The 72,089-nt window shown below is 32.9% G+C and overlaps 8 pseudogenes; 4 read left to right on the top strand and 4 right to left on the bottom strand.

Moving 5' to 3' along the window:
- Positions 1–6,472: 6,472 nt before the first annotated feature.
- On the bottom strand, positions 6,473–7,261 carry LOC145994347 (cytochrome c oxidase subunit 3 pseudogene; annotated as a pseudogene).
- A 997-nt stretch (positions 7,262–8,258) lies between these two features.
- Positions 8,259–8,927, bottom strand: LOC145994096 (cytochrome c oxidase subunit 2 pseudogene; annotated as a pseudogene).
- A 4,973-nt stretch (positions 8,928–13,900) lies between these two features.
- Positions 13,901–15,636, top strand: LOC145993907 (NADH-ubiquinone oxidoreductase chain 1 pseudogene; annotated as a pseudogene).
- Positions 15,637–19,199: 3,563 nt separating this feature from the next.
- On the top strand, positions 19,200–20,786 carry LOC145994095 (NADH-ubiquinone oxidoreductase chain 5 pseudogene; annotated as a pseudogene).
- Positions 20,787–23,534: 2,748 nt separating this feature from the next.
- On the bottom strand, positions 23,535–24,203 carry LOC145994094 (cytochrome c oxidase subunit 2 pseudogene; annotated as a pseudogene).
- A 4,980-nt stretch (positions 24,204–29,183) lies between these two features.
- LOC145993906 (NADH-ubiquinone oxidoreductase chain 1 pseudogene) lies at positions 29,184–30,912 on the top strand (annotated as a pseudogene).
- A 3,563-nt stretch (positions 30,913–34,475) lies between these two features.
- Positions 34,476–36,062, top strand: LOC145994093 (NADH-ubiquinone oxidoreductase chain 5 pseudogene; annotated as a pseudogene).
- A 2,748-nt stretch (positions 36,063–38,810) lies between these two features.
- Positions 38,811–44,791, bottom strand: LOC145994092 (cytochrome c oxidase subunit 2 pseudogene; annotated as a pseudogene).
- Between the last annotated feature and the right edge of the window lie 27,298 nt (positions 44,792–72,089).

Raw genomic sequence — 72,089 nt, 5'->3', positions numbered from 1 at the left:
CATTCATTATTCTTCCTTATTCTCATAATTAGTCAAAAGTAGCAGAAGGTGACTCTAGATAACAGAATAACAAAATAAACAATTCATCCTCATCGTCATGATTAGCAAGAGTTACAGAATAAGAACGTAAAAGTAGACGAAATGCAAACATTTGGAAATTGTATATTATTTTTTTATTTACTAAAGAAAATTATCGTCTCTGCAGAAAAGGCAATAACTCGTACATATGTTTCACAATATCAGAAAATATATTGAGGGAACTGAAGTGTACTCGTAAACCCGAGTGTTCTAAACGTATTGCAATTTTAAAATTTGTGAACAAATATTATGACGAAAGTAATTGTAATTCCAGAAAGTGTATGTCTATCATTTTTGTAACAATAATTTCTTGCTGGAAATGATCAATGCTGAAAACGTACTGAGCCACTGAATGCTGGCTGGCACTGTTGCATTGTCATTGTCCATCCATTGATGGCTCGTTTTTACACTGTAAGAAGTGTTTTACACAGTAATGAATTACATTTCCTGTCTCTTACACCATGGATATCCACAGGATTTGTTCCTGGTGTTTTTTTTTCAGGGGTGCAATAAATGACGCATGTTTCTCACCAAAATAGGGATGAAGCTAAAAAATCATAGCTGTTAGCCAGAATATATTCACATATGTCAGTACAGTTTAGTTATCTGGATATTAAATGTATTCCATACTAATGAAATAAATTTCGCAGTTTTCTATAATCTGCGAGATCAAGATATTTATGATCTAGATTATTTGCATATGATAGAGTTTTTTATAAACTTCCTGTCCTCCTCCGTGGCCGTGCGGTCTAAGGCACCTTTCTTTGGACGGCGGCTGCGGGACGACATGGGTTCGATCCCGGGTTCAGTATGGGGCTGGTGTGTATAAGGAAGGTGGCAACCCACCATCGTAAGGAAATTGGGGAGCTCCGAGTGAGTGAAGAAGTCTTACGACGGCTGGGGGTTGGTCGGGCCAACCACCCGTCCCCCTAGTCTGGATGCAGATCTCCATGCCCCCATTGGGGCCCGCGTGGGAGGGAGGCCATCAGTCGGTAGGTAAGCCAGGGCCCAATATTGGGCTATAGGGGGGGTTATAAACTTCCTGCAAAAGTAAGCGTTATTGTCGAATTTTACTTTAACGCTGTGGTCAGATTCAAAATTTTCCTCAAAATGCAGAAGAAATGTAGCGGTAGCGAAATTTTGGCTACAACTACAGGAATTTTGTAGCATCGCTACAGCTACAGCTACAATTTTCAAAATGTAGCGCCGCTACAGCTACCGCTACAAATTTCGTAGCTAGATCCAGTAGCGCGCTACTTCCAACCACTGCTTTTGCACTAGTATAATAAGTTACGTTCAAGGTAATCATAAGTAAGAATTTCATCATAAGTAAGAAAGGCCATCGGAGTAATCTTCTACGATGTACTCTTTTGATTTGTCACGCCCTCGAGGGCCCTCGGAGTAATCTTCTAAGATGCATAAAGCAATCACAAAAATTTTGGTGAACCAACCCCCTCGTCACCCTTGAACTTAGCACCTCCAAACAAATTCCGTACGCACCTTCAAAAATCTCCGTGTTTTTCGCAATTTTAGGTATTTCAACGCTGGGGACGACTTGGAAAAAAACATTTCAAAATATAGGGTTTCCGAGATACGCTGGCGATTTTTTCGAATTTTGCGGAATTTTTGATAGGTGAAGACAGAGCCATCTATGGTCAAAATTCGGATGTTGGAATTTTCGGTTACCTTTTTTCTCACTACGTCGATTTTTTTCCACGTCAACATGTCATTTAGGAACCTTGTGGTAAATTTTGGTAATGGCTAATTTGAAAATTGAGTCAAGGTAACAATAGAGGTGGCGATTGAAAGTTCGGAAAAAAATGAGAATAGGTTTCTCCAATCCAAATAGAATTGGTTGGTTGAAATTTCCAAGGCGTATTTTTCATTCTTTAAAAAAATATAAACATGTTGAATTTTTTACGTAACCGGATTTTTTACTTCCTGTCCATGAGAAATTCTAAATAAATAACATAGCTGCAAATTTGAGATACGGTTGCGATTTTACGATTTTTGTAATTTTTGACAATTTAATTGCGATTTTTTTTCTACAAGTGATGTGAAATAAACTTTTCAACTTGCGCTAGTTTTTAAAACTGTCCCTTGACCCTCTCGTTCTTGACGTCTTGAACGCAAGATTTCTCTGCTACCAGGTTGACGCTGCAGACGGTGTCGTCGGGGATTGGATCGTGAAATTCGCACAGTATCTTGATGTTGGTGCGATCGTTGACCACCATTTGTTTCCTCTTCGACGTGTTGATGACGAACATGGGTCTGTGCGCTTTGAATGCGCTCGGGGTGTAGTACACGTCCACGTTTCCCTCGGTCACTCTTTTGTAAGCGGAGTACGCTTCGTATAACTTGAGAAAATCATCTTGAGCTATGTCGAGGTTGTAATTTTTGCGCGGGAAAACTTCGTTCCTTCCGTTCTTGAGGTATGCGTTCTTGATCTTGCAGTTGTCGAACTTGCTGGAATATTTTGCTTGTCGTTGTCCCTCCCGGTTTGAAAAAGTCCGACGACAAAATCTGTCATGGTGAACTGTACGTTGTTGAACTGATTCGTAACGTCGAATTAGTAATGGTTGCCCGAAGCGAGTTTCTGCACGCACTGGTAACTGCAAAATTGAACGGGCACCTGCGGATTTCTCAAAATATGCGCTTTGTACTTGAGGGCATGGTTGGTTTCGTATTTCCAGCTCCATTGCTGGAATGATGCATTTTGCTGCTTCGGGCAAAGTGTTTTTAAGCGGAGTGATCCCGTGCGGACCCAAGTTACTGTATCGCATCGAGACGTTGTTGTCGTTCGTTGATCTGCGAAAAGAGATTCTCAAACCTATTTTCCACATGATTTGCTTGTTGTCCGAGAAGAAACACGGAAGTAGACGCATGGGAAACAGTACCGTGTGACCTTTCGTTTCCGCTTCGAATCCTCCCTCTTGGTAGTAAGCGACATCCGTTTTCAAAAGTATAAACGTTCCCACTACCGTGGAAGGGATTCCTGGATAATCTACTCGATCGATGACCGTTGCGTGTTTTCTGACTTCGACATACGAGAACAGGTAGGGCACGAAGTTCTCCACAAGTTTCAAAGTTGCGTTGGGCGGGAATGCTTCTCGAGTTTCTTTTGTCGCCACGTCGAATTTAACGTACAAGTCCGATCTGTGATGATGAACGAATCCGTCCCCTACATCCACGTCGAACTAGATTTCCCGGTTCGGTTCGTTGAGATTGGCGAACGTGCGATGGTTTTGAGTGAAAGATTGCAATTCCTAACTTTCTATTTGCTCCATGATGGTTATTTATTATATGTTGATCTCGACGATGGTCGTTGACGTTGCTCGTTCGAAATTCACAACCTCACCTTTTTCGTTTGTCACCAGCAATTCAATCTGGTCGATTCAGTTGCGACATACCGGAATGTATATCGGCGACGAGGGCGTGAAGATGATCGGTTCCACGAATTCCGAATTTGGTTTGAAGCTCGCTACTATTTCCGTTTGCTTGTGACCGATATTGTCTGCTTTTGTGATCATTCCTTCCGCGACGTTGCAGTGCACGTTCAGATTCTTGATGGCCAGGAATTTTGGAATGTTGGCGCCGAAATGCTTGATTCCAGGTTCGAGTTTTGTGTTGTTCTCGAAACCCGAAAGTTCTCCGATCGTACGCAGGTATACGGTTTTCGTAGCAACACCAACTCGACTCTGTGGGTCACGGAATTTTGAGAGAGAAGTACTCCTCTCGGTAATTCGGCTTGCAAGGAGGAGAAATTGTACTGCCACGGCATGATGCTGAATTTTTTTGTTTTCGACCTTGATGGTGTTGTTATGTTCGGTCACGTTGGGCATCAGGCACATGCTGTAGAATGCACAGAGGGCTATGGATTTAGGATAGACGATATCGTCGTGCAACGAGAGTTTCAGGACCGACGTCTCGCTTGTGAGATGGAACATTCCCATGATGATGCTGTTTCAGGTTCCACGATGCTTTCTAGAAATCTCGAATTCATGGGTTATTTATTCGAGACATGTATGAGAGCATGGAAACGCAGAGGTGACCGCAGTTCTCTTCCTTGAAACCTAGGATTCTCTCGTTGTTGTAGTAGAGGTTGGAAGCATTGAGATATTTCGCTAAAATCGACTGTGGAACACCTCCGAAAGAATCAAAAACGAAAGCGTTGTTGTTGTTTGCATTTTTGAGATAACATTTCCAATGCTTGCCTAGATTTTCGTAATTGTCCAAGTTGACGACTCCACACTAATTTTTTCTTCGGCGGAGGGTAAAGAATCTGACATGAAAACTCTTCTGAAGTGTTTGATTCCCAACGGTTCGATCAGAGATTCAATGTCGCGGTTACTGAGCGGTTCTTCTTTTTTAAAACTTGCTCAATTCGCCTTTTTCTTAATTCTCCATTTCTAGGTTGTGACGTTTCTGTTCTTCCAATTCCGTCTTGTTCTTTTTCGAGTCGATTACGGTTTTTGCTATATCCGCAATAACACCTGGCACACTTCCAACTTCACCCAAAGGCGCTAGAATTGCTGGAATGCTGAATATGAAACCTCCCGTGTGTGTTTTTTCATCAAACGTTGCAATATTTTCAACTGAGGAGTGCTGAGCAAAAATTTCATTCCGTGACCTTTGGACAAGCAAAAACGTCTCTTTTCTCGTTGTTTCTTTGTGAGTAATCCGTTGAGGGCAGCCAGATTTTTGAGATTCGAGTACGGTACTTGGTAAACGACACCCTTGGGCTTCATGATGATGCTGTATTATTTATATATATATGTATATTCTGTTTTTTGTCTCACTCGTTTCACGTGATAAGTTTCTTTATTTTTGGAAATCGGTTATTTATATATATATATATATATATATAAATAAGAGATTGTCAAAAATAAAAAAAGGTTTGTCCAGAGTATATATATATATATCTAGATATATATATATATATATCTGATTGTCAAAAGCAAACTTATCACGTGAAAAGGGTGAGACAAAAAACATTTTATATATATATATATATATATATATATATATATAAAATGTTTTTTGTCTCACCCTTTTATAAGTTTTATAGAGGTAGAGCATTTCAATTCTTTTCTGATGAGGGGGGGTGAGGTATATTTAAAGGCATATTAGGCTTGCTATTATTATCCGTTGTGGGGGGTTCTGGGCTAATATGATTAGTTTTTCCTTCTGTTTTTGTTGTCATTATCCCCCTTAATTTGAAAATAGGGGCAGTTATTTGTATTTTATTGGGGGGATGAATTGGGTATAATATTACATCTTTTTTGTTTGACGTTTATCCATTTTTTAATAATAAAATAATATACTATTTATTAGGAGGAATATGATTTTTACCTTATTTATCATCTGGTGGATTAATTGGTAGTTCATTTGTTACTGGGGGCTTATATATTAAGACTATTGATTATGGATGAAGTGAACTTATGGGTGGGCAGGGAGTATATAAATATATAAGGAGTGGTTCTTTGAATATTCAACTAATACATTCTAATTATTTTAATATTTATTTTATATTTTCATTTTTAATAGTAATTTTATTAATACTTTATGTGTGTTTATATAGCTTATAATAAAGCATGATATTGAAGTTATTAGGAAGAATAAAATAATTCTGTAAACATTTCTTGAACTTATTTAAAGTTCAGCTTTATCATGAAAAGATAATGTAACTTTATACTAAAGAAATAATATGAAGAGTATTAATGGAATTTCACCACTAAGGATGGAAGTTAGCAGCCCCCACTTAATAATATACCCCTTAACTGAGGAGATAACCCTAATTTTATTATTAACATTAATATGCCGCCTTTCTTTGGCTTCAGTCAAGTAAGCAAGGGTAATATATACCAATTTATTCAGGTCGAAACTGATTGCTTTTGCTTCTTGCTTAGTAAAGTAAATTGAATAATTCAATACCTTTTGAATGCAACTCAAATGTTATTATTAACTATTACTCTAGCATGCTCATTCTAGTGATCCTTGGGTTCATTCATGATACAAACCTAAAAGTAAAATTAATAGAAATAGGAGTCTAACACATAGTCAATATATTAATTTTGAATTAGTAATAATAACTGTTATTGGTAATAGTAGTACAATTTCTACATCAAAAATTAGAAAAATTACTGCAATTAGAAAAAATTTTATAGAGAATGGAATTCGTGCTGAGGATTTTGGGTCAAATCCACATTCAAATGGTGATCTTTTTTCTCGGTCTGTAATTATTTTTTTTGATAGTAGTGTGGATAATATTATTACAATTGATGTGATTATTATAATTAATAATGAAGTACTTATAATTATATTAATTATTTACTTTATTTTATTATAACCTTTTTAATTGGAAGTTAAATGTACTTTAAATATACTAAGTAAATTATCTACCTCATCAATAAATTGAAATATAAAGGAATAATCATACTACATCTACGAAGTGTCAATATCATGCTGCTGCCTCAAACCCGAAGTGATGTGTTGGTGAAAAGTGGCATGAGATGTGTCGAGCTAAACATACCCCTAGGAATGTTGATCCAATAATAACATGTAGCCCGTGAAATCCTGTTGCTATAAAGAATGTAGATCCATATACTGCGTCAGCAATAGTAAACGGGGACTCATAATATTCATATGCTTGAAGAATAGTAAAATATACTCCTAATATTAGTGTTAATATAAGTGCTTGCATTGTATGTGAATGATTTTTTTCTAATAGTCTATGATGAGCTCATGTTACTGTTACCCCTGAGGCTAACAGAATTGCTGTATTTAATAAAGGTACTTGTATTGGGTTAAATGGAGTAATCCCCCTTGGGGGTCATATTATTCCTAGTTCAATTGTTGGAGACAAACTTCTATGAAAAAATGCTCAAAAAAATGATACGAAAAATAGTACTTCTGAAATAATAAATAAAATTATACCCCATCGTAGTCCTATTATAACTTGATTTGTATGTAATCCTTGATATGTTCCTTCTCGTGAAATATCTCGTCATCATTGAATTATTGTAAGGAGTATTGTTGTTACTCCTATTAATAATAGTATCATATTTTGTTGATGAAATCATCTAATTATCCCTGTTGTTAATATTATTGCTCTAAGGGCTCCTGTTGCTGGTCATGGACTTTGATCTACTAAGTGATATGGGTGATTTTGATTTGCTGACATTAGTTATTTTGACTCTCTAGAATAAATAGCAATTAATAAGGCAAATACGTAAGATTGAATGAATGCTACGGCTGTTTCTATAATAATTAATATAACTTGTGCTAAAATTAGTACTGAAATTCCAATAACTTCTAATATTGTTCCTGCATTTCCAATTATTGATATTATTAAGTGGCCAACTATTATATTGGCTGCTAATCGTACTGATAGGGTTATTGGACGAATTAGGTTTCTAATCATTTCAATCCCTACTATAATTGGTATTAATAGTGCTGGTACACCTTCCGGTACTAGGTGTGCTAATATATGTTTTGTATTATTAATTCACCCGAATAATATAAATGATAATCATATTGGTAGGGCTAGGGTTAAGGTAAAGACTAAGTGGCTTGATCTAGTAAATACGTAGGGTAATAATCCTATTGAATTATTAAATAGAATTATTGAAAATATACTAATAAATATTAGAGTTCTTCCTTGGTGACTAATTATTCCTAAAAATGTTTTAAATTCTTCATGTAATTTTATTATTATTATATTATATAATATAGAGATTCGTGATTGTATTAACCAAAATGGGGCCGGAATTATTAATAATCCCAAGAATGTTCTTATTCAATTTAGTGATATATTTATAACTGATGATGTTGGGTCAAATGATGAGAATAATCTTGTTATCATTTTCAGTATTTAATTTTTGGTTTATTTTCTATTTTAGAATTATTATTATTTAATAATTTATTATAATTATAATAGTTGACAATTAAAAATAAAAAATAAATTAATATAAATATTGTGAATAAAATAATTCAATTTAATGGGTATATTTGTGGGATAAAAAAGTATCTACGAGGATAATTTAGGTTTGACATTCCTATGTTATTATATATTAACTAACTCTTTTCATTAGAAGTAGTTGTTATATTACTATTTTGTGGTTTAAGAGACCATTACTTACTTTTCAGTCATCTAATGATTCTTGTATAATTTTTATTAATCAGTTAATAAAAGATTTGTGAGTTGTAGTTTCAACAATAATTGGCATAAATCTATGATTAGACCCACAAATTTCTGAACACTGTCCAAAAAAGAGACCAATTCGACTAATGTTTACCCCTGCTTGGTTAAGTCGCCCTGGAGTGGCATCTATCTTAATTCCTATAGATGGTATGGCCCATGAATGTAATACATCTGCAGATGTAGTTAACACTCGAATATCTATATTAATTGGTAGTACTGTTCGGTTATCTACGTCTAATAATCGAAATGAGTCTAAAGCTATTTCGTTTGTTGGGGATATATATGAATCAAATTCTGCCTTTATAAAATCTGAATATTCATAACTTCAATATCATTGATGCCCAATAGTTTTAAGTGTTAATGAAGGTTGATTAATTTCATCTAATAAATATAATAAACGTAAAGAGGGTAGGGCAATAAAAATTAGGGTAATTGCTGGCATAATTGTTCATATTGTTTCTAATGTTTGCCCTTCCAAAAGTATTCGATTTGTTAATTTGTTATTAAATAATGATGCTATTAAATATCCTACTAATACTGTAATTATAATTAAAATTAATATTGTGTGGTCATGGAAAAATATTATTTGTTCTATTAATGGGGAGGATCTATCTTGTAATCCTATTTGATTTCAGGTTGCCACTTTTAAGTAAGGGGTATCCCTTATATTTGAAGCTTAAATTCAATGCACTTCTCTGCCACCTTAAATATTAGTTGTTAGTAAGGAGTATTGGAAGTTCTGAATATGTATGTTCAGAAGGAGGTGACATTTGATATCACTCGATTGATGATGCTTGTTGTAGATTAAATAATGTTGGTCGGGCGCTTGTTATACCTTCTCAGGTAATAAAAATTATAATAATTACTGCTGTAAATGATAAAATTGATCCTAATCTTGAAACAATATTTCATATTATATATGCATCGGGATAATCTGAATATCGTCGTGGTATTCCTCTTAACCCTAGAAAATGTTGTGGAAAGAATGTTAGGTTGACTCCGATAAATATTGAGATGAATTGGATTTTTAACCAATCTGGATTTATTATTACTCCTGTAAATAGTGGGAATCAATGTACTAGTCCTGCTATGATAGCAAATACTGCTCCTATAGACAATACATAGTGAAAATGTGCTACAACATAGTATGTATCATGTAGTACAATATCTAGTGACGAATTTGCTAATACTACTCCTGTTAATCCTCCTATCGTAAATAAGAAAATAAATCCCAATGCTCATAATATTGATGGGGAGTAATTAATTTGTGTTCCATGTAATGTTGCAATTCATCTAAATACCTTAATTCCTGTTGGTACAGCAATGATTATTGTAGCTGCAGTAAAATATGCTCGTGTATCAACGTCTATTCCTACAGTAAATATATGATGTGCCCATACAATAAATCCTAGGAATCCAATTGCTATTATTGCATAAATTATCCCTAGAACTCCAAATGTTTCTTTTTTACCTCTTTCTTGAGTTACAATGTGTGAAATTATTCCAAATCCTGGTAGAATTAGGATATATACTTCTGGGTGTCCAAAAAATCAGAATAGATGTTGATATAAGATTGGATCTCCACCACCAGATGGATCAAAAAATGAGGTATTTAAATTTCGATCTGTTAATAATATGGTGATTGCTCCTGCTAGAACTGGTAGTGATAATAACAGTAGAACTGCAGTAATTACTACTGATCATACAAATAATGGTACTCGTTCTATAGATATTCCTATAGTTCGTATATTAATTACTGTTGTAATAAAGTTTACTGCCCCTAGAATAGAGGATACTCCTGCTAAATGTAATGAAAAAATTGATAAATCAACAGAGGCTCCAGCATGTGCAATTCCTGCAGATAGGGGAGGATATACTGTTCAACCAGTTCCTGCACCACTTTCTACAATTCTTCCTGATAATAGTAGAGTTAATGATGGGGGTAGTAATCAAAATCTTATATTATTTAATCGTGGGAAGGCTATGTCTGGGGCTCCAATTATTAAAGGTACCAATCAGTTTCCAAATCCCCCAATTATAATGGGTATTACTATGAAAAAAATTATAATAAATGCGTGTGCAGTTACAATTACATTGTAGATTTGATCATCTCCAATTAAACTTCCTGGTTGGCCTAATTCTATACGGATTAGGATTCTTAATGATGTTCCAACTATTCCTGATCATACCCCGAAAATTAAATATATTGTACCAATATCTTTATGGTTAGTAGAAAATAATCATCGTTGCAAGAATGAGATGACTGAAGTTTTATAGGTGATAAACTGTAAATTTATTTATGAGTTTTAAGCTCTCTCATTAAATTTTGGCTTTATAGTTAAGAATAATAATTTTGAACTGCAATTTCAGGGTGATACATTATATGTATTAAGGCCTAAAAGAATGCCCTTTATTTATGACTTTGAAGGTCATTAGTTTAAAATTAACTTAAGACCTTGTAAAGATTTTATAAAGATATGTAAATTGGTTGAATTATAGGTAGTCCACACACTGCAAGAAAAATTGTAATTACCGATAATACTTGTTCTTTTAAATTTAACGGTTTGTTGTTAGTAATATTTCATATATTAGTTTTATAATTTATTAAAATTGATGTAAGTGAGGTTCGTAAATAATAGTATAGAGTTAATAGTGATATACTAATTAGGATTATAATTATAATTAATTGTTTAAGGTTAGTTGTTTGAATAATAACTAGTCATTTTGGTAAAAACCCTAGTAGGGGTGGTAGTCCACCAAGAGATAGTATTGATATAAATAAGGACATCTTTTTGATGGGGGAAAGTTTCAATATAAACAATTGATGGATATAATATGTTTTGTTTATTGAAAATAGCATAATGGTAGAGGTGGTTATAAGGATGTATAGTAGTAAGTATGTTAATCAGGTGTTATCTTCTGATGCTATTCTTAGGATAATCCATGATATGTGGTTAATTGATGAAAAGGCTATAATTTTTCGTAATGAGGTTTGATTTAATCCTCCAATTGCCCCGATAATTGCTGATGTTCTAATTGTTAAAATTAGAATTATACTTAAATTGTCAATTACGTATCTAAGTAATGTTGATGGGGCAATTTTTTGAATAGTTGTCATTACTAAACAGTTAATTCATGTTATTCCTTCTATAACTTCTGGTATTCAAATGTGAAATGGAGCAGCTCCTATTTTTATTAATAAAGCTATGGTTAGAAGTTGGATTTGTATATTGAAATTTACAGCGTTAATTATAACTAATGCTGCGGCCAAAATTATTGATGATGCTAATGCTTGGATTAGAAAGTATTTAAGTGATGCTTCTGTATTTCGTTGATTATTTGGTGTGGAAATTAATGGAATAAAAGATATTAAATTAATTTCTAAGCCTATCCAGGCTCCATATCATGAGGTGGAAGAAATAGAAAGGAGGGTTCCTATTGTGAGGGTCAATAGGAATATTATTTTTTTGGGGGTTGTGAGCATTAAAAAGGGAAGGATTAATTATGAACCTTCATATGTGGGGTATGAGCCCTCTAGCTTAATTAGCTTACCTTTTTATTATATTTTGGTGTATGATGCACTATGGGGTTTGATACCATTGGAGAAAGTTTAATTCTTTCAGTTATAAAAATTCATTTTTTGATAAAAATGAATTTAATAAGAACATGTTAAGTTTCATGTATACTTTACCCTATCATGGTAATTCTTTTTCAGACATCTTATTTATAATTAAATTATAATAGTGGGCTAATAATATTATTTATTAGATTTTTATTGTTATGATCAATAAGTAGAACCTATTTATTAAATAATATAAAATACTTCAGAATTGATTTTAATTTTATCTAATTTTTTTTAAGTTTTTGTAGTCTAACTTAAAGTAATTGACTTAATTAACATGTCATTTTAACACTTATTGAGTCTAGAGAAAAAAGAAGTTAATATATCTATATAGAACACAATTTTGAGGGAAAAAAAAAATTGTGTTCTATATAGTACGGGAAAGTGAGTAAAAAATATAAAGAGGGGAAATTTTCGTGAGATAATTTCTAATTATAATTTAACTTAATATAATACATAATATGTAATAATAAGGAACCTCTCTTTATATTTTTAAATTAAAGTTTTATTCTAGCTTGAATCTCCCTAGTTAAATTTTACATATGTATTTATTAAAGAGAGGAAAAACTTCCGTCAATTTTTTATGGGTTGAAACGGTGTATTTTGATTTAGTTCGCAGTGTGCGGGTTTGTTTAATTTTAGTGTAAATTAGATTACAGAATTTTAATGTTTATTTTGTCCGGCTAAATTCGTGCCAGCTGCCGCGGTTAGACGTGGGGACATAAGTGGAGGGTTGTTGACTTAATTGTAGTAATAATTGATTTTTGGTTGTTTATGCTTTATTTATTGGGTGAAATTTTTAATATAATTTGTTCTTTATTTTTATTAATTCTATAAAGGTGGTATATTAAACTAGGATTAGATACCCTATTATTATCATTGTGAATTTGGTTTGAGTAGTATTAGTTATGATCTTGAAACTCAAAGAATTTGGCGGTGCTTTATTCTATTTAGAGGAACCTGTCCCGTAATCGATATTCCACGTTTTATTTGACCTATTATTGTAAAATGTCAGTTTGTATACCGCCGTAGTTTGAATATTTAAATATATATGTTTTTTTTTCTATTGGAATATATTTCAGGTCAAGGTGCAGCTTATTAATGGGGGGGGAGATGGGTTACATTATGTTGATTTGGATAATGTGTTGTAATTATGTTTGAAATTGGATTTAATTGTAATTTTGTTTTAGAATAACATTTTGGTTTATTAGCTCTAGGGCATGCACACATCGCCCGTCACTCTCATTTATATAGGTGAGATAAGTCGTAACATAGTAGGCGTACCGGAAGGTGTGCCTAGTTTGAGTAGTATCAAAATATTCCTGTTAGTTAGGGTATTCATTTACATTGAGTAGTTAGTCGTGCAATTCGATATATTTTGATAGAAATTTTATTACTATTTAAATTTTGTTTATAAATTGTTTATATATGAAAAGGAATTTTATTGTGGTTGGTTATATGATTAGTACATATGAATTAGTTTGTTATAGATTATTAGTACAGTGTTGGACTTATTAAATATATGAAATATTAATTTTTATTATAGGAGATGTTAATAATCGTACCTTTTGTATCAGGGAGGATTAAATTTTAATTGAATATTCTGTTTTCTCGAAGGGTGAGGAGCTAGTAGAATTAATTTTAAGGTAAAAGTGTTATATTTTTCTGTTAAAATTGCTTCTTGTAATAAAATGTTATTCGACTTATCTTATATCTAGTTATTAGGGAATTATATTTAATATAGCTTTACATTTTAATATTTTTTATATTAGTATATATTATAATATTAATGTTTAGTTATGACTAGGGGGATGTGCTTCTGGTTAATATGTTGGTTATAACTTTATAATAAACTATTATATTTATTGGTTTGGAGATTGCTAAATTTTGTAATTTTGTTATAATTTATTTGAAATTTTATTAAAAATTTAGTTTGGTTTTACTTTCTTACTTAATTATATGTTTTAGTTGGTTTTATTTTGAAATTATGATTCTATTAGTATATTTATTTAATTAATTAGAGGAATTAGGCAAAATTTATTCTCGCCTGTTTATCAAAAACATCTTTTCATGATTTTTATATGAAGTATAACCTGCCCAATGACGCTTGTTTAATGGCCGCGGTATTTTGACCGTGCGAAGGTAGCATAATCATTAGTCTTTTAATTGGGGGCTAGAATGAATGGTTGGACGAGGAATAGACTGTCTTTAGTTAATTAATGTATAATTTTACTTTAAAGTGAAAAGGCTTTATTTTTTTAAGGGGACGATAAGACCCTATAGATCTTTATATTATTTTAATGATGTTTTGATTAGTAGTATAACTATATATATTATTAAATAATATTTCGTTGGGGTGATGGGAAGATAATAATTAGCTCTTTTTTATTTAATATTCAATAATTTTTGTTATTTGGGATCCATTTTTAGTGATTTAAAGAATAAGTTACCTTAGGAATAACAGCGTAATCTTTCTTGAGAGATCTTATCGACAGGAGGGGTTGCGACCTCGATGTTGGATTAAGATATCATTTGGGTGTAGCATTTCAAATTTGATGGTCTGTTCGACCTTTAATTTCTTACATGATCTGAGTTCAAACCGGCGTGAGCCAGGTTGGTTTCTATCTCTTAATATTAAGAGTGTTTTAGTACGAAAGGACCAAATACTTATATTATATATGTAATATTGATTAATAATAATTACTATTATGGCAGAGAAGTGCATTGAATTTAGAATTCAATAATGAAGATAAATTTCTTTTTATAGTGGATGATATTAGATTTATTTATTGGAATTATTTCTTTTATTATTTTAGTTGTGTGTGTTTTAATTAGAGTTGCTTTTTTTACTTTATTTGAGCGTAGGGTGTTAGGTTATATTCAAATTCGTAGGGGGCCTAATCGGGTTGGTATTTGTGGTATTTTTCAGCCTTTTGCTGATGCAGTTAAATTATTTACTAAGGAGCAAACATTACCTACCTTAAGAAATTATTATCCATATTATATATCTCCAGTTTTTAGTTTATTTTTATCTTTGGTTGTTTGGGTTGTTTTTCCATATCATACCTTATTATTTAATTTTTATTTGGGGGTGTTTTTCTTTTTATGTTGTATAAGAATAGGAGTATATAGAGTAATATCTGCTGGGTGATCATCTAATTCTAATTATGCATTACTTGGTGGGCTTCGAGCCGTTGCTCAAACTATTTCTTATGAGGTTAGATTAGTATTAATCTTATTATCTTTTATTTTTTTAATTGGTGGTTATAATTTACTTTTATTCAATGTCTTTCAGGATTATTTATGGTTTATTTTTATTGCTATACCATTGGCGCTAGCCTGGTTGAGTTCTTGTTTAGCTGAAACTAATCGAACTCCTTTTGATTTTGCTGAGGGGGAGTCTGAACTTGTTTCTGGGTTTAATATTGAGTATAGTGCTGGTGGGTTTGCTTTAATTTTTATATCTGAATATGCTAGTATTTTATTTATAAGTGTTTTATTTAGAATTTTATTATTGGGTGGATATCATTTTTCTTACCTTTTTTATTTAAGGGTTATTTTTTTAGGCTTTATTTATATTTGAATTCGAGGTACACTACCACGATTTCGTTATGATAAACTTATGTATTTAGCTTGGAGGAGTTTTCTTCCGGTTTCTTTGAATTATTTTTTTTTTTTTGTTGGTTTTAGGGGCTTGATTGTATCAATTTATATTTAGTTGCATAATAATTAGAATGTGAAGACTTCTAGAATATTTACATTCTATTTTATGTTTTCAAGACATACACTTAAAATTTCAGTCAAGAAGTCATTTTTTTAAAATTTTATCTCATAATAGTAGGGTTGCTGGGGATATAATGAAGTATATAAAATATATAATTGTTAATACTTGCCCAGTAGTAATATATGGGGTTTCTACGGGTCGGGCCCCAATTCAGGTTAATAAAATAAAGGTTGCAAATATTAATCAAAATAATACTTGGTTTAAAGGGTAAAATTGTAGACCACGAAAATTTCTTTTATGGTGTATTGGTATAATAAATAAAATTATAATAGATAATACTAGTGCTACTACTCCCCCAAGCTTATTTGGAATTGATCGTAGAATGGCATATGCAAATAGAAAGTATCATTCTGGCTGAATGTGTACAGGGGTTACTAGTGGATTTGCGGGGGTAAAATTTTCAGGATCTCCTAGGGTTGTTGGAAATATTAGTGAGAGTTGTATTAATATTAAAATTATAAGTATAAAACCTAATATATCTTTTATGGAAAAGTATGGATGGAATGGAATTTTATCCATGTTGCTATTAATAGATAGTGGATTATTAGATCCGGTTTGATGCAAAAAAAGTAAATGAACTATGGATATTGCTATTAAAATAAATGGTAATAAGAAATGGAAGGCAAAAAATCGAGTTAGTGTGGCACTATCTACTGCAAATCCACCCCAAATTCATTGAACTAATATAGTTCCTAAATATGGAATTGCCGAGAGTAAATTAGTAATTACTGTAGCACCTCAAAATGATATTTGACCTCATGGTAATACATATCCAACAAATGCTGTTGCTATTGTTGCTAATATAATTATAACCCCAATAGATCATGTGTGAAAATATAAGTAGGATCCGTAATATATTCCTCGTCCAACATGTATATATATACAAATAAAGAATATGGAGGCTCCATTAGCATGAATAGTTCGTAATATTCATCCATAGTTTACATCTCGGCAGATGTGTATTACTCTGGAAAAGGCTAAATCTGTTCTTGAAATATAGAGTATTGCTAAAAAAAGACCTGTTAAGACTTGGATTGAAAGACACATTCCTATAAGTGAACCAAAATTTCATCAGTATGAAATATTTAGTGGGGCTGGTAAGTCCACTAATGCATTATTTGCTAGTTTAAGTAGAGGGTGATAAATCCGTGCTGGCTTTGTCATTTGTAATTATTTAATTATTTTTAGGGGGCCGTGCGAAAGTCTAGTAATTTTTACAATTGCAATTAATGTAATAAATAAATATACTACTGTTATAGTAGTTATTATTATAATGGATTCATTATATAATTTTATTCCTGGCAGTGGGGGGGTATTTCTTCAGGTTGTATAGGTATCTATATTTTGTAATATTGAGGGGGTTAATAATGGATCTATTATTATTAATATAAATAAACATAATAATATTAGGGTTATACCTAAAATCAATATTTTTATTCTTATTTTGAATATTTCATTTGGTGTAAGTCTTGTTGTATAAATAAATAGAACTAATATTCCTCCTAAAAATACTAGGAATAATACGTAAGAAAGTCATGTGGATTTTAGGAATGTTGATATTGTTATACATGCAGTAACAGTTTGTATAATTAGTGTAACCCCTATAGATAGTGGATGTTTTATATATAATATTATTAGTGCTAATAGTATTATGATGATAATTAGTATTCATTGTATTTTAATATCAAGGAGTAGTTTAATAAAAATATTGGCTTTGGGAGCTAATGATGATATAATTATATCTTCCTTGATGTTTTTGGAATTAATAATTCATTTATGATTTACAAGACCATTGTTTTTATTAAACTATAAAAACTTATGTTAAGTATATTACTTATATTAATTATTTTATTTATTAGATTTTTATGTTTTATCTCTCAACGTAGGCATTTATTAGTAACTCTATTAAGACTTGAATTTATTGTATTATCCTTATATTTATATATAACTTATTATTTTATTAATAATCAGGAAGAAGCTTATTTTTGTTTATTATTTATTTCATTTTGTGTATGTGAGGGGGCCCTTGGCCTCTCTGTTATAGTATCAGTTACACGCACTCATGGTAATGATTATTTTAATTCTTTTGTATTATTAAAATGTTAAAATATATTTTTTATTTTATATTTTTAATCCTTTTGAGATTTAATAGTTCTTTATGAATGGTGGTTCAAATTTCTATTGTTTTTGGTTGTTTCTTGTTTTTATTAATGGTGTGATTTGGTATAGGAGTATGGGGGGCTGGTTATTTTTTGGATTAGATGTAATGTCCTATTCTTTAATTTTACTTAGTATTTGAATTATCTTTTTAATAATAGTGGCTAGAAATAGTATTATATCTATTTATTTTTACCCTTGTAGATTTATGTTTTTATTAATTATTTTATTATTATTATTAATATTAACTTTTATAAGAATAAATTTTTTTTTATTTTATTTGTTTTTTGAGGGGTCATTAGTACCTACTTTATTTTTAATTTTAGGTTGAGGGTATCAACCAGAGCGAGTACAAGCGGGAGTATATTTACTTTTTTATACATTACTTGCTTCTTTACCCCTTTTGGTTGGTATTTTTATATTAAATTATAGGGTTGGTGGTTTATATATATATATATTTAGATATATTAATGTTGATATAAATTATTTTGTTTGGTATGTTAGAATGGTGTTTGCTTTTTTAGTAAAAATACCTATATTTTTGGTTCATTTGTGATTGCCCAGGGCTCATGTTGAGGCTCCAGTTAGTGGATCTATAATTTTGGCTGGAATTTTATTAAAGCTTGGGGGATATGGTATTTTGCGAATTATTTCTTGTATCGAGAGATTAGCTATTAAATATAATATTTTTTGATTTGGTATTAGAATTGTTGGAATTTGAATAATTAGTCTTGTTTGTATACGTCAAATTGATTTAAGGGCCTTGGTTGCGTATTCATCTGTAGCACACATAGGTCTTGTTTTAATGGGGATTATAACTATAGGAGCATGGGGGATAAATGGTGGCCTTACTTTAATAGTAGCACATGGCCTTTGTTCTTCTGGAATATTTTGTCTGGTAAATATTACTTATGAACGATTAGGTAGTCGTAGTATATTAATTAATAGGGGAATAATTAATTATATTCCTAGATTATCTTTGTGATGATTTATATTAAGAATTACTAATATGGCTGCTCCGCCTTCTATTAACTTATTGGGGGAGATTAGTTTATTAAATAGAATTATTGGGTGATCTTATTTTAGTTTTGTGGGTGTTGCATTACTTTCTTTTTTAAGTGCTGGCTATACTTTATATTTATATTCTTATACTCAGCATGGAATATATTATTCTGGTGTATTTTCTTGTTGAAGAAGTAATATTCGTGAATATTTATTATTATTTTGTCATTTATTTCCATTAAATTTTTTAATTATTTTTTGTTCTCCAATATTTCATTGAATTTAAAATATTTAAGTAGTTTAAATAGAATATTAAGTTGTGGGCTTAGTGGTAACTAAGAGTTCTTAAATCAATGGTTTTTAATTTTTTTATTACAAGCATAGTATCTATTATTCTATTGATTAGTAGAATAATTTTATTATTATTGGGGATAACATTTTTAATTAAGGATGTTACAATTTTTATTGAGTGAAATATTATTAATTTGAATAGTTCTAATATTATTATAACAATATTATTTGATTGGATATCTTTAATTTTTATAGGCCTAGTTATATATATTTCTTCTATAGTTATTAACTATAGAGGTTCTTATATGGAGGGAGACTATAATATAAATCGATTTATTATTTTAGTTTTATTATTTGTTGGATCTATAATGTTTTTAATTATTTCTCCTAATATTATTAGAATTATTTTAGGGTGGGATGGTCTAGGATTAGTTTCTTACTGTCTAGTAATTTATTATCAGAATGTTCGTTCCTATTCTGCTGGAATATTAACTGCTCTGTCCAATCGAATTGGTGACGTGTTTATTTTGTTATCTATTGCTTGAATATTAAACTATGGTAGATGGAATTATATTTATTATTTATGATTAGTTTCTGATTTTGATATAATATTAATTACTAGATTTATTATTATTGCTGGAATAACAAAGAGTGCACAAATTCCGTTTTGTGCGTGATTGCCGGCAGCTATAGCTGCACCAACCCCAGTTTCTGCATTAGTTCATTCTTCTACTTTGGTTACTGCTGGGGTTTACTTGTTAATTCGTTTTGGAGATATATTAATATATACTGTTTTTGGTAGGGTACTTTTATTATTATCTGGATTAACTATATTTATAGCCGGGGTTGGTGCTAATTTTGAATATGATTTAAGGAAAATTATTGCTTTGTCTACATTAAGACAACTTGGTTTAATAATATTAACATTATCTATGGGATTAAAGGAGCTATCATTTTTTCACTTGTTGACACACGCTATATTTAAGTCTTTATTGTTTTTATGTGCTGGTGTAGTAATTCATATTATAGGGGATGTTCAAGATATTCGTTGTATGGGGGGTTTAATTAATAAAATACCAATAACTATTTCTTGTATAATAGTTTCTAGTCTTGCCCTATGTGGAATACCATTTTTGGCTGGATTTTATTCTAAGGATTTAATTTTGGAAATATTAAGTATATCTTCTTTTAACTTAGTAATATTTATTTTATTATGAATTTCTACGGGTATAACCATAGCTTATAGTTTTCGATTAAATTATTATTTGGCTGGTAAGTTTTATAGAGGTAGAGCATTTCAATTCTTTTCTGATGAGGGGGGGTGAGGTATATTTAAAGGCATATTAGGCTTGCTATTATTATCCGTTGTGGGGGGTTCTGGGCTAATATGATTAGTTTTTCCTTCTGTTTTTGTTGTCATTATCCCCCTTAATTTGAAAATAGGGGCAGTTATTTGTATTTTATTGGGGGGATGAATTGGGTATAATATTACATCTTTTTTGTTTGACGTTTATCCATTTTTTAATAATAAAATAATATACTATTTATTAGGAGGAATATGATTTTTACCTTATTTATCATCTGGTGGATTAATTGGTAGTTCATTTGTTACTGGGGGCTTATATATTAAGACTATTGATTATGGATGAAGTGAACTTATGGGTGGGCAGGGAGTATATAAATATATAAGGAGTGGTTCTTTGAATATTCAACTAATACATTCTAATTATTTTAATATTTATTTTATATTTTCATTTTTAATAGTAATTTTATTAATACTTTATGTGTGTTTATATAGCTTATAATAAAGCATGATATTGAAGTTATTAGGAAGAATAAAATAATTCTGTAAACATTTCTTGAACTTATTTAAAGTTCAGCTTTATCATGAAAAGATAATGTAACTTTATACTAAAGAAATAATATGAAGAGTATTAATGGAATTTCACCACTAAGGATGGAAGTTAGCAGCCCCCACTTAATAATATACCCCTTAACTGAGGAGATAACCCTAATTTTATTATTAACATTAATATGCCGCCTTTCTTTGGCTTCAGTCAAGTAAGCAAGGGTAATATATACCAATTTATTCAGGTCGAAACTGATTGCTTTTGCTTCTTGCTTAGTAAAGTAAATTGAATAATTCAATACCTTTTGAATGCAACTCAAATGTTATTATTAACTATTACTCTAGCATGCTCATTCTAGTGATCCTTGGGTTCATTCATGATACAAACCTAAAAGTAAAATTAATAGAAATAGGAGTCTAACACATAGTCAATATATTAATTTTGAATTAGTAATAATAACTGTTATTGGTAATAGTAGTACAATTTCTACATCAAAAATTAGAAAAATTACTGCAATTAGAAAAAATTTTATAGAGAATGGAATTCGTGCTGAGGATTTTGGGTCAAATCCACATTCAAATGGTGATCTTTTTTCTCGGTCTGTAATTATTTTTTTTGATAGTAGTGTGGATAATATTATTACAATTGATGTGATTATTATAATTAATAATGAAGTACTTATAATTATATTAATTATTTACTTTATTTTATTATAACCTTTTTAATTGGAAGTTAAATGTACTTTAAATATACTAAGTAAATTATCTACCTCATCAATAAATTGAAATATAAAGGAATAATCATACTACATCTACGAAGTGTCAATATCATGCTGCTGCCTCAAACCCGAAGTGATGTGTTGGTGAAAAGTGGCATGAGATGTGTCGAGCTAAACATACCCCTAGGAATGTTGATCCAATAATAACATGTAGCCCGTGAAATCCTGTTGCTATAAAGAATGTAGATCCATATACTGCGTCAGCAATAGTAAACGGGGACTCATAATATTCATATGCTTGAAGAATAGTAAAATATACTCCTAATATTAGTGTTAATATAAGTGCTTGCATTGTATGTGAATGATTTTTTTCTAATAGTCTATGATGAGCTCATGTTACTGTTACCCCTGAGGCTAACAGAATTGCTGTATTTAATAAAGGTACTTGTATTGGGTTAAATGGAGTAATCCCCCTTGGGGGTCATATTATTCCTAGTTCAATTGTTGGAGACAAACTTCTATGAAAAAATGCTCAAAAAAATGATACGAAAAATAGTACTTCTGAAATAATAAATAAAATTATACCCCATCGTAGTCCTATTATAACTTGATTTGTATGTAATCCTTGATATGTTCCTTCTCGTGAAATATCTCGTCATCATTGAATTATTGTAAGGAGTATTGTTGTTACTCCTATTAATAATAGTATCATATTTTGTTGATGAAATCATCTAATTATCCCTGTTGTTAATATTATTGCTCTAAGGGCTCCTGTTGCTGGTCATGGACTTTGATCTACTAAGTGATATGGGTGATTTTGATTTGCTGACATTAGTTATTTTGACTCTCTAGAATAAATAGCAATTAATAAGGCAAATACGTAAGATTGAATGAATGCTACGGCTGTTTCTATAATAATTAATATAACTTGTGCTAAAATTAGTACTGAAATTCCAATAACTTCTAATATTGTTCCTGCATTTCCAATTATTGATATTATTAAGTGGCCAACTATTATATTGGCTGCTAATCGTACTGATAGGGTTATTGGACGAATTAGGTTTCTAATCATTTCAATCCCTACTATAATTGGTATTAATAGTGCTGGTACACCTTCCGGTACTAGGTGTGCTAATATATGTTTTGTATTATTAATTCACCCGAATAATATAAATGATAATCATATTGGTAGGGCTAGGGTTAAGGTAAAGACTAAGTGGCTTGATCTAGTAAATACGTAGGGTAATAATCCTATTGAATTATTAAATAGAATTATTGAAAATATACTAATAAATATTAGAGTTCTTCCTTGGTGACTAATTATTCCTAAAAATGTTTTAAATTCTTCATGTAATTTTATTATTATTATATTATATAATATAGAGATTCGTGATTGTATTAACCAAAATGGGGCCGGAATTATTAATAATCCCAAGAATGTTCTTATTCAATTTAGTGATATATTTATAACTGATGATGTTGGGTCAAATGATGAGAATAATCTTGTTATCATTTTCAGTATTTAATTTTTGGTTTATTTTCTATTTTAGAATTATTATTATTTAATAATTTATTATAATTATAATAGTTGACAATTAAAAATAAAAAATAAATTAATATAAATATTGTGAATAAAATAATTCAATTTAATGGGTATATTTGTGGGATAAAAAAGTATCTACGAGGATAATTTAGGTTTGACATTCCTATGTTATTATATATTAACTAACTCTTTTCATTAGAAGTAGTTGTTATATTACTATTTTGTGGTTTAAGAGACCATTACTTACTTTTCAGTCATCTAATGATTCTTGTATAATTTTTATTAATCAGTTAATAAAAGATTTGTGAGTTGTAGTTTCAACAATAATTGGCATAAATCTATGATTAGACCCACAAATTTCTGAACACTGTCCAAAAAAGAGACCAATTCGACTAATGTTTACCCCTGCTTGGTTAAGTCGCCCTGGAGTGGCATCTATCTTAATTCCTATAGATGGTATGGCCCATGAATGTAATACATCTGCAGATGTAGTTAACACTCGAATATCTATATTAATTGGTAGTACTGTTCGGTTATCTACGTCTAATAATCGAAATGAGTCTAAAGCTATTTCGTTTGTTGGGGATATATATGAATCAAATTCTGCCTTTATAAAATCTGAATATTCATAACTTCAATATCATTGATGCCCAATAGTTTTAAGTGTTAATGAAGGTTGATTAATTTCATCTAATAAATATAATAAACGTAAAGAGGGTAGGGCAATAAAAATTAGGGTAATTGCTGGCATAATTGTTCATATTGTTTCTAATGTTTGCCCTTCCAAAAGTATTCGATTTGTTAATTTGTTATTAAATAATGATGCTATTAAATATCCTACTAATACTGTAATTATAATTAAAATTAATATTGTGTGGTCATGGAAAAATATTATTTGTTCTATTAATGGGGAGGATCTATCTTGTAATCCTATTTGATTTCAGGTTGCCACTTTTAAGTAAGGGGTATCCCTTATATTTGAAGCTTAAATTCAATGCACTTCTCTGCCACCTTAAATATTAGTTGTTAGTAAGGAGTATTGGAAGTTCTGAATATGTATGTTCAGAAGGAGGTGACATTTGATATCACTCGATTGATGATGCTTGTTGTAGATTAAATAATGTTGGTCGGGCGCTTGTTATACCTTCTCAGGTAATAAAAATTATAATAATTACTGCTGTAAATGATAAAATTGATCCTAATCTTGAAACAATATTTCATATTATATATGCATCGGGATAATCTGAATATCGTCGTGGTATTCCTCTTAACCCTAGAAAATGTTGTGGAAAGAATGTTAGGTTGACTCCGATAAATATTGAGATGAATTGGATTTTTAACCAATCTGGATTTATTATTACTCCTGTAAATAGTGGGAATCAATGTACTAGTCCTGCTATGATAGCAAATACTGCTCCTATAGACAATACATAGTGAAAATGTGCTACAACATAGTATGTATCATGTAGTACAATATCTAGTGACGAATTTGCTAATACTACTCCTGTTAATCCTCCTATCGTAAATAAGAAAATAAATCCCAATGCTCATAATATTGATGGGGAGTAATTAATTTGTGTTCCATGTAATGTTGCAATTCATCTAAATACCTTAATTCCTGTTGGTACAGCAATGATTATTGTAGCTGCAGTAAAATATGCTCGTGTATCAACGTCTATTCCTACAGTAAATATATGATGTGCCCATACAATAAATCCTAGGAATCCAATTGCTATTATTGCATAAATTATCCCTAGAACTCCAAATGTTTCTTTTTTACCTCTTTCTTGAGTTACAATGTGTGAAATTATTCCAAATCCTGGTAGAATTAGGATATATACTTCTGGGTGTCCAAAAAATCAGAATAGATGTTGATATAAGATTGGATCTCCACCACCAGATGGATCAAAAAATGAGGTATTTAAATTTCGATCTGTTAATAATATGGTGATTGCTCCTGCTAGAACTGGTAGTGATAATAACAGTAGAACTGCAGTAATTACTACTGATCATACAAATAATGGTACTCGTTCTATAGATATTCCTATAGTTCGTATATTAATTACTGTTGTAATAAAGTTTACTGCCCCTAGAATAGAGGATACTCCTGCTAAATGTAATGAAAAAATTGATAAATCAACAGAGGCTCCAGCATGTGCAATTCCTGCAGATAGGGGAGGATATACTGTTCAACCAGTTCCTGCACCACTTTCTACAATTCTTCCTGATAATAGTAGAGTTAATGATGGGGGTAGTAATCAAAATCTTATATTATTTAATCGTGGGAAGGCTATGTCTGGGGCTCCAATTATTAAAGGTACCAATCAGTTTCCAAATCCCCCAATTATAATGGGTATTACTATGAAAAAAATTATAATAAATGCGTGTGCAGTTACAATTACATTGTAGATTTGATCATCTCCAATTAAACTTCCTGGTTGGCCTAATTCTATACGGATTAGGATTCTTAATGATGTTCCAACTATTCCTGATCATACCCCGAAAATTAAATATATTGTACCAATATCTTTATGGTTAGTAGAAAATAATCATCGTTGCAAGAATGAGATGACTGAAGTTTTATAGGTGATAAACTGTAAATTTATTTATGAGTTTTAAGCTCTCTCATTAAATTTTGGCTTTATAGTTAAGAATAATAATTTTGAACTGCAATTTCAGGGTGATACATTATATGTATTAAGGCCTAAAAGAATGCCCTTTATTTATGACTTTGAAGGTCATTAGTTTAAAATTAACTTAAGACCTTGTAAAGATTTTATAAAGATATGTAAATTGGTTGAATTATAGGTAGTCCACACACTGCAAGAAAAATTGTAATTACCGATAATACTTGTTCTTTTAAATTTAACGGTTTGTTGTTAGTAATATTTCATATATTAGTTTTATAATTTATTAAAATTGATGTAAGTGAGGTTCGTAAATAATAGTATAGAGTTAATAGTGATATACTAATTAGGATTATAATTATAATTAATTGTTTAAGGTTAGTTGTTTGAATAATAACTAGTCATTTTGGTAAAAACCCTAGTAGGGGTGGTAGTCCACCAAGAGATAGTATTGATATAAATAAGGACATCTTTTTGATGGGGGAAAGTTTCAATATAAACAATTGATGGATATAATATGTTTTGTTTATTGAAAATAGCATAATGGTAGAGGTGGTTATAAGGATGTATAGTAGTAAGTATGTTAATCAGGTGTTATCTTCTGATGCTATTCTTAGGATAATCCATGATATGTGGTTAATTGATGAAAAGGCTATAATTTTTCGTAATGAGGTTTGATTTAATCCTCCAATTGCCCCGATAATTGCTGATGTTCTAATTGTTAAAATTAGAATTATACTTAAATTGTCAATTACGTATCTAAGTAATGTTGATGGGGCAATTTTTTGAATAGTTGTCATTACTAAACAGTTAATTCATGTTATTCCTTCTATAACTTCTGGTATTCAAATGTGAAATGGAGCAGCTCCTATTTTTATTAATAAAGCTATGGTTAGAAGTTGGATTTGTATATTGAAATTTACAGCGTTAATTATAACTAATGCTGCGGCCAAAATTATTGATGATGCTAATGCTTGGATTAGAAAGTATTTAAGTGATGCTTCTGTATTTCGTTGATTATTTGGTGTGGAAATTAATGGAATAAAAGATATTAAATTAATTTCTAAGCCTATCCAGGCTCCATATCATGAGGTGGAAGAAATAGAAAGGAGGGTTCCTATTGTGAGGGTCAATAGGAATATTATTTTTTTGGGGGTTGTGAGCATTAAAAAGGGAAGGATTAATTATGAACCTTCATATGTGGGGTATGAGCCCTCTAGCTTAATTAGCTTACCTTTTTATTATATTTTGGTGTATGATGCACTATGGGGTTTGATACCATTGGAGAAAGTTTAATTCTTTCAGTTATAAAAATTCATTTTTTGATAAAAATGAATTTAATAAGAACATGTTAAGTTTCATGTATACTTTACCCTATCATGGTAATTCTTTTTCAGACATCTTATTTATAATTAAATTATAATAGTGGGCTAATAATATTATTTATTAGATTTTTATTGTTATGATCAATAAGTAGAACCTATTTATTAAATAATATAAAATACTTCAGAATTGATTTTAATTTTATCTAATTTTTTTTAAGTTTTTGTAGTCTAACTTAAAGTAATTGACTTAATTAACATGTCATTTTAACACTTATTGAGTCTAGAGAAAAAAGAAGTTAATATATCTATATAGAACACAATTTTGAGGGAAAAAAAAAATTGTGTTCTATATAGTACGGGAAAGTGAGTAAAAAATATAAAGAGGGGAAATTTTCGTGAGATAATTTCTAATTATAATTTAACTTAATATAATACATAATATGTAATAATAAGGAACCTCTCTTTATATTTTTAAATTAAAGTTTTATTCTAGCTTGAATCTCCCTAGTTAAATTTTACATATGTATTTATTAAAGAGAGGAAAAACTTCCGTCAATTTTTTATGGGTTGAAACGGTGTATTTTGATTTAGTTCGCAGTGTGCGGGTTTGTTTAATTTTAGTGTAAATTAGATTACAGAATTTTAATGTTTATTTTGTCCGGCTAAATTCGTGCCAGCTGCCGCGGTTAGACGTGGGGACATAAGTGGAGGGTTGTTGACTTAATTGTAGTAATAATTGATTTTTGGTTGTTTATGCTTTATTTATTGGGTGAAATTTTTAATATAATTTGTTCTTTATTTTTATTAATTCTATAAAGGTGGTATATTAAACTAGGATTAGATACCCTATTATTATCATTGTGAATTTGGTTTGAGTAGTATTAGTTATGATCTTGAAACTCAAAGAATTTGGCGGTGCTTTATTCTATTTAGAGGAACCTGTCCCGTAATCGATATTCCACGTTTTATTTGACCTATTATTGTAAAATGTCAGTTTGTATACCGCCGTAGTTTGAATATTTAAATATATATGTTTTTTTTTCTATTGGAATATATTTCAGGTCAAGGTGCAGCTTATTAATGGGGGGGGAGATGGGTTACATTATGTTGATTTGGATAATGTGTTGTAATTATGTTTGAAATTGGATTTAATTGTAATTTTGTTTTAGAATAACATTTTGGTTTATTAGCTCTAGGGCATGCACACATCGCCCGTCACTCTCATTTATATAGGTGAGATAAGTCGTAACATAGTAGGCGTACCGGAAGGTGTGCCTAGTTTGAGTAGTATCAAAATATTCCTGTTAGTTAGGGTATTCATTTACATTGAGTAGTTAGTCGTGCAATTCGATATATTTTGATAGAAATTTTATTACTATTTAAATTTTGTTTATAAATTGTTTATATATGAAAAGGAATTTTATTGTGGTTGGTTATATGATTAGTACATATGAATTAGTTTGTTATAGATTATTAGTACAGTGTTGGACTTATTAAATATATGAAATATTAATTTTTATTATAGGAGATGTTAATAATCGTACCTTTTGTATCAGGGAGGATTAAATTTTAATTGAATATTCTGTTTTCTCGAAGGGTGAGGAGCTAGTAGAATTAATTTTAAGGTAAAAGTGTTATATTTTTCTGTTAAAATTGCTTCTTGTAATAAAATGTTATTCGACTTATCTTATATCTAGTTATTAGGGAATTATATTTAATATAGCTTTACATTTTAATATTTTTTATATTAGTATATATTATAATATTAATGTTTAGTTATGACTAGGGGGATGTGCTTCTGGTTAATATGTTGGTTATAACTTTATAATAAACTATTATATTTATTGGTTTGGAGATTGCTAAATTTTGTAATTTTGTTATAATTTATTTGAAATTTTATTAAAAATTTAGTTTGGTTTTACTTTCTTACTTAATTATATGTTTTAGTTGGTTTTATTTTGAAATTATGATTCTATTAGTATATTTATTTAATTAATTAGAGGAATTAGGCAAAATTTATTCTCGCCTGTTTATCAAAAACATCTTTTCATGATTTTTATATGAAGTATAACCTGCCCAATGACGCTTGTTTAATGGCCGCGGTATTTTGACCGTGCGAAGGTAGCATAATCATTAGTCTTTTAATTGGGGGCTAGAATGAATGGTTGGACGAGGAATAGACTGTCTTTAGTTAATTAATGTATAATTTTACTTTAAAGTGAAAAGGCTTTATTTTTTTAAGGGGACGATAAGACCCTATAGATCTTTATATTATTTTAATGATGTTTTGATTAGTAGTATAACTATATATATTATTAAATAATATTTCGTTGGGGTGATGGGAAGATAATAATTAGCTCTTTTTTATTTAATATTCAATAATTTTTGTTATTTGGGATCCATTTTTAGTGATTTAAAGAATAAGTTACCTTAGGAATAACAGCGTAATCTTTCTTGAGAGATCTTATCGACAGGAGGGGTTGCGACCTCGATGTTGGATTAAGATATCATTTGGGTGTAGCATTTCAAATTTGATGGTCTGTTCGACCTTTAATTTCTTACATGATCTGAGTTCAAACCGGCGTGAGCCAGGTTGGTTTCTATCTCTTAATATTAAGAGTGTTTTAGTACGAAAGGACCAAATACTTATATTATATATGTAATATTGATTAATAATAATTACTATTATGGCAGAGAAGTGCATTGAATTTAGAATTCAATAATGAAGATAAATTTCTTTTTATAGTGGATGATATTAGATTTATTTATTGGAATTATTTCTTTTATTATTTTAGTTGTGTGTGTTTTAATTAGAGTTGCTTTTTTTACTTTATTTGAGCGTAGGGTGTTAGGTTATATTCAAATTCGTAGGGGGCCTAATCGGGTTGGTATTTGTGGTATTTTTCAGCCTTTTGCTGATGCAGTTAAATTATTTACTAAGGAGCAAACATTACCTACCTTAAGAAATTATTATCCATATTATATATCTCCAGTTTTTAGTTTATTTTTATCTTTGGTTGTTTGGGTTGTTTTTCCATATCATACCTTATTATTTAATTTTTATTTGGGGGTGTTTTTCTTTTTATGTTGTATAAGAATAGGAGTATATAGAGTAATATCTGCTGGGTGATCATCTAATTCTAATTATGCATTACTTGGTGGGCTTCGAGCCGTTGCTCAAACTATTTCTTATGAGGTTAGATTAGTATTAATCTTATTATCTTTTATTTTTTTAATTGGTGGTTATAATTTACTTTTATTCAATGTCTTTCAGGATTATTTATGGTTTATTTTTATTGCTATACCATTGGCGCTAGCCTGGTTGAGTTCTTGTTTAGCTGAAACTAATCGAACTCCTTTTGATTTTGCTGAGGGGGAGTCTGAACTTGTTTCTGGGTTTAATATTGAGTATAGTGCTGGTGGGTTTGCTTTAATTTTTATATCTGAATATGCTAGTATTTTATTTATAAGTGTTTTATTTAGAATTTTATTATTGGGTGGATATCATTTTTCTTACCTTTTTTATTTAAGGGTTATTTTTTTAGGCTTTATTTATATTTGAATTCGAGGTACACTACCACGATTTCGTTATGATAAACTTATGTATTTAGCTTGGAGGAGTTTTCTTCCGGTTTCTTTGAATTATTTTTTTTTTTTTGTTGGTTTTAGGGGCTTGATTGTATCAATTTATATTTAGTTGCATAATAATTAGAATGTGAAGACTTCTAGAATATTTACATTCTATTTTATGTTTTCAAGACATACACTTAAAATTTCAGTCAAGAAGTCATTTTTTTAAAATTTTATCTCATAATAGTAGGGTTGCTGGGGATATAATGAAGTATATAAAATATATAATTGTTAATACTTGCCCAGTAGTAATATATGGGGTTTCTACGGGTCGGGCCCCAATTCAGGTTAATAAAATAAAGGTTGCAAATATTAATCAAAATAATACTTGGTTTAAAGGGTAAAATTGTAGACCACGAAAATTTCTTTTATGGTGTATTGGTATAATAAATAAAATTATAATAGATAATACTAGTGCTACTACTCCCCCAAGCTTATTTGGAATTGATCGTAGAATGGCATATGCAAATAGAAAGTATCATTCTGGCTGAATGTGTACAGGGGTTACTAGTGGATTTGCGGGGGTAAAATTTTCAGGATCTCCTAGGGTTGTTGGAAATATTAGTGAGAGTTGTATTAATATTAAAATTATAAGTATAAAACCTAATATATCTTTTATGGAAAAGTATGGATGGAATGGAATTTTATCCATGTTGCTATTAATAGATAGTGGATTATTAGATCCGGTTTGATGCAAAAAAAGTAAATGAACTATGGATATTGCTATTAAAATAAATGGTAATAAGAAATGGAAGGCAAAAAATCGAGTTAGTGTGGCACTATCTACTGCAAATCCACCCCAAATTCATTGAACTAATATAGTTCCTAAATATGGAATTGCCGAGAGTAAATTAGTAATTACTGTAGCACCTCAAAATGATATTTGACCTCATGGTAATACATATCCAACAAATGCTGTTGCTATTGTTGCTAATATAATTATAACCCCAATAGATCATGTGTGAAAATATAAGTAGGATCCGTAATATATTCCTCGTCCAACATGTATATATATACAAATAAAGAATATGGAGGCTCCATTAGCATGAATAGTTCGTAATATTCATCCATAGTTTACATCTCGGCAGATGTGTATTACTCTGGAAAAGGCTAAATCTGTTCTTGAAATATAGAGTATTGCTAAAAAAAGACCTGTTAAGACTTGGATTGAAAGACACATTCCTATAAGTGAACCAAAATTTCATCAGTATGAAATATTTAGTGGGGCTGGTAAGTCCACTAATGCATTATTTGCTAGTTTAAGTAGAGGGTGATAAATCCGTGCTGGCTTTGTCATTTGTAATTATTTAATTATTTTTAGGGGGCCGTGCGAAAGTCTAGTAATTTTTACAATTGCAATTAATGTAATAAATAAATATACTACTGTTATAGTAGTTATTATTATAATGGATTCATTATATAATTTTATTCCTGGCAGTGGGGGGGTATTTCTTCAGGTTGTATAGGTATCTATATTTTGTAATATTGAGGGGGTTAATAATGGATCTATTATTATTAATATAAATAAACATAATAATATTAGGGTTATACCTAAAATCAATATTTTTATTCTTATTTTGAATATTTCATTTGGTGTAAGTCTTGTTGTATAAATAAATAGAACTAATATTCCTCCTAAAAATACTAGGAATAATACGTAAGAAAGTCATGTGGATTTTAGGAATGTTGATATTGTTATACATGCAGTAACAGTTTGTATAATTAGTGTAACCCCTATAGATAGTGGATGTTTTATATATAATATTATTAGTGCTAATAGTATTATGATGATAATTAGTATTCATTGTATTTTAATATCAAGGAGTAGTTTAATAAAAATATTGGCTTTGGGAGCTAATGATGATATAATTATATCTTCCTTGATGTTTTTGGAATTAATAATTCATTTATGATTTACAAGACCATTGTTTTTATTAAACTATAAAAACTTATGTTAAGTATATTACTTATATTAATTATTTTATTTATTAGATTTTTATGTTTTATCTCTCAACGTAGGCATTTATTAGTAACTCTATTAAGACTTGAATTTATTGTATTATCCTTATATTTATATATAACTTATTATTTTATTAATAATCAGGAAGAAGCTTATTTTTGTTTATTATTTATTTCATTTTGTGTATGTGAGGGGGCCCTTGGCCTCTCTGTTATAGTATCAGTTACACGCACTCATGGTAATGATTATTTTAATTCTTTTGTATTATTAAAATGTTAAAATATATTTTTTATTTTATATTTTTAATCCTTTTGAGATTTAATAGTTCTTTATGAATGGTGGTTCAAATTTCTATTGTTTTTGGTTGTTTCTTGTTTTTATTAATGGTGTGATTTGGTATAGGAGTATGGGGGGCTGGTTATTTTTTGGATTAGATGTAATGTCCTATTCTTTAATTTTACTTAGTATTTGAATTATCTTTTTAATAATAGTGGCTAGAAATAGTATTATATCTATTTATTTTTACCCTTGTAGATTTATGTTTTTATTAATTATTTTATTATTATTATTAATATTAACTTTTATAAGAATAAATTTTTTTTTATTTTATTTGTTTTTTGAGGGGTCATTAGTACCTACTTTATTTTTAATTTTAGGTTGAGGGTATCAACCAGAGCGAGTACAAGCGGGAGTATATTTACTTTTTTATACATTACTTGCTTCTTTACCCCTTTTGGTTGGTATTTTTATATTAAATTATAGGGTTGGTGGTTTATATATATATATATTTAGATATATTAATGTTGATATAAATTATTTTGTTTGGTATGTTAGAATGGTGTTTGCTTTTTTAGTAAAAATACCTATATTTTTGGTTCATTTGTGATTGCCCAGGGCTCATGTTGAGGCTCCAGTTAGTGGATCTATAATTTTGGCTGGAATTTTATTAAAGCTTGGGGGATATGGTATTTTGCGAATTATTTCTTGTATCGAGAGATTAGCTATTAAATATAATATTTTTTGATTTGGTATTAGAATTGTTGGAATTTGAATAATTAGTCTTGTTTGTATACGTCAAATTGATTTAAGGGCCTTGGTTGCGTATTCATCTGTAGCACACATAGGTCTTGTTTTAATGGGGATTATAACTATAGGAGCATGGGGGATAAATGGTGGCCTTACTTTAATAGTAGCACATGGCCTTTGTTCTTCTGGAATATTTTGTCTGGTAAATATTACTTATGAACGATTAGGTAGTCGTAGTATATTAATTAATAGGGGAATAATTAATTATATTCCTAGATTATCTTTGTGATGATTTATATTAAGAATTACTAATATGGCTGCTCCGCCTTCTATTAACTTATTGGGGGAGATTAGTTTATTAAATAGAATTATTGGGTGATCTTATTTTAGTTTTGTGGGTGTTGCATTACTTTCTTTTTTAAGTGCTGGCTATACTTTATATTTATATTCTTATACTCAGCATGGAATATATTATTCTGGTGTATTTTCTTGTTGAAGAAGTAATATTCGTGAATATTTATTATTATTTTGTCATTTATTTCCATTAAATTTTTTAATTATTTTTTGTTCTCCAATATTTCATTGAATTTAAAATATTTAAGTAGTTTAAATAGAATATTAAGTTGTGGGCTTAGTGGTAACTAAGAGTTCTTAAATCAATGGTTTTTAATTTTTTTATTACAAGCATAGTATCTATTATTCTATTGATTAGTAGAATAATTTTATTATTATTGGGGATAACATTTTTAATTAAGGATGTTACAATTTTTATTGAGTGAAATATTATTAATTTGAATAGTTCTAATATTATTATAACAATATTATTTGATTGGATATCTTTAATTTTTATAGGCCTAGTTATATATATTTCTTCTATAGTTATTAACTATAGAGGTTCTTATATGGAGGGAGACTATAATATAAATCGATTTATTATTTTAGTTTTATTATTTGTTGGATCTATAATGTTTTTAATTATTTCTCCTAATATTATTAGAATTATTTTAGGGTGGGATGGTCTAGGATTAGTTTCTTACTGTCTAGTAATTTATTATCAGAATGTTCGTTCCTATTCTGCTGGAATATTAACTGCTCTGTCCAATCGAATTGGTGACGTGTTTATTTTGTTATCTATTGCTTGAATATTAAACTATGGTAGATGGAATTATATTTATTATTTATGATTAGTTTCTGATTTTGATATAATATTAATTACTAGATTTATTATTATTGCTGGAATAACAAAGAGTGCACAAATTCCGTTTTGTGCGTGATTGCCGGCAGCTATAGCTGCACCAACCCCAGTTTCTGCATTAGTTCATTCTTCTACTTTGGTTACTGCTGGGGTTTACTTGTTAATTCGTTTTGGAGATATATTAATATATACTGTTTTTGGTAGGGTACTTTTATTATTATCTGGATTAACTATATTTATAGCCGGGGTTGGTGCTAATTTTGAATATGATTTAAGGAAAATTATTGCTTTGTCTACATTAAGACAACTTGGTTTAATAATATTAACATTATCTATGGGATTAAAGGAGCTATCATTTTTTCACTTGTTGACACACGCTATATTTAAGTCTTTATTGTTTTTATGTGCTGGTGTAGTAATTCATATTATAGGGGATGTTCAAGATATTCGTTGTATGGGGGGTTTAATTAATAAAATACCAATAACTATTTCTTGTATAATAGTTTCTAGTCTTGCCCTATGTGGAATACCATTTTTGGCTGGATTTTATTCTAAGGATTTAATTTTGGAAATATTAAGTATATCTTCTTTTAACTTAGTAATATTTATTTTATTATGAATTTCTACGGGTATAACCATAGCTTATAGTTTTCGATTAAATTATTATTTGGCTGGTAAGTTTTATAGAGGTAGAGCATTTCAATTCTTTTCTGATGAGGGGGGGTGAGGTATATTTAAAGGCATATTAGGCTTGCTATTATTATCCGTTGTGGGGGGTTCTGGGCTAATATGATTAGTTTTTCCTTCTGTTTTTGTTGTCATTATCCCCCTTAATTTGAAAATAGGGGCAGTTATTTGTATTTTATTGGGGGGATGAATTGGGTATAATATTACATCTTTTTTGTTTGACGTTTATCCATTTTTTAATAATAAAATAATATACTATTTATTAGGAGGAATATGATTTTTACCTTATTTATCATCTGGTGGATTAATTGGTAGTTCATTTGTTACTGGGGGCTTATATATTAAGACTATTGATTATGGATGAAGTGAACTTATGGGTGGGCAGGGAGTATATAAATATATAAGGAGTGGTTCTTTGAATATTCAACTAATACATTCTAATTATTTTAATATTTATTTTATATTTTCATTTTTAATAGTAATTTTATTAATACTTTATGTGTGTTTATATAGCTTATAATAAAGCATGATATTGAAGTTATTAGGAAGAATAAAATAATTCTGTAAACATTTCTTGAACTTATTTAAAGTTCAGCTTTATCATGAAAAGATAATGTAACTTTATACTAAAGAAATAATATGAAGAGTATTAATGGAATTTCACCACTAAGGATGGAAGTTAGCAGCCCCCACTTAATAATATACCCCTTAACTGAGGAGATAACCCTAATTTTATTATTAACATTAATATGCCGCCTTTCTTTGGCTTCAGTCAAGTAAGCAAGGGTAATATATACCAATTTATTCAGGTCGAAACTGATTGCTTTTGCTTCTTGCTTAGTAAAGTAAATTGAATAATTCAATACCTTTTGAATGCAACTCAAATGTTATTATTAACTATTACTCTAGCATGCTCATTCTAGTGATCCTTGGGTTCATTCATGATACAAACCTAAAAGTAAAATTAATAGAAATAGGAGTCTAACACATAGTCAATATATTAATTTTGAATTAGTAATAATAACTGTTATTGGTAATAGTAGTACAATTTCTACATCAAAAATTAGAAAAATTACTGCAATTAGAAAAAATTTTATAGAGAATGGAATTCGTGCTGAGGATTTTGGGTCAAATCCACATTCAAATGGTGATCTTTTTTCTCGGTCTGTAATTATTTTTTTTGATAGTAGTGTGGATAATATTATTACAATTGATGTGATTATTATAATTAATAATGAAGTACTTATAATTATATTAATTATTTACTTTATTTTATTATAACCTTTTTAATTGGAAGTTAAATGTACTTTAAATATACTAAGTAAATTATCTACCTCATCAATAAATTGAAATATAAAGGAATAATCATACTACATCTACGAAGTGTCAATATCATGCTGCTGCCTCAAACCCGAAGTGATGTGTTGGTGAAAAGTGGCATGAGATGTGTCGAGCTAAACATACCCCTAGGAATGTTGATCCAATAATAACATGTAGCCCGTGAAATCCTGTTGCTATAAAGAATGTAGATCCATATACTGCGTCAGCAATAGTAAACGGGGACTCATAATATTCATATGCTTGAAGAATAGTAAAATATACTCCTAATATTAGTGTTAATATAAGTGCTTGCATTGTATGTGAATGATTTTTTTCTAATAGTCTATGATGAGCTCATGTTACTGTTACCCCTGAGGCTAACAGAATTGCTGTATTTAATAAAGGTACTTGTATTGGGTTAAATGGAGTAATCCCCCTTGGGGGTCATATTATTCCTAGTTCAATTGTTGGAGACAAACTTCTATGAAAAAATGCTCAAAAAAATGATACGAAAAATAGTACTTCTGAAATAATAAATAAAATTATACCCCATCGTAGTCCTATTATAACTTGATTTGTATGTAATCCTTGATATGTTCCTTCTCGTGAAATATCTCGTCATCATTGAATTATTGTAAGGAGTATTGTTGTTACTCCTATTAATAATAGTATCATATTTTGTTGATGAAATCATCTAATTATCCCTGTTGTTAATATTATTGCTCTAAGGGCTCCTGTTGCTGGTCATGGACTTTGATCTACTAAGTGATATGGGTGATTTTGATTTGCTGACATTAGTTATTTTGACTCTCTAGAATAAATAGCAATTAATAAGGCAAATACGTAAGATTGAATGAATGCTACGGCTGTTTCTATAATAATTAATATAACTTGTGCTAAAATTAGTACTGAAATTCCAATAACTTCTAATATTGTTCCTGCATTTCCAATTATTGATATTATTAAGTGGCCAACTATTATATTGGCTGCTAATCGTACTGATAGGGTTATTGGACGAATTAGGTTTCTAATCATTTCAATCCCTACTATAATTGGTATTAATAGTGCTGGTACACCTTCCGGTACTAGGTGTGCTAATATATGTTTTGTATTATTAATTCACCCGAATAATATAAATGATAATCATATTGGTAGGGCTAGGGTTAAGGTAAAGACTAAGTGGCTTGATCTAGTAAATACGTAGGGTAATAATCCTATTGAATTATTAAATAGAATTATTGAAAATATACTAATAAATATTAGAGTTCTTCCTTGGTGACTAATTATTCCTAAAAATGTTTTAAATTCTTCATGTAATTTTATTATTATTATATTATATAATATAGAGATTCGTGATTGTATTAACCAAAATGGGGCCGGAATTATTAATAATCCCAAGAATGTTCTTATTCAATTTAGTGATATATTTATAACTGATGATGTTGGGTCAAATGATGAGAATAATCTTGTTATCATTTTCAGTATTTAATTTTTGGTTTATTTTCTATTTTAGAATTATTATTATTTAATAATTTATTATAATTATAATAGTTGACAATTAAAAATAAAAAATAAATTAATATAAATATTGTGAATAAAATAATTCAATTTAATGGGTATATTTGTGGGATAAAAAAGTATCTACGAGGATAATTTAGGTTTGACATTCCTATGTTATTATATATTAACTAACTCTTTTCATTAGAAGTAGTTGTTATATTACTATTTTGTGGTTTAAGAGACCATTACTTACTTTTCAGTCATCTAATGATTCTTGTATAATTTTTATTAATCAGTTAATAAAAGATTTGTGAGTTGTAGTTTCAACAATAATTGGCATAAATCTATGATTAGACCCACAAATTTCTGAACACTGTCCAAAAAAGAGACCAATTCGACTAATGTTTACCCCTGCTTGGTTAAGTCGCCCTGGAGTGGCATCTATCTTAATTCCTATAGATGGTATGGCCCATGAATGTAATACATCTGCAGATGTAGTTAACACTCGAATATCTATATTAATTGGTAGTACTGTTCGGTTATCTACGTCTAATAATCGAAATGAGTCTAAAGCTATTTCGTTTGTTGGGGATATATATGAATCAAATTCTGCCTTTATAAAATCTGAATATTCATAACTTCAATATCATTGATGCCCAATAGTTTTAAGTGTTAATGAAGGTTGATTAATTTCATCTAATAAATATAATAAACGTAAAGAGGGTAGGGCAATAAAAATTAGGGTAATTGCTGGCATAATTGTTCATATTGTTTCTAATGTTTGCCCTTCCAAAAGTATTCGATTTGTTAATTTGTTATTAAATAATGATGCTATTAAATATCCTACTAATACTGTAATTATAATTAAAATTAATATTGTGTGGTCATGGAAAAATATTATTTGTTCTATTAATGGGGAGGATCTATCTTGTAATCCTATTTGATTTCAGGTTGCCACTTTTAAGTAAGGGGTATCCCTTATATTTGAAGCTTAAATTCAATGCACTTCTCTGCCACCTTAAATATTAGTTGTTAGTAAGGAGTATTGGAAGTTCTGAATATGTATGTTCAGAAGGAGGTGACATTTGATATCACTCGATTGATGATGCTTGTTGTAGATTAAATAATGTTGGTCGGGCGCTTGTTATACCTTCTCAGGTAATAAAAATTATAATAATTACTGCTGTAAATGATAAAATTGATCCTAATCTTGAAACAATATTTCATATTATATATGCATCGGGATAATCTGAATATCGTCGTGGTATTCCTCTTAACCCTAGAAAATGTTGTGGAAAGAATGTTAGGTTGACTCCGATAAATATTGAGATGAATTGGATTTTTAACCAATCTGGATTTATTATTACTCCTGTAAATAGTGGGAATCAATGTACTAGTCCTGCTATGATAGCAAATACTGCTCCTATAGACAATACATAGTGAAAATGTGCTACAACATAGTATGTATCATGTAGTACAATATCTAGTGACGAATTTGCTAATACTACTCCTGTTAATCCTGTTATATATATATATATAAAATGTTTTTTGTCTCACCCTTTTCACGTGATAAGTTTGCTTTTGACAATCAGATATATATATATATCTAGATATATATATATACTCTGGAGAAACCTTTTTTTATTTTTGACAATCTCTTATTTATATATCGTGGGAGTCGAAGAAGAAAGTTCGTGCTTGGGACAACGCGATGAGCTGCACGATGATGCTTGCTGTTTCCATGTTGGACCTGTTCCAATCCTCGGTAAACTTTCTCCTCCTTTGTGTTGCCTTGTGAAGCTCGAGCAACCTGACGTCCAATTTTTCTCCTGGAGCTTGAAACATGACGTCGAGATCTTGCAAACACTTCGTGCAGCATATTTTCCGAATATGATCCATGAAACCCATCTCCAACGGTGCACAAAATTCCGACGTTATTTTGATTAAGTCGATGTTCTCGTCACCTTCACCGAACTTAATCGTAAATATGTTATGCAGCAATTAGATAGGAAATTCTGTTATTTGAAGCTGCGTCATTTTATTATGGGTGTTATTTATAGACCACATCCCAATTTAAGTTAGCAATTTTTTATTTTATATAAAATATATATTTGTACTAAGTAAAAAAATAATAATAAATATACGAAAACTCAATCTGATCGAAATTACTATGAAAAAAATCACTTGATACACTTTTTAAACTTAAAAATAATAAATATTATGTAGCTTTAAAATAAATTAAATACTTAACTTTTAACACTGCAACAACACATCCGTACTCTTCAAACACTCTCACGATACTGACTGATCTGTAATGCGAAAACCCTTTAAGTAACCTAAGCGCGGATGAAAACATCCGAAACAATAAGTCAATCAGAAGACATCCATTACGTCATAACCAACAACACGTTAGATACGGGTCTGCGTAATAACTTGTTGCGTAAACATTGCACAATAGTCTACCTTACGAGCCATCGCAATGTTGCGTAATTTAACTCGAAAGAAATTATGACACTCGTACCAAGTGTAAGGTAAAAAACACAGATTTGCAATAGTATAAAATCCTCAAAAACATCGTCAAAATTGGTTTACCATTTGTGGTTAAATTAATAAAAACAATAGGCCTCGTACCAAGTGTGAGTTTGAACTCCCAAAATATATGTACTTATAAAACTGGAAAAACCCACAGGTGTCTGTCAAGTAAACCTTAAGTAGACCGGAAGTAGACCGGTAGTAGACCGGAAATAAACCGGAAGTAGACCGGAAGTAAACCAGAAGTAGACCGGGAGTAGACCGGAAGAAAATTTGTGTGGGTTTAAGTGTAGGTGTGGGTGGGTGTAGATGTTACGTACTTTAACTCGTAAGAAATTATGACACTCGTACGAAGTGCGAGGTGAAAAAACACAGATTTGCAATAGTATAAAATACACAAAAACATCGTCAAAATAGGTTTACCACTGTGCTTAAATTAATAAAAATAATAGACCTCGTACCAAGTGTTGGTTTGAACATACATGGTTACATTACTATTATCCATCCTGATCGTCGCGTTAGCCAGAAGTGGTAGAAAAGTGACTCTATATAACCAAAAACACAAATACATTAGTGATGCGGTTGCAGATATATTCACATAGATATAAATATCAGTTTGCGTGGTTTGCGTGTGCCCACCCGCAAATGTGTTGTGATTTTATTCATGTGTGCCGGCAAGAATACAACAAGTATAACACTATTTTTTACCTGAAAACAACTTCATTCGATCTACTAATTTACTAATTGCGACTTATCTACAGTTAATTACAGGATAATTTCAATGCAATGTCAACATACTAGGAAAAGAAGTGCGGATTTACAAATGCAACACTGGAATTAATTTACGTGTATCTGTGGGAGTTAGGATTTATATATGATAGTGACAAATGTGTCTCTCTGGTGTTTTTGTGTGCGTGTGCGTTCGCTCACACATGTAATCTCTTAGATGAATTGTGCCAGTTCAAAAACAGCACTTGACATGTTGATCTTTGTACAAAAAATATGTTTATTACAACTAATGTAGGAGAATTAGAGCCAAATAAAGACATCTGAAAGCAAATTGAGAACGTAATGCGTTGCAAAGCGAGAGATCATAAGTTCGAACCCTGGTCTGTCATGAATGATTTTGTGCATCGTCATTTCATCAATTTATCCTTTTCATAGTCGAGATTAACACGAGAGATAGAAAAGCGACGATAAAATGACAAAACCTTTTGCTACTTAGTTGTCCCTTCATGATCTCTTCGTCGAAGGTTCCGGGTTCGAGTCTCAGCTTGGACATAGGCATGTCCATTGGGAGTGTCCTTTCACAAATCTCACCCAAGAATCGTTCATTTTTATTCTTGCGACTGGGCAAGAGTGGCAGAGTGAAGCGACGTTAAATACGAAAAAATCCAGTTTCTAGATAGATTGAAGGCATCTCATAGCCTGGTCAAGGGTGAATAGTATAGTAGTTTGTGTCATTGTAAGTTTTAAATACATACCTAGGTAACCAATCAAACGGAAAACGAATTCAAAACAAAATGTTGGAAATTTTAACTTATTTCATAGCTCTACAGCCCTAGAAGGGCTTTGGTCTATCTTCTGACTGCCAGTCGCCTTCCCACAATCCTACCTAGAAGTGTGGAGATCTTCAACCGGTAATGGGGTGACGTGGATTCGGCACGTCGAATCCTCAGCCGTTAGAGGAGATTTTTATGTTACACTATTCACTCGTAGCTCCTCAATTTCTTCACGATGGTGTGTTGCCACCGGTTCTATACACGGCCGAGAACCTAGGGACTGAACTTAAGCGGACGCGATCTTGATTTAGTTTATTTTGCGCTAAATAACGAAATCAAATCAAAATTATTATTTTTTATGTTGAGTTGCATTATATTCCTTTATTAGCGTTACTTCGTTTATATGTTATGAAATTTTAAAATGTTCTTAATTGAAATTTTAACCACATATTAATTTTAATAATTACAGCAGATAAACTTTTTACAAATTTCTCGTCATGAAACAAATGTAATTGTGAAATCATTAGTGCTTTTTCTTCTCTTTTTAAAAATATATTAACAACCATTAGGAAACCTGAGTTATATTTAAGAATTAGCGAGAGGGGTTCATGTCGACACGTTTTTGGTGCTACGTATGAAAAAAGTGTCGGTGGGGATTAAAATTGATTGATTGATTTCTTTTGTTGTGTTGTTGTCACTTTTCTGCCACTATTGGCCAACCACGAAGATTGAGATGAGTGACGATATGATGAAAATGATGAAGGAACACTCTTAAAGAATACTCATTCCCAGGTGGCCGGGAATAGAACTCGTGTCCTTGGCGACGTAGTGTGCTATGCTAACCACTCCCCGACATATGTCAGCAGTGTGGGTTAAGAGTTTGACATGTGAATCTGAAATTTCGATGAAAGCGTGCATGTCTCTCTGCTCCCTGCCTCACCCACCCGCACCTCCCTCGCACACAACACACCACGCTGACGCATTCAAACACCTGATAATTTCATAGCTATAACGGCGCGGGCATTGGTATTGCTCACGCTCTCAAGTAAAGCAAACGTATTGCGTATGCACTTGCAACTTATTACAGGACGTCATCCAATGCAAGGAAAATTTGCTCTCGATATCCAGGAGTCTTCGCCTCAAGGATGTGCACCTTACAGTAGTTCGATAAGAACCTGTATCTGTCGCTCCAATCAGTGTTGGCTGTTTTGAAACCTTGACCGTGGTTTTTAGTTTAGCCGAGGCTCGGCTTGGGAGGGGGAGGGTAACGTAGTACTTGATGAGACGAGTGTACACATTGCATACAAACACAGGGCCTAGCTGTGCACCGACAAGGCTGCCAGATGGATGTTGGATGACGATATAATTGTAATTTATTTTACGATTGGCTATGACAGTTCCTTGATATTTTGAATTCTGCACTTTTGTTTTACAAAAAAATATTCCTGCGATTGTTTCGGTTGCTATTTTTAAAGATTCTCGAGACCCAAAATTACCAATTTCTTTATATTATTATTTACATTGTGTGCTGCACATGCTTTTCTCAAAGTACTTATTACTTATATAGTTAGACTTACGCAACTTCACACATATAACATCCACTGCATATTGCGAATGCCGGCATAATATATCTGTTTAGTGGACTATCCTCAATTTCTTCGTAAACAACTGATTCGTAGTAGAATTTATCCCAGAGAGAAATAGTTCCTAAAACAGAGGCCACGAGGAACCCACACCAAACAACGATCCAAAGGCACCTGAAATAGAAAACATAATCATCTTCGTTCTGACAGCTAGCGAATGAGTGGGCAGTTTCACATTATGGTTTCCTTACCAAGGGGCATATCTGATGGATCTACTTTACAAATAGATAAGAAATGAAGATGCATGCAATATATTTTTCTACAATTATTTACAGTGCAAATGTTCACTTTTTTTCCTAAGCTATTACCAGTATCAAGTTAATTTCAACATTCTAATATCATCAAGCAATGCTATTAAGTTGGAAAATTCTAGAATATGAAATGCATGACAATGCATGCAAATTTGAAATGGCAAATAAATAAAATTTAAAATGTATATAATTTCTCTACCAATGTTGTAGATAGAGAGTTTTCAATAAGTCATCCATGTTTAATGTTTTAATATGTCAGCACATACCAAAACGAAGTAGTGGTGCATTCCTTTCCTTGAAGGTGAACGTAAGTAAATTGCTCCATTCCACATATTTTCTTCCCATTGTAGCAACGAATATTCATTCTTAAGGACTACATGCAGACCTGATAGCTAAGTTTCCTAAGGTACCTGCTCGAGAAACATCAAGTATCAAGTGTCTCTACGACGAATTTAAAGCCACTGGAAATATAGTCGACGTACCTAGAGAAGTTCGTTCCACAACAGAGGGGAAGCTAGTTGATATAGAATTCGCAATGGTTGATAGTTCAAAGAAATCCACGCGGTGCTTCTCACAGTTAAGTGATGTGCCAGTAATCCGTGAAAAATGGCTGTTATGAAAACCTGCATCATTTGTTTACAAAGTCTGAGTTGTGAAATAATTGGAGACGGAAGGTCACGTTTGTCGTACCCAGTGTTGCCAATGGTTCATGGAGCTCGATATTTCAGAACGGACCAACTTCAACTCGTAAAGATGAAGATCATACCAATAGCCATAACGTAGGTTAGCCTGTTGTCCATAATATAATGAAAGCGCATTTTCATCATATCCGTTGAAACTACATTCAATGGAGATGTATATGTGTTGCTGGTGAATGGATTTCTTACCACGTTTACAGACAATGAACAATACATGGTTTGACCAGGAAAATGCAACAGCGCAAGAAGGACGTAACATCATGGAATTCTTAGGACCCCCCCCCCCCCGGGAAGGATTATTTTACGAGTGGGTTGGCCTTGGAGACTACTCAAACTCACTCCCTTGACTTATTTTAATTATGGCATCAATTTAATTCCGCTTCTTATTTGTCGTATCGAGCATACTGACGGAACAGCGAGTAAATATGTGTGGCAAAATTTTCCAGGACACTTTCTGGGAGGTGTCTTGTTTTACAATTCCATGTGTGAACATGTGTGCATCTTAGGGAGGGTCATATTTCCAACATTCCATGTAAACCTATGAGTTGCGTAACCTATTGACTCCTCTCGAGACCAAAAATAATGACTTAGATACATAAATGCCAATTAGCCCAAATTAACATAATTGTAAGGAGTTTAGTTGTATACTAAATGTTACTTATTTAAAGTAGTACTGCCTCCTCGTCCCCGAAATGTATTTTTCTTTCTGACGTCTTTGCTCGATAGAACAGCGAGGGAATACCAACCTGCATAATCAAAAATATACCAAAGAAAGGCTTTCTTATGTTGTCAATTATTATAATGCAATAATGAAAGGAGAATAGTAGGGGTAAAAAGAGAGTTCTACGCCAGAAAGTGATGCGTTTTTTGCAACCTTAACGGAAAATATCGTAAGGCAAACGCGAAAGTGATGAGCTCTCAGTGTTGCCAGCCCACCCCAAGAAAATTTCACCATGTGATCTTTTACAGGCGAAGCTAACCTACAAATATGAGTTGGCAACACTCACTACTAGGGATAAAAAGAGAGTTCTACGCCAGAAAGTGATGCTTTTTTGCAACCTTAAGGGAAAACATCATAAGGCAAACGCGAAAGTGATGGGCTCGTGTACTTTTCTTAGTCTAACTTAACCTAAAGCAAGGAGCTGGTAACCTTGCTTTAGGTTTGCCTTATGTAGTTCCAGTGCATAAAGCAATGTTGTCAACCTACTGGGCTCTTGCCATAGCCTTTTACGATGGAGGTTTCTAGGAAAAAAAATTGAGAGTTGGCCCACCCACTTAGGACCACCAAACTTGGAATAAATCGACAAAGGTAGCAATACTGTTTACTATTTTTATTTATTTCTAACCGTTCTCGAGATATGGCCCACTGACGAAATTTCTGGGGTGGTGGGCCATATTAATCGTAGCGCGCTCTCTGGGTATTCTCTACTATCATAAAATGCATCTTTGAAGTCAAAATCGCGGTCTGTTTTGCTCTATCTCTTACCGTTTTCGAGATATTTAAGTTTTTTTATTGAGGAAACCTAGAGGGGTGGCAAATTTAGTTCTATGACAACCTATACCATTTTTGGTAGAGGAAGACAGAGGACACCGAGACGATGTTAACACATGAAACCCCACGTCTCTGCGTCCATCCGTTCGAAAGTTACGAACTGTAGAAAAAATGGAAATTTTTGGAAGTTGGCCCACCCCTTGACTTAGGACCACCAAACTTGGTATACGTAATCTACATTACCTAAATCGACAAAGGGTACCTAACAATACCCCATAGGGTATTGCCATTTTTCTGTATATCTTACCGTTTTCGAGATATTTGACATTTTTTTATTGAAAATTGTCGTAGGAGGACAGTGGGCTCCATCTGTTAGTACACAAAGGAACTATCTCGAGCTGGTGGCGCTGTCAGAACCATCTATGAGGAAACAAAAAACTAGGTGTTTTGGTGGGTATAGAAGGACAAATAGGATCTTACCTGGTATGTTGATAGCGTGTTAGAGAATATTGTAAGTTGTATTGTCATATATTAGAGCGCTCTTTTGATAATTAACTTATAACTGCACACAGGCTGCCGTAATTAACATAAAATATCCCGCCCCTGTTTCTTCTAGCTTGTGCAATGTCAGTTTGGGTAGGATCATAGGGCGAAATGTGATTCTCCTATGATAATATCTGGCTGACTATAGCATATGCGATTACGAAGGATACATGGCTGTGCATGTGACTTCTAGGATCAAGCCTATGAAATTGGGGTCCTAGTAAGTTGAAACACATGGCAGGGATATTTTGCAAAAAATGTCCTTAAACATTTTTTTATTTCAGACAGATGGATTTTTTACAGATATATTAATAAAAAAAATAGATGGAGCTAATAGCCAAGTATATGGTAACTGTGTTATTAGTCCTATAGTTTGCGAAGTTACTGCCACGAGCGATGTTTTTTTTTATATATAGCTGATGACCCTATGTCGGACCCCATAGTGTGTCCAATATAGGACCCCTCAAAATAATAACAGAATCTATGTACTTGTATATATCGGTCATTACAGATTAATCTGAGGGGTTGCAAGTATTAAATATATAAGCAGTAATTAGCCTGCGCTAGAGGCGAATGCTTGTGATATTGTGTTTTCTGATTAGTTAAAAAATACGTAATGTGATGACTCATATCTTCTGATTTCGCAAGTTATTACGTAATGTGATGACTTATATCTTCTGATTGCGCAGCAAATTATGACGTAATATGATGACTCATATCTAACGTGGTCTCTTCTGATTGGTGGAAAAATACGTCATACTTAACGTGGTCTTTTCTGATTGGAGGAAAAATACGTCATAAATAAACCGAGGTTATATAAGGGGGTACACAGTGCAGTCAGTCATAGTCTGCGAGAGCAGCTTGAAGAGTACGGACGTCCTGTCGCAGTGTTCCTCGTAGATTTGCCTTACATGGTGATATTCTGTTTGATTTTTAAAAATTGTAAACACAGTGCAGTATAGTTGAGTTTTTGTGAGACTGACTGAAGAGTAGTTATTTTTTCTTGTAGTGCTTTTTTTTTTGGGGTATCTATTTGTGCAACACTCAGTACCTAATTGTACAATACTCTGTACCTAATTGTACTGCACTTTATATCTAATTCTACAACATTTTGTACCTAATTGTACAACAGTACTTGCGGATTCAACATCTAAAAAATCATACATCAGCAAATCTACATATATAAATAAACACCTCCCCCCCAAAAAATATGCGTCCTACGAAGATTTGTATTACATGTAAAAAAAAATATTTCCAGTGCTAATTATGAACGACATAGTCGTACCTGTGTGTGCCTAGCAAGCATATAACAGCAACCGAATTGTGTCCTAAGTGTAACAAACACTTTAAATTGCACATGTCAAAAAGCATATGCCTAATTGCAAGGGTACTGGAGACCCTTTGCTGCAACTATCGACCTCGGTCAAAAGGAAGGCTGAAGCAGATTTTTTTTAACATATTACCATCTGCCAAACGCGTCAAGTCGGCAACAAAAGCAAGCCAGTTTGCTTTTGATCATGTATTAGAGGATTTTGATTTTACCTCAGATAGCTTATGCGATGTACGTAGCTTCCTAGAGAGTGTGCGACCCAAGATAATTTCTATCTTAAGTGATGTACTGGCTTTAAACTCTACTAAATTTTATGCATCGCTGGGATGCCAATACAAAAAACCATCTGATGAGAAATACAGCTTTCACCATAATACCAAGGCAAAAATATTGCACTTGGCAGATGTTGCCAATCTTGATAGTATCTACGACAAATTCTTGGAGGAGTTGGTTGCCAAACAGGAAGAACATCAGGCTGAAGGCTCGGGTGGTTCATTGTGTGGTACTCCGCATAAACTTAAATTGAGTCTTAACAAGTTTGTTCCACTGTCTGGGTCTAGTTATGTTCCACTACCGGCAATAATTGCAGTCAAGAAGGCTGTTCTAAACATCCAGAATAGCGATTCAAAATGTTTTCTTTGGTCGGTGCTGGCAGCGCTGCATCGTATCCACTGGAAAGATCACCCACATCGTGTTACCCACTACACACCCTACAAATCAAAATTAGAAAATGCCATGGCTGGGATTACCTACCCAGTTCAGTTGTCGGACATAAACAAATTCGAGACCCGTGTACACAACTTACTAAACCTGCAACTAGCTATCAATGTTTACGGCCTTACTAAGAACACAAATATTGTATACCCTATTCAAGTGAGCAACATGGAAAGTGAAGCTGTACAAGAAATCAGTTTGCTACTTATCAAGAACGAGACGTGCCATCATTACACGCTTATTCGCTCTCTCTCCCGGTTAGTTTCAGGTCAAAAAAACAAGCATAATGGTTGCATAGAAGCCTGTCGCAGGTGCTTGTCCACGTTCGATAATCAAAAACCACAAGATTACCAACACATTCAAGGTCCCGAATTGCTACCCAGAAGCTTGCACGCCACATGCGCTATTGTAACGACAACAGGCCTGTGGTTGCAGTCTTACCCGAGCCTGGTACTGTGGAGCAATTTCGGGCGCATAGTGCTATGGGAGAGCACCCTGCTATTATTATTGCAGATTTAGAGGCCTTCCTTGAACCGAGGTCCACCTGTAAACCCAACCCAGAAGTTTCTTCTATCATGCCTTGTCAAATTCACAAGGTTTCCAGTTTTGCCTATGTTGTGGTGCGACGAAATCAAATAATTGCCCCTGAGCCATATGTATATCGCGGCCCCGATGCAGCCAAACATTTTCTAGAGAGGATGATTGTAGAAGTGAACAAGATACGAGAAGTATTGTTAGATCCTATAGCTATGCGAGACTTAACTCCCGAAGAAAAGCGTAAACACGAAGAGGCTACACACTGTCCACTTTGTAACAAAAAATTTATTGATAGTAGGAAAAAAAAGAAAGTTCGACACCACGATCACTTCACCGGAAGCTATATTGATTATTGGTGTAACGGGTGCAACCTGAAGGCTAAGGACCCGCGTTTCGTCCCCGTATTCTTCCATAACGGCTCCAGGTACGATTTTCACCACTTTATCAGGCATCTCGGATACGACGATGCGCGCATTAATATTATAGCACAAAATGAGGAACACTACATTGCCATCTCTAAATGGGTGCAAGGCATAGAACTTCGGTTTCTCGATTCTCTGAGGTTTCTCCAAGCAGGCCTCGATGCTCTTGCTGGGATGCTCAACAACAATCAACTAATTATTACCTCAGCCAATTTCCCGAACTTGGATGCTAGTCTCTTTAGGTGTAAGGGGGTCTACCCCTACGAGTATGTCAGCGACCCTTCCAAGTTCGAGGAGGAGTCGCTGCCTCACCAGGCTAAGTTTCACAGGCGGCTGCGAGGTTCAGGCATCAGCTATGAAGAATATCAGCATGCTCAGTCCATGTGGCTCAAGCTGGGTTGTCGAAATTTTGGAGAATACCACGATGCCTACTTAAAACTGGATGTAACACTCCTCGCAGACGTCTTTCAAGCGTTTCGCGCAAATGCAATGCAAATCTACAAGCTCGACCCTGCATACTTCTACGGTCTCCTCGGGCTGGCATGGTCGGCCATGCTCCTTCTAACAAAAGTCAAGCTCGAGCTTATTTCCAATGTGGACATGATGCTTTTTGTGGAAAAGCTTGTTCGGGGTGGCATGGTCCAGGTGTCACAACGGTACGCTCGCGCCAACAACCAACACATGTCGACCGGGTACGACCCTTCTCAACCATCCAGCTACATCATGTACACGGATGCTAATAATCTTTACGGGCACTCCATGGTGCAAAAACTTCCATTTGAAGGATTTGAGTGGGCTGATCCTTCCAAATTCGACGTAGAAGGTTTCGACGACTCGGAACGAGGCTTCTTTGTCGAGGTGGACCTCGAGTTTTCCGAGAAGCTACAGGATGTGTTCTGCGACCTCCCACCAGCATCGGAATTCAAGTGTCCACCTGCGTCGAAGCAGAAAAAACTCATCATGGATTTCGAACCCAAAAAGCGTTACGGGTTGCACTACCGAAATCTTCGGTGGTTGATGCAACGAGGGGTCACGATTACAGCAATTCAGCGAGTCCTCGCTTTCAACCATTCAAATTGGTTGAAGCCATACATCGACCTCAATACTAAACATCGTACTGCTGCTACCTCGGAACTTAATCGCAAATTTTATAAGGACATGAATAATATAATATTTGGCAAACAATGGAAAACACGCGAAATCGTGAAGACATAAGGTTGCTTACTAGCGTCGACCGTTGTCGCGAACTTGTTGCAAGCCCACTGTTTAAATCTCGAACAATCTACAACGAACAGTTCGCTTTGGTACACATGAATCGTGGTGAGGTAAAGCTCAACAAACCAGTCTATGTTGGTGCCACAGTGTTAGAGTTAAGCAAGCTGCAAATGTTCGAGATATATTATGATATACTACGCTTGCACTATGGTAACAACATCAACCTTCTCTACACAGATACGGACAGTCTGGTATATCACGCCCACACTGCTAACGCATATAAACATATAGCCACGATTCCAGCCCTCGTTAACTTGTTCGACACGTCGAGCTATCCCCAACCAAATCGATATGAAATCCTGGCTCGAAACAAAAAAGTACCTGCAAACTAAAGGATGAAAAAGATGGGGATATTATATTAGAGTTTGCTGGTCTTCGAAACAAAGCATATGCAATTCAAGCTGAGAGTTCTGTGACCAAAAAAGGTAAAGCCATAGGCAAGCAGGTGGTTCAGAGAAAACTCAAATTTGAAGACTACATCGAGTTCCCCGAAACCAAAAAGCAGATTCTGCGAAAAGAGTATCGCGTCCAGAGTGTTAAACATATACTTACAACCAACACAGTCAGGAAAATTGCTCTGGATGCACGAGACGAAAAGAGATGCGTTCTCGAATGTGGGATTCATAGCTTGCCGTGGGGCCACTATCGCCTCAAAACAGGTAAAACTTGCTCTGTGTGCCCAAAATAAAAAAAAGAGAAATTTTATTTACTAGTGGTTTTTTTGCCTTCGAATGCAAAACGAGGGGGTGGAGGTGGGATATTTCTTTTCAAAATATTAATTTCACAGTTTTTTTGTAATACATACTATATATTCAATCAACAGAATTTTTTATTGACCTACACAAAACAATACAAAAAATTAACAATGTCTGCAAATATATAGTATGTATATTTTTTTTAACGGAACTAACTCCCTGCGTGTCCTACGGAGCGAAAATTTGAGGCATGTGCAGGGCCAAAGGGGAAGTTCCTTTGCGCGCTCAAGCATGGCTTTTTTTTATTTCTTGTTATTTCCTATGCATATTTAAACCTGCTCTGTCACTCGCTCGTTCCTGACATCATACACAAAAGTTTTCTCTGCAATAAGAATGACGCTGCACAGTGTGTCCGCGGGTAGAGCATCGTGGAATTCGCACACGATTTTGATGTTGGTGCGATCGTTAAGAACCACCTGCTTTCTTTTAGATGTGTTGATGACGAACATGGGTCTGCGAGCTATGAACTCATTGGGGTTGTAGTACACGTCCACATTGCCGGAGGTCACCCTCTTGTAAGCTGTGTACGCCTCGTACAGTTTCAATAGTCCTCTTCTGCGATGTTTAGGGACAACTTCGTTCCTACCATTTTTGAAGTAAATGTACTTAATCTTACAGTTGTCGAACTGGCTGGAATCTTTTTCTTGGTTATTGTCCCTTCCTGTCTGGAAGAGTACGGCTGCAAACTCGGGTATGTCGTACCGAATGTTGTTGAATTGCGTGGTTACGTCAAATTCGAAATGATTGCCGGAAGCAGGTTTTTGCACACACTGGTGGCCGTAAAACTGAATGGACACTTGAGGATTCTTCAGGATGTCGGCTTTGTACTTGAGAGCATAGTTTGATTCGTATTCTACCACTGGCACGCGCAGCTCCATGGACCCTACAAGACACTTGGCAGCGTCGGGTAGTGTGTTGGGAAGCGGGGTAGTCCCGTCGGGGCCCGAAGTGCTGTAGCGCATCAGTGCATCGTTGTCGTTGGCAGCTCTGCGAAACCACCCTTCCACATGATCTCCGTGTAGTCGGAGAAGAAGCCAGGAAGCAGGCGCATGGGAAACAGTACTGTGTGACTTTGAGTTTTGATTTTTGTACCTGCTTCGAATCCCCCTGCCTGGTAGTATGCTGCATCGGTCTTGGAGAGTATCAGTGTTCCCACAGCTGCAGAGGTAATCCCGGGGTAGTCAACCCTATCGATGACGGTGCCATGCTTTCTAACTTCCACCTGCGAGAATAGGTACGGCACAAAATTATCTACAAGTCTTAAATTTGCATTGGCAAGAAATGCTTCGCCGTTGTCTCTCTTCACTACAACAAACTTGACGTACAAATCAGCTCTGTGAGGGTGAATAAACCCATCCCCAACGTCCACATCAAACTCAATCTCTCGGTTCGGTTCGTTGAGGTTAGCAAACGTGCGACGGTTGGGAGGGAAGGACTGTAATTCGTAACTTTCCATTTGTTCCATGATGGTTATTTATATGTTAATCTCCACGACAGCAGTGGTCGTGGCTTCGGCAAAATTTACAAAGTCACCCTTCTCGTTTGTCACTGCTAATTCTATGTTGTCTATGCGATTACGAGATACAGGAAAATACATCGGTGAGGAGGGTGTGTAGATGATTGGCTCCATGAACTCCGAACTTTGTTTGAACGTGGCAATGATCCCAGTCTGCTTATGGCTACCCGGGATGCCGTCCGAAGATTTGTTGATCATGCCTTCCGCTACGTTGCAGTGGACGTTCAGAGTCTCGATGTCTAGAAATTTAGGAATTTTGGTACCGATGTGCTTGATGCCAGGTTCGAGCTTGGCATCGTTTTCGAATCCCAGGAGCTCTGCGGCGGTACCCAGGTCCACGGTTTCTGTTGCAGACACAATTTCAACTCTGTGAGTGACTGAATTTTGAGAAAGTAGCACACCTCTCGGCAAGTGAGCCTGCAAGGTAGACAGGTTGTACTGACCAGGGGTGATGCTGATTTTGTCGCTGCCGACTTTGATTGTGTTGTTATGCACCGTCACATTGGGTATCAGGTACATGCTGTTGAATGCACGAAGAGCAATTGATTTAGGATAGATGATGTCGTCGTGCAACACGAGTTTTAAGACCGAAGTCTCGCTGGGGAGATGGAATACTCCCATAGTGCTTCAGGTGCCACAAAGCTTTTTGAAAATCCTCGATCGTAGGGTTATTTATTTGAGACAGAAACACAAGCATTGATATGCAGAGATGACCGCTGTTCACTTCGTCGAAATCTTGCATGCGTTCGTCGTTGTAGTAGAGACTCGAAGCACCGAGGTACTTTACCAACCCAGCAGGTGGCACACCGCCGAATGAATCGAAAACAAATGCTTTGTTGTTGCTGGTTTTCAAGTAGCAAATCCAATGTGTACCTGGATTTTCGTAACTGTCCAAGTTAACCACACCACACTCTTTTTTCTTCACAACAGAGGGTAGAGAATCGGACATGAGTAGGGTAAACGGTGCGTTCTGAGCCACCCCCGAAATTTTGGTTTACTTTTATTGTGTACACCTATACAGTAATATACTCAAAATCGAACTTTGACTGTTACAAAAAGTGACACAATACAAGCGCAAAAAAAAGTCAAAGCTCAAATTCCAATTTTCATAGTGCAAAATTGCTAATTTTCGAAAATCCCTCTATAACTTTTGCTAAAATTTTAGTTTTCAATAATTAAAGCGACGTGCTAAGTTAAAAATAAGTGCTAAGATACTTCCGGTCTACTTCCGGTTCACTTCCGGTCTACTTCCGGTCTACTTCCTGTCTACTTCCGGTCCACTTCCGGTCCACTTCCTGTCTAGGCTACCCCCGAAATCAAAAAAAAAATTTAAAAAAATTAAAACATTAAAAATTAAAAATTAAAAAAAGAAAAAAAATATATATAAAATAATTAATTACCTAAAATTTTATTGTTTTGAGAAGAATCCTAAAAATTTTTTTTTGTATATATAAAACCTAAATTATAAAAATATAGATATAAATCAAAATGTTTCCGGATTAAATATAACACAGAGAGTTTACTGATTATAAATACAAATATTTTGCTATTTTCAATTATTATTTGAGAATTAGAAGTTGAGAGAAGAGATTTATTAAATAATTAATTTTCCTAAAATTTTATTGTTTTAAGAAGAATCCTAAAAAAATATTTTATATATATAAAACCTAAATTATAAAAATATGGATATAAACCAAAAGTTTACTGATTAATAAATTGAGATTATAAATACAAATATTTTGCTATTTTCAATTATTATTTGAGAATTAGAAATTGAGAGAAGAGATTTATTAAATAATTAATTTTCCTAAAATTTTATTGTTTTGAGAAGAATCCTATAAAAAAAAATTTTATATATAAAACCCAAATTATAAAAATATAGATATAAAACCCAATTATAAAATATAGATATAAAACCCAATTATAACAAAATGAATAATCAAATTAAAAATCCAAAGCAAGATATTTTATATCATGTTGTATATAATACAACACATGTAGATAATGAAGAATTAGATATTCCAAATTTTCTAGCTAAACTTAAACCTAAATTTAAAAATTTAATTTGTGATATACTTAAACAATATTCTCTCAAATTAAATTGTATTTTATCATCAAATTATATAAATCCTGGTAATAAAATAGAAAAATTTTATCATCAGACTCATGTGTTAAAATTATACTATAATGAATCATTATTATTGATACTAATAATTTAGATAATATTTATGATAAAATTTGTGAAGAACTTAAGTTACAACAACAACAGTTCGAAAAACAAGATTCAGGTTGGTCTCTTTGTGATACAAACCATGAACTTGAATTAAAAATAGCAAAAAATGCCCCTGTTGGAGGTTATATTAAATTACCTAAAGAGATTCAAAACAAAAAATCTGTATTAAATATTCAAAAAAAATAATGATAATAAATGTTTCCTCTGGTGCATCATGGCATATTTTCATCCAGTTAAAAATCATACTGATCACAAATATCGTGTCTCCCATTATGAAAAATTTGAAACAGAATTTAAAAATTCCATGTCAGGAATAAAATATCCAGAACAAATCTCAGATATTGAGAAATTTGAAAAGCAATATCAACAATACAATAAAAAATCAATAAATGTTCATGTTTATGGTTATGATATAAATAATAATATTTATCCACTCAGACACATCCACCATCTGCTGGTGCACATATCATAAGATTTTTATATGTTACAGAGAGAAATAAGAAACACTATTGTCTCATACAAAATCTAACAAAATTGGTGCATAATCAAATAACATTAAATCATCTTAAAATTGCTATATATGATAGATGCTTGTCAAAAGTTTATGGAAGAGGTGACAAATCATGTGAACAGCAATTAGAGGAACATATTGAAAAATGTTATTATTATCCTCATGCAACTTACAAATTTCCATCCAAAAGTACAAAATTTTCTAATTATGAATCGCTGGTACAACATCCATTTGTAATCTATGCTGATTTTGAAACAATACAGATACCGATGCAAACATGTCTTCCCGATCCAAATGAATCATATACAACAAATGTAGCTAACCATGAATCTTGTGGTTTTGTACTAAAATTAGTAAAAACTTATGAAGAAAATAATCCACAACAATTATTTATTTATAGAGGTAAAAATGCATCTCGAATATTTATTGAAAAACTTAGAGAGTGGGTAAAAAGATTTTGCTCCAATTTTATATAATACAAAATTGATGAATAAACTTACACCAGAACAACATCAGAAACATTATGATACCAAACAATGCAAATATTGTAAAAATAATTTTAATTTATTTAATCCAAAAGTTAAACACCACAACCATTTTAATGGAGAATATATTGAAACAATTTGCAATTCATGTAACTTGAAAATAAAGAAACCAAATTTTTTTCCAGTATTTATTCATAATTTACAAAATGTTGATGCACATTTATTTATCAAAGAATTAGGATATGATACAGAAAATATTAATATTATACCACGCAGTAAAGATAAATATATTACCATAGAAAAAACTATCAGATTAGAAATTGGACAAATAATTAAACTTAGGTTTCTAGATTCATATCAGTTTCTATCTAGTATTTTGGCAAATCTGGTGAAACAATTATCCGATGATGAATTTATTCACACAAGAAAATATTTTAATAATGTTAATATGGAATTGCTAAAAAGAAAAGGAGTTTACCCCTATCAATACATGGATAGTTTTGATAAATTTAATGAGACACAGTTACCACCGAAAAATAAATTTTATAACCATCTTCAGGATGAAGAATGTAGTGAAATAGATTATCAATATGCACAGACAATTTGGAATATATTAAATTGTAAAACAATGGGAGATTATCATGATATCTATTTAAAACTGGATGGTCTTTTGTTAGCTGATGTGTTCGAGATTTTACGAAATCGTTTTTTCAAGAAATACAATTTGGATCCTGTTTTTATGTATACAACACCCGGTTTATCCTGGCAAGCTATGCTTTTAAATACAGAGGTTGAAATTGGTCTTGTTACCGATATCGAACAGTTCATGTTTGTTGAATCTGGTAAGCGTGGTGGTATAGTCCAGTGTCCTTTAAGATATGCAAAAGCAAATAATAAATATTTATCTAGGAATTATAATGCTAATAAAAATTTAAATATATTTTATATATTGACATGAACAATTTATATGGTTATGTCATGAATCAATCACTACCAATTGGCAATTACGAATGGATGACAGATACAGAACTTGAAGACAAAGATTTCTTAAACTGGTCTGAAAATAATGCAAAAGGTTGTCTACTGGAAGTTGATTTGGAATATCCATCACATCTACATGACCGACACCATAGTTTGGCTATGGCACCAGTTTCTCAAAAAGTACCAGGTACAGAGGAAACAAAATTGATATTATCATTTAGAAATAAAAATAATTATGTACTTCATTATCGACTGTTACAGTATTATTTGAAACATGGTATGAAATTAACAAAAATCCATAAAGGGTTAAAATTTGATCAAGAAAGATGGTTAGCTCAATATATTGAGAAAAATACAAATAATCGAATACAAACAAATTCTAAAGTTGAAAAAAATCTTTATAAAGTAATGAGTAATTCCATATATGGAAAATGTTTAGAGAACAAAAGAAATCGAGTGAGGTGTAATTTGGTGTCAGACCGAAAAAAACTTCTGAAACTTATTGCCGACCCCACATATAAAAGTTTTACAAAAATTACTAATAATCTAACTCTTATTGAAAGATCCAACACCAATATAATGTGTGATGCACCGATAGCTGTCCGTGTTACAGTTTTAGAATTATCAAAATTGGAAATGTATAAATTTCATTATAATGTTATGAAACCTAAATTCAAAAATAGAATTAAAGTAGCTTATATGGATACTGATAGTTTTGTATATGAGATGGAAACAAATAATTTATACAATGACTTGTTCTCTATAAATAAATATTTTGATTTTAGCAATTATCCAGAAAATCATCTATTATACAATATTGAAAACCAGATGATCAATGGGAAAATGAAAGATGAGGCAGAAGGGTCCATAATATCAGAATTTGCCGGACTCAGATCGAAAATTTATTGCATGAAAATGGATGGGGAAGAAAAAGAAATTAAAAAAGCTAAGGGTGTAAAATAGGCATGTACAAGAAAACTTGCAATAGATGATTTCAAACAATGTTTAAAAAATAAAAATAAAAAAATATACATGCCTGCCTACCATCTTACTAGTAAATTAGATGGTGTTTATACTACATTAGAAAATAAAATAGCTCTTGATGGGAATGATAATAAATTGCAAGTATTAAATTGCAATATCCATACTAGAGAATATGGACACTATAATACATTAAAAATTTGTTTTAAATGTTATAAATTCAAAAATTAACATAAATATTACAACAATTTAAAATTATTTTATTCTATTATATTTTTATTAAAATTATTCTATAAATTCAAAAAATTAATGCAAATATTACATAATTTATTTCATATAATTAATATTTTTTTTAAATAATACAGCAACCTAACACTGTTCTATTATATTTTGTTCTATTTTATGCTATTTTGTTAAAATTGTTCTATCACTCTTTCATTTTTTACATCATATATGTATGATTTCTCCACAATTAAAATTGCACTACATATGGTATTTTCAGGTAATGGTTCATGAAATTTACATATTAACTTAATATTAGTTCGATCATTGATAACCACCAATTTTCTTTTTGATGCATTTATTAAAAACATAGGTCTGTGAACTATGAACTCGTCTGGGTTATAATACATATCGATATTTCCTTCAGTTACTCTTTTAAATGCAGAATATGCTTCATATTATTTTAAATAATCTTGTTCTGTAATATTTAAATTGTAATTTTCACGTGGGAATACCTCATTCCTACCATTCTTAAGATATATATTTTTAATTTTACAGTTATCAAATTTGCTGCTATCTTTTTCCTGATTGTCATCTCTCCCTGTCTGAAACAATACGGCTACAAATTCTGGCATGTCATATTGTAGAGATTGGAACTGATTAGTAATGTCGTACTCGAAAAATTTACCCTCTACAGGTTTCTGTATGCATTGATATGTATAAAATTGTATTGGAATTTGAGGATTTTTCAAAATGTTGGATTTGTACTTCAGAGCATAATTCGATTCATATTCAACTATAGGCATGCGTAACTCCATAGACTGGATCACACATTTTGCAACTTCGGGTAAACTAGCGTCGTTGGCTGTTCCATCTGCATTTAAAGTTTTATATCTCATTATAGCATTAGGATCATTGGGTGATCTGCGAAATATGATGCTTAAACCACCTTTCCACATAATTTCTTTATAATCGGAGAAAAAACCAAAATAGCAATCTCATGGGGAACAGTACTGTGTGACTTTTTGTCATAATTTTTGTTCCAGCTTCGAATCCACCTATTTTATAATATACACTTTCTGATTTTGATAATTTTAATGTTGCCACAGTAGTGGATGTAATTCCAGGACAATCAATCCTGTCAATAACTGTACCATGTTTCCTGACTTCAATTTGAGAAAATAAGAATGGAACAAAATTGTCTATAAGTTTTACATTAGCAGCAGCTGGAAATTCTTCACTATTACTTTGTTTTACAATATCAAATTTTATATACAGATCGGATCTATGAGGATGAATAAATCCGTCCCCGACAGAAATATCAAACTGTACTTCCTTATTCGGTTGATTAAGATTAGCAAATGTCCTCCTGTTTGGAGGGAATGACTGTAACTCATAACTTTCGATATTTTCCATTGTTATTTATATATATAATTTTTTATATATTAATTTCTATTATTGCAGTGGTATTAGCACCGGCAAAATCGACTATCTCGTTTTTCTCATTTGTAATTCTTATCTCTATGTAATTAACTTTATCATAGTAAACAGGAAAATAGATTGGTGAGATTGGGGAATAGAAAATAGGTTCCATAAATTCAGAATTCGGTTTAAATGTAGCAATAATCCCTGTTTCCTTGTGATTACCAATTGAATTTTTTTCGGCTTTGATAATCATTCCTTTAGTAATATTACAGTGAACATTCAACTTCTCGATAGCTAGGAATTTCGGTATAAATTTACCTATGTGTCTAGTACCAGGTTCTAATTTTGAATTGTTCTCAAATCCTAGAAGTTCACCCATGTTAGATAGATCTACTGTTTCATTGGTGGATACAATCTCTACTCTGTGTGTTACAGAATTTTGAGAGAGTAGTACAGTATTAGGAAATTCTGATTGTAGAGTAGATAAATTATATTGTCCAGGAGGAATAATAATTTTCTCGTTACCTACAAATATACTGTTGTTGTATGAAGTTACATTCGGAATCAGATACATGCTGTAGAATGCTCTCAGAGCTATAGATTTTGGATATATAATATCATCGTGGAGATGCAGTTCCAAGATCGAAGTTTCACTAGAAAGATGAAAAATTCCCATATTTTATGTATAATACTGCTTTCTGAAAATCTTGTAATTTTATGTGTGGTATTTTATTTAATATTCTGAGCATCGTAATACAAATATGACCACATATAATTTGATCAAAATCTTGTATGCGCTGGTCGTTGTAATAAATATTACAATATTTTAAATAATTAACTAATTCTCTAGGTGGTCTCCCTCCAAAAGAATCTAAAATAAAAAAATGTTGCTTTGTTTATAATAACAGATCCAGTGGATACCAATATTTTCGGACTTATCCAAATTGACCACACCACATTCTCGAGAGTGGCTATTTTTAGGGAGAGAATCCGACATGACAACTCCTCTGAAATGTTGAATTTTAAATATTTTAACTAAAGATTCAATGTCTTGGTTCGTGAGCGGCTTTTCTATTTTTTTTAATTTTCTGAGTACTCTGGATTTCACAACACTGTCTAATTTTTTCTCCATAGCCAGATTATGGCGTTTTTGTTCCTCTAATTCGGCTTTATTTTTTTTTAATGGAGTACAGTTTTTGCAATAGCAGCACTGCCACCAGCTAAACTTCCCACGGCACCCAAAGCAGCTAGGATAGCAGGAATGCTGAATATGAATCCACCACTATGTGCTTTTTTCTTATATTTTGCAATCGTTTTAATTGTGGTGTACTAAGTAATAACTTCATCCCATTTCCTTTGGATATACATTGTTTTTTCTTCTCCTGTTGTTTTTTAGTTAAAATTGAATTTACAATTTTTAAATTTTTGAGATCCCGATATGGAATTTGATATACTACTCCTTTCGGTTTCATATTTTTTTTAAATTATTTTTTAAGGGTATTTATTTATATATTAACCAACTAAATTACTAACTAAAATTAACTAATTCTCTACAAACCCCACCCTAATATTTGTTTTGTGTACATAGCAATTGTACCATATGCTGCTATTTTCTCACCCAAAGAAGCATCTCTACTGGTTAATCTTCCAAATGCTGCATGCTCCAATTTTTGATCGGCTGCATGACGATTGTCGAGGTCTGTGTGTGTATTGTATGCAATATCATGATCTTTACAAGCGGCATCAAGTTGATTAATTCCCCTATCTCCTCTTTTTAATCGTTTATCAAGTTTGGTGCCCGGACCACAGTACTGGTAACCAGGTACATGTAATTCGAATGGAAGTTTATTTATAATATCATTAACCAAACCTCGAACTTCTGATACATTCCAGAATTTAGGAGGTAGAGTATTGATAATTTTAATTAAGGATCATATACCTTTTGGATCATTTACAATAAAATTGGCTAATTTATCACTGATCATGTTTACAATACCTATTTTTTCATTATAGAAATTATTGTTCCCAGCATTTTCTTCTCCGGCTATAACCAGCAATCTATCTATGAGTTTTCTCACATCATCCACCCAGACAAACTCTTTAGGTAAAGTATTATATTGTTTGATACCACTACCGGTTTTAAGTTCGTTCCAGATCGGTTTAATTAGATTTTTGTATTTGTCGCCACTGCTCGATTTAACTCTATTCTGACTGGCATCATTATTTTGGTATAGAGCATCGAACAATATCAAAATTTCGGAGTAACTCTGGTAATCTTCATCTGTGTAATCTTTAGGGTGTTTCTTGGTAATCAGTTCCCACAACCCTATAGTTCCCGGGTATCTCGACCAACTATTTCTTTCACCCAAATTTATTTTCACATCATCGCCTTGAAATGTTACTCTAGATTTCCCAATTTTCCATACTACACCTTCATTTGGTTCCATGGTCGGATACAATCCAAACACTTCATCTTTTTCAAATTTTCCAGTACTTAGGTAATCTCTTGCCAGAGGACCCAACTCAATTTTCTCAGGTTCACCTATAGTTTTAATAGGCGGCTGTTGGAGTGTTAGGGGAGTATGGATACTAGATAATGGTGTAGAAGGAAAATCTGTATAATTTTTAGCAGTAAGAGGTACCAATTCATTTATGAGATTTTTATTTTGTTCTGTGACACCTTTAATTTATTTACCAAGACCACTGATTGCATCTATAATTGGTTGATCTTGACGTTTGTGTTGTTCATAGAATCCTCGATTTTCTGATTTCCAACCTTTGAATCGTTTGGTGAGGTACTCACGTAATTTAGAATTGTCTTCTATTTTGTGTTTTGTCATTTTTTTGATGTGAGGTTATTTTTATAACGTTTTAACTTTTTTATATCGATTTAACGTTCATGAAATCGTTGATTTTGTTTCTATATTTTCCATTGTTAGGTTTTCTAGTCATGTCGATTGTAACAAATCCAAAATCATAATCGTTCCAACAGGATGAACAAAATTTGGAAAATTGGTCGTAATTTAAATCTCCCCCCACATAATCATCATGAACATGTTTAAGGTTAGTGTGATCTTGACGAAACAAACATATTAAATTTGAATTATCCCTCAGTAACTGTTTGGGAATCTTAGAATATGTTTGAGCCAAATAAAAACAATCTATTCCTCTGTGTCGACCTTGAGTGAAGAAATTTCGAATTAAATTTTGATTTTCCAGAATCACATCATCGAATACCACAACAGAATTTTCTAAACAGTGGTCGAGAGGTTTAATTTCTGATCCAAATGTGGCTATACCCAGTCCCTTATACAATTTCATGAGTTGCTGGTATTTTGGTTGTTCTAAACTTTTTGAGAATACATACAGGTGCCTATTTTTCCAGTCTAACCAATTAGGCGCAAGCAAGAAATTATCTACCAGCAGTGTAGTTTTACCACAACCGGATGGGCCTACAATAAGACACCTAATATTGTCTGGTAACAACTTACCATTTTTTTACTAGTTTCTACTAACTCTGGCAAACGTTGCACAACGTTACAAGTTGGTATCATAGAATCACCTGGCTTGCCTCTATCCAACTTTTTTCTGCAATCCTAGCCATTTTACATACAATTTGTTATTCTTTTTCTTTAATATTTTTTCAATAAGATATGTATCTGGATATTTTGTTTTACTGAGTTCCTCTTCATAAAATCTTCCTTTCAGTATTTTATTATAATTATCTTTTAATATATAAGTATACTTGTTGCCTGGTAAAACTCGAACCACTGTAAACAATTCGGTGCTCCAATTTTTTGTGTAACTTTTCTCTAATAAATGCTTAAATTTACTAACTAGCACCTTATCTCCTATTTTAAATCTGGGTTTCTCTGTTGTGTATTTATACTTATGACAGTAAACAGTAGAAATCAATCGTTGTTCATCAGATTTAGTTACCTCGGCAGGTTTCATATGTATGGTTCTATGCATGGAATTATTGTAATTATGTACTAGGTCAGGTAAAATTTCTACCCATTTATAGTTAACCTGTAGAGTAAATTGTTTCCACATGAGATTTTTTAATGTTCTGTTGAATCGTTCTACTATACTTGCTTTAAGATCACTGTATGTAGAATAATGTTTAATATTATGTTCAATCATTAATTTGGTAAATATGGAATTGTAAAATTCTTTTCCTCTATCTGTGTGCAAATAATTCCTACCTTGCTCGAAAATAAATTTGAAAGCTTCAGCGACACAAGTTGCTGTTTTAGATTTTATAGGAATTGCCCATGCATATTTGCTAAATGTATCTATCACGGTAAGTAAATATTTGTAACCATGATTTATTTTATGTAAATTTTTTAAAACCCCCGTAGACATTTCTATCAGATCACCCTCCCACAGATCATCTATGCTTTTTGTTACCACAGATAATCGTTTGTAATTACGACGGGCTGGTCTGTGTAAATCATTAACTATACCTTGTCTAGACATCTAGTACGAAGAGAAAATATCACATAAAATGGATTAACCTCAGGGTAGAATTGTTTTATGTCAAAAATTAATTTATCACCAGTTTCAATATGAAAAAGCGATAATTGTTCATCCTCATGTATTTTATATTTGTTGGCAGATTCATCCCAGTATGCTATAGGTATTTGAACTGGTTTGTGTATACCATCTTTTCTTATTATAGTAAATTTGGGAACTTCGATATGTTTTATATTTTTTAGAAAGCTAAACTTCAAAAATCTAAGTTGGCCATCAACAAAAAATTCGTGTGCCTATGCGTACGGGTATAATTTGTAAACATTACCTGCATTAACATATGTCCAATGCCCTCGAGTGTTTGGAATACTTTGTAACCTAACAATTTCCATAGAATAAAACTGACGAGAATCTGCATCGTCTAATCTGCTTAATACCGGTTCCAGGTGTTCGCTGATAGTACGAACCAACTCATCGTAACCCGGTTTAATTTTCACATCCACATATACCTGTTTGAATTGTTCTTTCAAATCATGCAATTGATTGGCGAAATTCGATAAGTTCGATTCTTGTGCTGCTTCAATGGTGCTAATCTGCACCTTAATGTTTGAGATAATCTGCTGTAAACTTTCTACTAGTTTCAATTTCGAACTCAGGCTAGCGAGATCGTGAACTTGATTTCTGATGTCCATAAATAATAAGTTTAGTTCATTGATTATTTGCTTGGTGGGAAGATTAGCAACAGTTTCTTTGATTTGTGCAATTTCCCCGTGAATATTTTTAATATCTTCAGATTTGAGTATTCGATTTACCGCTCTCTTCATGGCTCTTATTTCCTGTGAAGTAGGCAACCCTGATACAGTATTCTGAAGTGTGGTCAGAGTTAATTTTACAGCATCCAGTTCGGTTGCATCTGCAACAGTTTTCAAAATTTCTTGCAGTTGTGTTATGTCATCTTGAGTAGGCGTAGATTCCTGCAGTGTTTCTAACTTATTCTGTATGTCATCTATGAGATGGTGGAAATGAGATACTTCAGATTCGGTATTGAGATTTTCTAATTTAGCAACTTGTTGTACTAGGGATAAAGTTTCGGTGATACCTGGCAATTTTGATTCCAGAGTTTCCTGTACAGTAATTAATTCATTTTTCATAGTTTTAAGAGTATCTTCGATGTGAGCTATGGTTGCTTGTATCTTACCAAAATCCTCAAAAGTTTCCAGCTGCAATTTAATGTTTGTTACACTACGAGCAATGGCATTGAGTTCAGTAGATGAAGGCAAATTATGAATAAAATCTTCCAATGTTTGAAGTTTGGTTTGAACTTCGGTTATGGCTGAATGCAGTTCATGTGTCTGGAGTTCTATTTTAATATTTTCCAGTGTAGGAATCTCGAAAGATTGAAACTGTTCTCGTAATTTGGTAATACTCGCATTTACTTGTTCAAATTCCTCTTGAATTTTGATACCCTGAACAATGGTTTGAAGTTCGGTGCGAATACTATTCGCTTGCTCGTTTAATTGCTGTTTCAATTGTTCGGTATTGGTTATCTGCATTTGTCGAAATTTATCGAGTTCATTTTTTAATTTGGCTACACTTTCCTCCAAGTTTTGAAGATTGTCTATTGAGGCTAAATTGGTATATTTTTCCAGTAGAGATTTGAGTTCTCCATCAATTTTTACTATGGGGTCAATCAGTTGAGTTTGAAGATTTGTGATTTCTGCTTGTATATTCACATTTAATGAATTTTGTAAAATTAATAAATCTGATTTAAGTTTTTTTTAGACGTTCATCTAATCTAGCAATATCATTGGAATTATCCGTTATTTCCTGTCTTCTCCTGTTCCCAAATATGTCCATAATATATTTGTTATTTTATTTATTTATTATTATTTTGTTTTTGGTATTTTATATATTTCATAAATTCATAGATTCATAGATTATTCTTATTTCGATGAAGAGAGGAATTAATTTATTATACTCCCCAATTGTTTCAGCATACAGGAATTCACCTGCTTGCACTTCGTATGTTGTGTCGGGACTAATTGCATTATGCTTAATTCTATACAAATTCCGACCTATGTGTACAAGTGCTGCATTGGATGGAGAGATACTTATTTGCATTTTCCCACTGACAGGAATTTTATATGATGGTTTGTTATTATTGAATACATGTAATTGTTTCCCTGTGTCTTCATCAATTTGGTACCAGATACTATTTAGATGAATGATGAGCAAACTTCTCAGTTTACTAAGAATATTTTTTTATAATATCCATGTTGACTGGAATTTTCTCTATTTGTTGAATATGTTGTTTCTTAAATCCAAACACATTCATTGGCATAATTAGAAAATATTTATATGGTTATTTTATTAATATATTTGCATAAAATATGTTGAGGTTTAGGATTCTTCTCAAAACTATAAAATTTTAGATAATTAATTATTTTAACAAACCTCTTTCTCTCAACTTTCTAAAAATATAAGAAATAAAAATTAGTACACATATGGTGATATAGAGATATACAAATACAGAATCTTCGGTTCAGATCTGAACCGAATAGATGCTGGGGTATTTTACTAAAATTTGTAATAATTTATAATATTTTTAACTTAGCACTTCGCTTTAATTATTGAAAAATAAAATTCTAGCAAAAGTTATAGAGGGATTTTGAGTATATTACTGTATAGGTGTACACAATGAAAGTAAACCAAAATTTTGGGGGTGGCCTAGAACGGAAGTAGACCGGAAGTAGACCGGAAGTAGACCGGAAGTAGACCGGAAGTGGACCGAAAGTGGACCGCAAGTAGACCAGAAGTAGACCGGAAGTGAACCGGAAGTAGACCGGAAGTAGACCGGAAGTAGACCGGAAGTAACTTAGCACTTATTTTTAACTTAGCACTTCGCTTTAATTATTGAAAAATAAAATTTTAGCAAAAGTTATAGAGGGATTTTCGAAAATTAGCAATTTTGCACTATGAAAATTTAAATTTGAGCTTTGACTTTTTTTTTGCGCTTGTATTGTATCACTTTTGTAACAGTCAAAGTTCGATTTTGAGTATATTACTGTATAGGTGTACACAATAAAAGTAAACCAAAATTTCGGGGGTGGCTCAGAACGCACCGTTTACCCTACTGACATGAAAATACCTCTGAAGTGCTTGATTCCCAACGGCTCGATCAGAGCATCAATGTCGATTTTGGACAACGGCTATTCTTTCTTTAAAATTTGTTCAAAGCTTTGAGCTTCCTGCCCACACCTTTCCCCTTCTTTTCCATTGCCAGGTTCTGTCGTTTTTGCTCTTCCAACTCGGCCTTGTTCTTCTTTGCATCGATGACGGTTTTGGCGATAGCTGCACTTCCGCCGGCCAAGCTACCCACAGCACCCAGAGCAGCCAGGATAGCCGGGATGGTGAATATGAAACCTCTGGTCTTTTTCTCTTGCTTTCGCGAATGTTGCAACCTCTTCAACTGAGGGATGCTGAGAAGCAATTTCATTCCGTGTCCTTTGACCAAGCAAGAATGTTTCTTCTAGCGCTGTTTTTTGGTGAGTAACCCATCGAAGGCACCCAGAGTTTTTAAATTCGAATAGGGTATTTGGTATACTACACCCTTGGGCTTCATTTTGACGATATGTTATTTATATATTGTGTGAGCTAGAATATTTTTACAGAGCAGTTCGGGTAGGTTGTTACTTATAGACCCCACCCCAATTTTTGTTTTGTGTTCATGGCGATGGTCGTACCTAATGTGGCGACCCGTTCACCCAGCGAAGCGTCTCTGCTGACGAGTCACCCGAAAGCTGCGTGTTCTAACTTTCTGTCAGCATCATGACGTACATCGAGATCGGTATTAGTGTTGTAGGCAATATCGTGATCCTTGCATGCAGCATCCAGGGGATTCACACCCTTGTCGCCTCTCTCCAGTTGCTGATTAAGTTTGGTACCCGGACCGGAGTACTGGTAACCTGGCAGGTGCATCTCGAAGGGTAGCTTGTTGATGATATCGTTCACGAGACCTCGACCCTCGGCCACGTTCCAAAATTTCGGAGGTAAGGTGTTGATGATCTTGATGAGGTACCCTATGCCTTTGTTGTCGTTCACGATGAAGGTGGCAAGCTTGGAGCTAATCATGTCCACGATGCCCACCTTCTCGTTGTGGAAATTACGGTTGCAGGCATTCTCTTCGCCTGCAATGACCAGCAGACGGTCCACGAGCCTTCTCACATCGTCCACCCACACAAACTCCTTCGGCAGGGTGTTGTAGAGTTTGACGCCGCTTCCTGTTTTGACCTGGTTCCATTTCGGCTTGATGAGATTCCTGTATTTTTCAACGCTGCTGGATTTGACGCGATTCTGCGTAGCGTCGTTGTTTTGGTACAAGGCATCCGTCATGATCAAAATTTCCTTGTAACTTTGTAATCCTCGTCTGTGTAATCTCTCGGCTGCTTTTTGGTGATGAGTTCCCACAGTCCAACCGTGCCGGGATACCTGTTCCAGCTGTCCTTCTCTCCAAAATTGACTTTCAAGCTGTCACCCTCGAACGTGACTTTCGATTTTCCGATCTTCCAAACCACGCCCTCGTTGAGTTCCATGGTCGGGTACAATCCGAAAACCTCGTCTTTCTCGAATTTCCCGGTGCTGAGATAATCCCTCGCCAACGGTCCCAGCTCGACTAGCTTGTCCGAAGAGGTGCTGCCTAGAGCCTGATGTTTCGGTGGCGGCGCAAGTTCGTACGGGGTAGTGTGAATGCTGGATATCGGTGTTGGTATGGTATAATTTCGAGCAGTAAGTGGCACGAGCTCGTTGATCAGCTCAATGTTTGCTGGGTGACATTTTTGATTTCCTTTCCGAGTCCGCTGATGGCATCGATGATAAGTTGATCCTGTTGCTTCTTCTCTTCGTAAATTCCACGATTCTCGGATTTTCAACCCTTAAACCGTTTTGCCAGGTAGCTACGCAGCTTCAGGTTGTCGTCTGCAAGTTTACGTTTCATTTTTTATGTATGTAGTTATTTATAATACGTCAAGACGTTTCTTGTAATGTTGCAACGTTTAGAAAATTATTAATTTTGTTTCTGTATTTTCCATCATTGGGTTTCCTCGTCATATCAATTGTGACGAAACCAAAATCATCTTCATTCCAGCATGAAGAGCAAGATTTCGAAAAATCGTTGTAGCTCAAATCTCCACCCACATAGTCATCGTGAACGTGCTTGAGGTTGGTGGCATCCTGACGAAACAAAGAAATAAAATTAGCATTGTCCCGAAGGAGCTGCTTGGGGATCTTGGAGAAGGTCTGTGCAAGGTAGAAGCAGTCCGTGCCCCTGTGGCGACCCTGAGTAAAAAAATTGCGAATCTCGTTTTGGTTTTCCAAGATTACATCGTCGAAGACCACCACCGAGTTATCGCGGCAGCGGTCGAGCGATATAACTTCAGAAGCAAAAGTAGCAATGCCCAGCCCGTCGTACAGTTTCGTCAGCTGGCGGTATTTTGGTTGCTCCAAACTTTTGGAGAAAACATACAGATGCCTGTTCTTCCAGTCCAGCCAGTCGGGTGCAAGCAAGAAATTGTCCACAACCAACGTTGTTTTCCCGCAACCCGAGGGTCCGACGACAAGGCAGCGAATATTGTCAGGCAAAAGCTCGCCGTTTTTCTTAGAGAGTTCCGCGGATGTATCTGGCAGTCGTCTCACCACATCCCACACACCTGTCACACAATCACTTCTTCCGCGTCAATCCAGCTTGTTTCCTCGAGTCCCAGCCATTTAACCAATAGTTTTTTACCTTTCCTTTCGATGAGGTAGGTGTCCCGGTGTCTTGTTTTAGAAAGTTCCTCTTCGTAGAATCGTCCTTTCAAAATTTCGTCGCGTGCATCCTTTATTAGATACGTGTACCTAGCCCCCGGCATGACTCGAACCACAGTGAAAAGTTCCGTGCTCCAATTCTTTGTAAAGCCCTTCTCGAACGTACGCTTGAATTTGCTGATCCTCACCTGGTCTCCTATTTTGTATTTTGGTTTCTTGCTCGTAAATTTATACTTTGGACAATAAACTGTAGAAATTAAACCCTGCTCGTCAGATTTGTTAACGTCAACTGGTTTCATGCGTATCGTACGATGCACACTGTGGTTATAATCCCTTACAAGTTCCGGTAGAATGTTGACCCACTTGTAGTTTTCCTGAAGCGTGAATTGCTTCCACATGCGTGTTTTGAGAGTTCGGTTACACAATGCTGGCTTTGATGTGACTATAGGTTGAGTAATGTAGAATATTTCGTTTTTGAATGAATTGCCGAAAAACAGAGTTGTAGAATTCTTTTCCGTTGTCTGTTTGAAGAAATCGAGGTCGCCTGCTACATCCGTCGATAATAGATTTGAATGCTTCCACTACACAGGTTCCTGTTTTTGTTTTGAGGGGTAAAGCCCACGCAAATTTTGAAAATGTGTCTATGATGGTGAAGAGATACTTGTATCCCTTGTTGATTTCATGTAAATTTTTTAAGTTGCCACTGCTCATTTCCACAAGGTCAGATTGCAACAAGTCGTCTATGCCTTTGGTCACTACCGCCAGTCGTTTGTAGTTTCGCCGTGCAGATTTGTGCAGCTCGTTCACAATAGCCTACCTAGACATTGCGTGAAAATAAGAATATAGCTTGGATGGGATTTCTGGCCACAGACAATGCCGGGTTTTCTATGTACAGCTTATCACCTATTTCTATGTCGATAATTTGAGTGGCATCTTCGGCATAGGCAGTCTCGCGAGTTTCGGGGTGGGTGAAATCAACCAACTCCACTCCTCTTATTTTAGGCTCGTCCCCAATGTTCGTCACGGTCATGGTTGGGTAGTGGGTTGCATGAGGCAAAGACCAATAAGAAACCTTAACGAACTGAAGTGTGCCAGCAAGGAAAAAATAGTGATAGTCTTTGGCAGGGGTCAGCATGTAGAGTTTGGAGCCCGGATGGAAGAGCGAGGAAAATTCCCTGTTCGGAATGCTGTACAGTTCGATGACAACAGTGGACTTGAGATTGTCGATGCTGGCGTTCATTGTGTTTA

Source organism: Lepisma saccharinum, chromosome 10 (assembly GCF_977018435.1).
Source record: "Lepisma saccharinum chromosome 10, izLepSacc3.1, whole genome shotgun sequence".
NCBI lineage: Eukaryota > Metazoa > Arthropoda > Insecta > Zygentoma > Lepismatidae > Lepisma > Lepisma saccharinum.
This window is presented reverse-complemented; position numbering and strand designations above follow the sequence as displayed.